General features: G+C 52.8%; 1 protein-coding gene across 1 annotated transcript; it reads left to right on the top strand.

Moving 5' to 3' along the window:
* The first annotated feature begins 52,871 nt into the window (after positions 1-52,871).
* Positions 52,872-69,642, top strand: RSPO1 (R-spondin 1). The gene is made up of 5 exons (XM_040974419.1): positions 52,872-53,003; positions 65,721-65,912; positions 68,220-68,369; positions 68,564-68,752; positions 69,482-69,642. The coding sequence occupies exons 1-5, from the start codon at positions 52,910-52,912 to the stop codon at positions 69,640-69,642; spliced, it is 786 nt and encodes a 261-aa protein (XP_040830353.1). The 5' UTR covers positions 52,872-52,909.
* The last annotated feature ends 463 nt before the right edge of the window (positions 69,643-70,105 follow it).

Below are 70,105 nucleotides of genomic sequence, written 5' to 3'. Positions count from 1 at the left end.
AGAGAAAGGTGTTTGATCCTTGGGTCCACTCCCCACACAGCTGCAGTGGCCAGAGCTGGGCCAGGCCGAAGCTGGGGTGCTGGAGCTTCAGCCAGGTCTCCCACGTGGGCTCAGGGGCTCAGCAGTTGGCCACTTTGTGCTGTTCTCCCAGGCCGTCAACAGGGAGATGGAGTGAAGCAGCTGGGATATGAGTCAGCACCCATGTGGGATGCAGGTGTGCTAGGAGATTGCTTAACCTATGCCACAGCATAGGCTCCTTATTTTTTTGTATTTTAAGGCTTTAAAAGATTTGAAAGATGTATTTAAAGAGGGGAGAGAGAGATGTTCCATCCACCGGCTCACTCCCCACTCGGCTCCTCACTCAGCTGGAGCTGAGCTGATCCAAAGCCAGGGACCAGAAGTGTCTTCTGGGTCTTCCACGTGGGTGCAGGGTCCCAAGGCTTTGGGCCATCCTCAACTGCTTTCCCAGGCCACAAGCAGGGAGCTGGATGGGAAGTGGAGCAGCTGGGGCATGGACCAGCATCCCTATGGGATCCTGGCACTGGGAGGTCGGAGTCATGATGCAGCCCCTGGTTTTTAAGACAGTTTCCTTAACCAGCCCCTTGCGGGGTGGGGAGTGTGTTCAGGCTAGTTCCAGAGCCCCCAAGTCTACCAGGTCTACTGGTCGCTCTGTGAGATGCTTCCTCTCTCCTCCCCTGACAAGAATAAACTCTGCTGCTGTTTTTGCTGGAATGGTGTTCTGTTTGTCCTTGTATGCCTGATGGGTAAGAGCTGTTTCCTCTGCTTCCGAGGGCTAGGTCCAAACCCTGCCTCTGTGAGAGACACACAGTCAAGAGGAAATGAACATTGGTGCCCCTTTTCCTGCTCCATCCACTACCACAGAAAGGGTTGTCCCAAGGTGCGGGATGCCTGTTCCAGATCCTGCTGCCCAGGGGCAGGTTGAGAGCCAGGTGCCCTCCCAGGCTCGGGGAGAGCGGGGCTGTTTGAAATCCCCCCGTCCCCAGAAGGCCAGGAAAGGGCAGGAGCAGGGCAGGAGGGGAAGGAGCTCTGGGGGAAACAGAGTCCCCAGTACCTGGGGCAGGGGTGTCAGGCCAGCTCTCAATCTCCTTTGTGGATGCCGGGTGTTCTCACAGGACTGTGGCCTGGAGGCTTCTGGTGGATTTATAAACATGTAAGGGCCTGGAATCCACGGAAGATTTAGGAGTCGTCAAACTCACAGCTCTGCACTCTATATTCTTTCATCTCTCGTTTTGATTGTTTATTTTAAAAATATTTTTTCAAATATCTTTGTTGTTATTGAAACAATGGAGCAGAGTTAACCTCCATGAGACAAATGGCGAAACCAACATTTTTTTTTGAGTGCGCCCTTCTCAGCGGCATGGCTGGGGTTGGCACCGGCGTCTTCTTGGCGCTGGTAGAAGGCTTTTCGTCCACAGCACTGTGGGCAGCAAGGACTCACCTGACTTCTCAGCTGACACAAGAGCCAGGATTTTGGAATACCCAGCCGTGTATGGGACACAGCTCTTCCAGAGCCAAGCCACCCCCTCCATCTTGGCAGTGGCCACTCCAAGCCTCTCGCGGGGTGGCTGCACCCTGGCCAGCCACTCTGTTTTTAGCCGTGTAATAGTCAAGTGGCTGGAGTGAAGCCTGGGTTGTCTGAGAAAAGAGCCCTCCTGTAGGAACAACAGGGCTACCCCTTCCAGGCATTCTCTGCACCTGCGTCGTGTCTGTAAGGCTCCTTCTGGGTTCCATGGTTCTGATACGGACACCTGCTTGGTTAGGCATGCGAGTTCCCAGCCCCAGGGATATGGATGCAGCCATGTGGAAGGAGCTAGGCAGCTTGCCTTCGTTTTAAGTTTAGTTTTATCTTATTTATTTATTTATTTATTTATTTAAGGGCAGATCACAAAGAGGAGAAATAGAGAAGAGATCTTATATCTGCTGGTTTACTCCCCAAATGGCCGCAATGGCCCAGAGCTGAGCTGATCCCAAGCCAGAAGCCAAGAGCTTCTTCTGGGTCTCCCACTGAGTACAGGGACCCAAGGCTTTAGGCCATCCTCGACTGCTTTCCCAGGCCACAGGCAGGGAGCTGGATGGGAAGTGGAGCTGCCGGGATTAGAACCAGTGCCCATATGGGATCCTGGTGTTTGCAAGGCAGAGTATTGCCTACTGAGTCATTGCGCCAGGCCCAGAAGTTTGCTTTTTTAATTAATTAATTTATTTATTTATTTATCTTTTATTGGAAAGGCAGATATACAGAGAGGAGGAGAGACAGAGAGGAAGATCTTCTGTCCGACGGTTTATTCTCCAAGCGGCCGCAAAGGCTGGAGCTGAGCCAATCCAAAGCCAGGAGCCAGGAGCTCTTTCGGGTCTCCCATGCGGGTGCAGGGTCCCAAGGCTTTGGACTGTTCTTGACTGCTTTCCTGGACCACAAGCAGAGAGCCAGATGGGAAGCAGGGCCAGTGGGATTAGAACTGGCGACCATATGGGATCCTGGCGCGTGCAAGGCGAGGACTTTAGCCACTATGCTGTCACGCTGCGCCCAAAAGTTTGCTTTCTTAACAAGCATTACTTTTGCTCCAGGGTCATTCTTTATAACACGACCTTAATCCTGAGAATCAGTGGCAGCCAGCACAGGGAGGTGATGGTGGAGTAGAATGGAGGAGAGTGGAGTAGCCACAAAGACTGCCCCTTGGGGGACAACCAGGTCTTTATCACTTCACTGCATCTGCTTCTCCCTCATTCCCAACACTGGTTCTAACTTCTGCCAGGAATGTCCTTGTCTCTGTCCCAGTGGGGCAGTTGTAGCTTAGGTTTACGGGGCCTCAGAGTGCCATATCCACATTCATGCCACCAGGGACCGATTCTTCTTAGGGCTTTCAGGGGAGGCAAGAAAGGGAGAGCTTTGCTGCTGGGGGCCTGCCGAGGAGCTCCGCGAGGCCCGTTTGCCATCCTGCGGGCTGGGATGTACCCCCGACAATCCCGCCCCTCTCTTCCCGATTCAGACCTGGGGCTTGCCTCTTCACTTGCACAGAGCGCCCAGACTAATAAATCGCCTGCTCAATTGCGGTCCCCACCGCGCGTTTATAAGCAACAGCTGACTTTTATCAGCTTTTATCAGCTGGTTTTGTTCTTTCATATAAGCAGAGTTTTATGAGGGTCTCCTGAGCTGGCTCGTAATGTGAGGAGACGTCTTCACAGCCGTGCCATAAATCGCCGGCACCTGCCGGGTGGGGGTGCCATTCTCCAGGCACGTTTTGTCCAGCTGGCGGCTCTGTCCCCTGGCCCAGTTTGCATTTCTGCACTTGTCTCTTTAAACGTGGATTTGTTTTCACATCTTTTCTGCGGCCTCTTTAAAAGTAAACGGAAACATGAGGGATAGAGAAAGGAGCTAGAAAGTTACGTCTGTGCTAAAAATTACCCCTGGCTTAAGCTGCTTGGAGAGCTGGTTTTGATCCATTGCCGAGACCTCAGCCTTCCCAGCCGCATGTGCCTCAGGGCGGGGGACGGAAGGACAGCGCCAGCCACCCCTTAGGATGACTTTGATTCTTTTCTGGGCCATCGCCCTTTGCAGTTGCCCAAGGCCCCAGCCCCTGGTTGTCCGTTCTAGAGGGCTCTTCTCCAGATGGTGCCAAGCAGGACATCTCCTAGCATGGAGAGATGAAATGCAACTGTGTCCCACCTCCTGCAATTCAGGCCAGCCCCTTGGGGTCCAAGAGAGTGCCAGGGGGCAGAGGAAGAAGGGGACCTGGGCTGGCAAAACACGCCATCAGTCGAGGAGAACGGGAGTGTGGCCCCAGTCCATGTCTCTAGCTTATCCACTTTATGGGTTTTCTTTTTTAAAGATTTATTCATTTTTATTGGAAAGGCAGATATAAAGAGGAGATACCGAGAGAGAGATTCTCCATCCACTGGTTCACTCTCAAGCACCCGCAACGGCTGGTGCTGAGCCATTCCAAAGCCAGGAGCCAGAAGCTTCTTCCAGGTCTCCCATGCAGGTGCAGGGTCCCAAGGATTGGGTCATCCTCGACTGCTTTCCCAGGCTACAGGTAGGGAGCTGGATGGGAAGTGGAACAGTCAGGATTAGAACCGGTACCCAAATGATCCTGGTGTGTGCAAGGGGAGGACTTTAGCCACTAGGTTACAGTGCCAGGCCCCTACGGGTTTGCTTGATTCAACTTGAAGACTATTAGGTCAGAGGACAGGTTCTTCAGAGAACCATAATCTCCTTCTCCCACTGCAAGGGACAGAGGACCGTGACCCCTGCCTAGGAAGGGAGACCTCCTTCTTGCTTCTCCAAGCCCTCCTCAGGCCTATTGACTCTGTGGGTATCTTTTGTAATTCCCCTAGTGCAAGCAACCTTTCCTGGAGGGTGTGCTTTGAGGTGCAGTGGATGAAACCACCGCCGGGGGCACTCGCATCCTACACCAGGAGGCCTAGATCCAGGAACCTCTGCTGCTGACCCAGCTTCTTGCTGAGGCACGGCGGGGAGACTTCAGAAGACGGCTGGCTCATGGGGGCCTCTGCTACCCACAGGGGAGACTCAGATGGAGCCCCAGGCTCCTGACTGCAGCCTGACCTAGTCCTGGCTATTGCAGCCATTTCAGGAGGGAACCAGTAGATGGAAGATTCTCTCTCTTCCTCCCATCTCTCTTTGCCTTTCCAATAAATAAAAATGAATCCATGGGGGGATGGAGGGGTGGGAAAGGAGAGGAAGAAATTTCCATGGGTTCCCAAGAAGAAAAAACCACCATTTCTTTTTTGGTACATTCTTTTATTCTCTTTATTAATTTAGATTGTTTTATCATTATTTTTTAATCCACCCCCTATAGCCCCACCAGCTCAGCAAAAGACTCTAACCATGTGGGAACTGAACCAAACACACAAGGTTCAGAGGTCCCTGCAACTGCCTGGTGGGGAGCAGGTGCACCTTGCTCTTGGGTCAGGGGAGAGTGCAACGGGCTGAGCTGGCTGGCTGCTGGTGGCTGTGGCCTTGGCAAAAGCCACAGCATCCTCGAGCCATCCTCAGCTTGGGCACAGGTCTGACCCTGCCACCTGAGACCATAAGCCTGGGGTCTCCCCTGTTTTTCCCAGTAAAGTGTGGCTATCTGAGCCACTAGGTTATTACGGGAACACACTGAAATAACCTGCCCAAAGCACAGAGGCTATGGCCCAGCACCCAGGAGCTTCCTCATTCACCGTAAGCTGCACCCTCTGCCTGGAGGGAGAAGTGGGGCTGAGGTTCTTTTTCCTTACACTCCACTGGGCAGAGAGCGTGTCCTGGCTACCTGTGCAATGAGCAGCTTGACTGAAGAGACAAACCGGAGGGCAGGACAGGACTCCCCAGACCAATGGCAAAGACCCACAGGCCAGGCTGGACAGAGCATCTTCCCTCCCCCACCCCCTCCTGGCCTGGGTTCCCTGGCAAGGCTGGCAGGCCTGGAGCCACCCGGCATTGCCACACCAACGGAAACGGTGGCTGCTGTCCCAGCCAAGCCCTAGGACTGTGGCAGGAGGCCGGACCGGGTCCAGCCACCACATCAAGGCTGCAGCCCCTCCCTACTTTGAGTGTGTCTCCCATGCCAGGCCTCCCGCTGCCCCTTTCCCAGAGAGCCCAAGTTCTCCTGGGGGCCCAGGGGGAGGCCACAGCCTTTTGTGGCTGCTGCTTTGGGGAGGAGAAAGTCCTGGGCAGGGAGGCAGACCATGCCTGAGCTGTCTCTGACTGCTCCCAGAGGTCCTCTCACCCTCCCCACTCCCTGCCGCGCCCCATGGGTATGCAATTGGGCTTCCCCAGCACTCAGGGATTTCATCAGAAACAAAAGGAGGCCTGGAAGACCAAAGTTTCAGCTGCATAGGCTGTTGCAAAAATGAAACTGGCTGATGAGACTCATCATGAAACGTCAAATCTTACACAAATGTAAGCGATTTTTCTTTGAGAAACAACAGCATGTAGGGGAAATAAGAAGGATTTAGGAGGCCAGTGCTGTGGTATAGTGGATAAATCCACCGCCGTGATGCCTGTGTCCCATATGGGCACTGCTTGTACCGCAGCCGCTCCACTTCCCATCCAGCTCTCTGCCGATGACCTGAGTGCTTGGGTCTCTGCCACCTGTGTGAGAGAGACCCACATGAAGTCCCTGGCTCCTGGCTTTGGTCTGGGCCAGCTCTGGCTGCTGTAGCCATTTGGGGAGTGAACCAACAAATGAAAGATTCCCTGTGTGTGTGTGTGTATGTCCCTCTCTATAACTTGAGTTTCAAATAAATAAATCATTTTTTAAAAGAAGAAGGATTGGGAATAAGAACAATATGGAGCATGGCACGGGCATTTGGTATAGAAGTTAAGTCTGTTTCCAATATTGAAACATCAGCATTTGAGGCTTGCTACTCCACTGCAGTCCAGTTTCCTGCTAATGCACACCCTGTGTGGTGGCAGGTAATGTCTCGAGGACTTGGGGGCCCTGCCACCCATGTGGGACACCGAAGAGGAGTTCCTGGTTTTGCCCGGCCTAGTTCTGGCTGTTACAAGCATTTGGGAGGAGAATAAACCAGTGTTTATCTGCCTTTTAGATAAATGAAGATAAATCTGAGCATCTATCATGTGCTAGGTCCTGTGCGAGAATCTGGGGAGAACTAAGGGGTGTGGGTTCTCCCTCTCTCAGAGCTTGCATCCTAGCAGAGAGGATCTCAATCAATGAGAAAACAGAGCACTTCTAGGGGAGGTGAAGGAAGAAAAGGGCTTGGGGAGGAGTCAGAGAGGCGAGAAGACTCTGCAATGGGGATGTTTGCACTGAGTCCTAGAGGAAGCAAGGCCAGAGGGAGTGACAGGTGTACAGGTCCCCTCTGCAGCCAGTGCACCGTGATGGGACCGGAAAGAGCAGACTGGACTGTTGGTAGAGTGGGGCCTTGCCTTTCCACTCTCTTTGGCTCACAGGCATAAAGAGGAGTTTTCAGGTGCCCTGTGAACTGAGTGACATCATTGCTTCAATGGCTGCTGGGATATGTGCTGTGTGTCCTTTTTTTTTTTCATTTCCCCTCTAAGATCTATTTATTTATTTGAAAGGAAGAGCAAGTAAGAGACAGAGTCAGACAGAAAAATCTTCCATCTGCTGGTTCACTCTCCAGGAATGGGCCAGGCTGGGCCCAGGCTGAAGCCAGGAACCAGGAACTCCACGTGGGTCCCCCACGTGGATAGCAGGGAGCTAGGTACTTGGGGCATCTTCCGCTGCCTTTCCAGGTGCACTAGCAGGGAGCTGGATTGGAACCAGCGCTCTGATATGGGATGCTGGCATCACAAGGAACAGCTTATCTTGCTGTGCCGTAACCCGGCCTCCCTGTGTGGTGTGTTCTGAAGGGTTTGCTCAGCCACTGTGGCCATAGTGCATCTGCACACATACAAGCCTCTGGAGTCCTGGGTCTACACCACTGTGTTGGAGCCATGAGGACTGCTCACCTGGCAGGTGTCCCAGGACCTTCCCCACTCCATCCCCTGCCAGTGCACCTGTCTGCTCTGTTCAGCCCCAATCCGTCTTCCTCTGACCTGTGCCTTTGTCATGGAATATCTCCTGACCAGATGTCTCCTCTCCCCTTGTCTGCCTGCAGAGCTTCTCTTCACTTCCCTGGCTGAGCTGCAACATCCCCCTTTCTCCTTGTGGGCCAATTTGCCTGGGTCCCCACTGAGCCACACACTCCCAAGATCATTCACTCAATCCTGTGGTGACTAGCAGCTGTTTGCACATCTACTCCTTCCCCTGCCACCTGAACCCCTTCAGAACAGGGTCCAGGTTTGAACTGCAACTGCATCCCAGCCAGAAGCAGAGTGGGTGCTGCAATGGATGGATGGATAGATGGATGGATGGATGGACTTGGTGATGTTCTTCACCGTGGAAAGTGTTTCTGCAGCTGTCATTGAAAGAATGTGTTATGCCATTTAATGCAATTCAAAAAATGCACAGGACATCCTGTCTTCCCTGGGTGCCCCTGCAGAAGGGTGCTCCTCCTTGGGACCCGACATCTGCACCCCTGAGGAGTCTCACTGTGCTGCTGGGTCTCTGGACAAACCCAGCCCTAGAAGCCTCGATGGTCAGGAGGCCCAAGAGACGTGGCACTCACTTACCAACCCAGGCCGGCTCAAGTCTGTCCTGGCCAGATGCAGGGGGCTGTGTGGGATGAACACAGCTCCAAGAAGAGGCCCTGGCTGCCTGCGCCTGCGTGACAGCCGAGACCGTCACATCTGCAGGTAATTTCTCCCTCCATCTGCCTGGGGATGGATCTCATTCAATTCGTCAGAACAATACCCTCTGTCCCTGTGCCATCTCACGGGCAGGAGGGGCCGCTAGGTCCCCTGGAGAGCACACTGCTCAGGCCTCTGTGTTGGAACCTTCTGTCTCCCAGTGAGCTCTAATTGCATTAGGAGTGACCATGAGGTCAGCGGGTATGCTCATTCCGGGCAGTCTGGCCTGCAGCCGCCCGCCCGGGTGCGTGCGCAAGGAGCCCGCAGGCCGTGCTGCCTGACATTTGCAATCGTTTACTGGAAATAAATTCCATCTCTGCCTTCTGCTCAGCCTTTCATATGGCAGCCAAGCTGTCCACCCTGGACTGGACATAAATCCCGCTGGTGAGGCCCCAGCCAGCGCTCCCCTCACTCCCAGAACTGCTGCCTCTTCAAGGGCTCCCCAGTGTGCTGCTGTTTGCCCCCCTGCTAGCTCAACAAAGGTTCCCGGGCATGGTGGGGTACGGGGAAGAGGGAACATTGTGTTGGGAGCCACACGCAGATGAGCAGCTTTCAGTGCGGGCGAATGACTTCCTTCTGAACTTTGGTTCTTCTCAGTTGTAAAAGATGGATGAAGACTGTCCACTTCTCTCAGTCAGTCTCCAGATGAGCAGTCTCCATGGCACCTGCCACTTGCTAGGGACAACAGACACACTTCTTTCCATCACTTTCTTTTCTGAGTTGCACGAGCTCAGAACTTGTCTGTGCATCAGTATCTTCCTCTGTCCAACGAGATCCCATTTCACATGGTGGCTGAGGGCATGACCACGGTGCCTGGTACACATGATACTCTGCCATCCATGGGCACAGCACTGGGGAGGAGGACCTGGCCAGTGTACTCCCTGAGCAGTGTGCGGTTGGTCTGGGAGGAATCTGGACTGAGACAGGCTGTAGGTTTGGGGGAGGGACAGTCAAAAGGAGGGCTGGGTTGCAGGCTGACTGAGGCTCTTGTGCACTGAACACAAGCTTAGTAGGGATCTACTGTGGTAAGCAACGGGCTTAGGGTGTGGAACCAGGAGAACTGCCTGTCCCACGGCCCTACAGGCTGCTCATGGGACCTAGTGACTGGTTTCTCTCTTCTCTGGCCTTCTCCAGCTCTATACACATCACCCAGGGCAGAAAAGAGCCTCAAGAGTGCTCCCACCTCAGCTGAGCTTCTGAGTATGCCTCAATGGGACTTAAGATCTTAGGGTCCAGTTGCCACTCCTCACCCCCACCCAGGGACTGCCATCTCCCTGTTTAATCTCAGCAGAGAAGGCACTAGAGGGTCTTTACCAGCTCCCCACCAGGCCTGGCCATGTCATCCAACTCAACACTGACAAGGCACAGTCCTGAAGATTTTTCCATGACTCAACAGGGGCCAGGGTGGGCAGGCACCTGCTCCCTGCCCTTCTCCAGAACCTTGAGGCTGCCTGGCTTGGAGCAGAAGCTCAACAAGCACTTATCAACCAAGGGGTGAAATGTGGGCTTCGTTGGGTCCTGTGGCCAGGTTGGTGACTGGTGACCCAGAGGTGGCCCTCCTTCACCTTGCACTGCCCCTTGGGCTTCCCCAGTTCCCTTTCCCTCAGCCACTGTTCCAGGCTCTAAGGCCCTACTGTTCAGGAAGTTCTCCTCAGTGTCTGCCTGCACTCCAGGACTGATTGCTGTCTCAGGGCCAGGCTGTGTGCAGGTATAAGGGTATCCTCACTGAGCAGGAGATCAAGTGAAAGGCAGTTTGGGGACAGAAAGACAAAAGCTGAACCCCAGTGTTCAAGAGAAGAGAGAGCAGTTGCATTGAGCAGGGCCTGGCAGAGCATGTTGGCATCAGATCCAGATCTTCAGAGCATTCCTGGCAAACAGGCCTTGGCCACCAACAAGAGAGAACTGATATGTCCGGGGCAGCCGAGCCTGGCCTGAGTGTGGCCCCTGCTGGTGGGGTGCAGAGTGTGGGGCATGAGGACTCCTGGGACACCCATTAGGGGTAGCGGAAGAAGCCAAGTTCAAGGTAGGAGTCCCCAGACCCTTAGCCTTCCTAGGATGGGCCAGGATTAAGAAGACACATTGTAGCTGGCTGGACCAGATAGACAACCTCAGAATCTGGGCCAGCACCAGCACCGCTTGCACTGTGGAGGCCGGAGAAAAGTGCTACCTTACAGGGGAGGAAGGACTTCCGCTGCCATCAGTCCCCCAGGCAGGGAGCCCTGGCTCCACTGCTGATGTGTGGCTGCCAACGTGCAGCTCCGGTAGGAGTCCTGACCATGCTAGTTTAAATCCATTTCTGGCCTCCTTTGCTGCATGCTCTGCTTTGTCTGGAAATGTGCTAGTTATTACAAGCAGAGGGTGGAGGAGGCACATGACCTCCAGGCGAATGTGTGAGCTTGGGCAAGTGCCCTCTTAGTTCACTTGCATGGAGTGGAGGAGAACCTGGGGCTTGCATGTTTCATAGGAATTTGTTGTTGTTGAAAGCAGTAGCCCCTGGGAGGCGTGATGGCTTACTGTGCTAGTCCTCTGTCTGCAGTTGCCCGCATTTCATATGGGTACCACTTCCTGTTCTTGCTGCTGCACTTCTAATTCAGTTCCCTACTTGTTGACTCGGAAAGCAGAGAAGGATGGCCCAAAGCCTTGGAATCCTGTACCCTATGTGGGAGGCCCAGAAGAAGTTCCTGGCTCCTGGCTTTGGATTAGCTCAGCTCTGGCCATTGCTGCCACTTGGGGAATGAATCAGTGGATGAAACATCTTTCTGTCTCTCTCCTCTGTAAAATCTGCCTGTCCGATAAAAAAATATGTGAATCTTTAAAAGGAGAAAAAAGAAAAAAGGAAGTAGTGACCCACACTGGTGTTTTGGGGGAGAGTGCTGAGGTCCAAGATCAATATGGGACACAAATGGGCTGGAGTGTTTTGCTGGGAGGAGTGGGGGTCTCCCCCTACCCCTCTGGGCTGTATGTCCCCCAAGGGACCTCTTTGCCTTAAGCTCCACGGGGTCTCTCAAGGGCACCAAGGCTGCTGCGAGGTCCTAAGGCAGCGTTTCTATCTGGAAAGATGTTGGCAACTGGCTGCCTAGTGGGGACAGAGGAGGGTGGGCCCACCGGGACAGTCCCAGGCCCTATGAAGGGCAGCACAGCCATCTCCCTCCTGCAGCTGCCCCCAGCTGGGGGATCTGCACAATGGCGGGGACAGCAGCCAACAGCTTTAGAGGGAAACCTCCTACAGAAAGGACTCGAGTCCTGGGCCTGGTCTTGTCCTCCCTAGTGGGGAAACCAGAGGATCTCAGAGCCGGCCCTGCTTGCAGTCTCTGTCCCGGAAAGCTCCTCCTTCCCTGGGGTCTGCTTAATCCCCGTTAACTGAGTTCTGACCTCTGCCTTGCACTAGGCCTGCCCCCACACCCTTGCAGGCCTCCTCCTCCAGAGAATAAATAAATACTTTCTCCATTATCCCATTAGCAGCTTCACAGGTTTTCCTGCTGTTGGTTCCTGGCCCCGGTTAAAGTGGAAACACGTGTTCCTAAAAGCGGCCGTGTACCACACGCCCCCCACAGGCTGGGGGCCAAACACAAGGTGGGCATCATGCCCATCCACCTGCAGCTGCTGCCCACTGGGGACAGATGTTCTCAGAACCAGCAGGGCTTCTCCCAGCTTTGGCCCACTTGGGCATCCACCAGGGGTCTCCAGCCCCCAGACATGAAACTGGAGGTGCTCCTTCTGGGTGCTGTGGGTCTTCAGGCAGATCATTTTGCCTGTTTGGGCCTCAGGTTGTTTATTTGAGGGGAGAAAAAAGTTTATTTTTAAAGGCAAAAAGAGAGAATCTTTCACCCGCTGATTCACTCCCCAAATGCCTGCAACAGCCAGGGCTAGGCCCAGGCCAAAGCCAGGAGACGGAAACTCCATCTGGGCCTTCTCGCAAGGGTAGCAAGAATCCAGGTATTGAGCCAACACCTGCTGCCTCCTAGGTAATCTGCATTATCAGGAAGCAGCCTGGCCTCAAACTGGGGCACCAGTATGGGATGCAGGTGCTCCAAGGGTTGGCTTAAATTATGTGCCGAACACCTGCCCCAGCAGTGTTAGTGCCTTTCCTGATGGATTAGAGAACCCAGATAGCCTGAAAAAGCAAGGAAGGCACCAAGAGCTTTTGGCTGGTTGGACTATTCTGGTTCTGCAATCCATGTTTCCTTTTATAGATTTGGACAAGCAAGAAGCCAGGCCTTCCCACACTGTGAAGTTTCTGTGTCCACAGACAGAAGGACCTTTGCAACCCCAGCTTCGTTGAGGCTGGCACCGTGCAGTCTCCCCTCCTGGGGCCACCACTCTCTGAGGAAGTTCTAGAACATTAGCACCTCGGCTTCTCAAGGTGGGTTAAGGAGCTGCCCAGCTGGTCTCATCTAACACCTACCCAGTGTCCAGGGCAGGCACTGGCACAGCACACGCTCTGGCTGGGAGCTGGAAATGTATTTGTCTCTCCATCCCATCTCCTTGTCCTGTCCTCTGCCAGGGCCTCAGGTAAAGGGGCCCAGGTGGGCAGGAGTGTGGGCTGGAGAGTTTGGTAGCAGGCTGGCAGCCCCGTCAGTCTGAGCAGAGCCTGCCAGCAGTCAGGGCTTGTGGGTAGTGCCATGCCACCACTCTGCCATCTTCCCTTTTCTTCTGCAGTTGGGATAAGTCCTGGCCTGGGCCATCTTTGAGCCCCTCCACCTCTGGTGCCTGCCCCTGACAAGAACCCCAGCCCTGCTTACTTTGCCTGTCAGGGAGTTTCCTGACACAGCAGAGTATCTTGTTCTTGGTTGAGCCTTTGAGTCAGCTGAGCTCCATTCAATGTCTTTTAAACTGTGGCTTCCTGGGCCTGGTGTGGTAGCCTAGTGGCTAAAGTCCTCGCCTAGCACATGCTAGGATCTCATATAGGTACTGGTTCTAATCTCCACATCCCTGCTTCCCATTCCACTCCCTGCTTGCAGCCTGGGAAACCCGTCAAGGATGGCTTTCCCAGGCCCAAAGCCTTGGGACCCTGCACCTGCAAGGGAGACCCCGAGGAAGAGGCTCTGGGCTGCTGGCTTCAGACTGGCTCAGCTTTGGCCATGCAGTCACTTGGGGAGTGAATCAGGAGACAGAAGATCTTCCTCTCTGTCTTTCCTCCTCTCTGTATATCTGACTTTCCAATAAAATCTTTTAAAAACATAAATAAACTATGGGCTCCTTATTGGTTTGCTGGGCAACCTCAGACAAGTGGCCTAACTTCTCTGCTCCTCTAATTTCTTCATTTTAAAAATTTGTTTCTTTGGGCCTGGCGCGGTGGCGCAAGTGGTTAAAGGTCCTCGCTTTGCACGCCCGGGATCCCATATGGGCGCCGGTTCTAATCCCGGCAGCCCCGCTTCCCTTCCAGCTCCCTGCCTGTGGCCTGGGAAAGCAGTCGAGGACGGCCCTAAGCTTTGGGAACCTGCACCCGCATGGGAGACCCGGAGGAGGCTCCAGGCTTCGGACTGGCATAGCATCGGCCCGTTGGCGCTCACTTGGGGAGTGAATCATTGGACGGAAGATCTTCCTCTCTGTCTCTCCTCTCTATATCCATCTTTCCAATGAAAAAATAATAAAAATAAATCTTTAAAAAAATTTGTTTCTTTGTGTAAAAAGCTAGTTACAGAGAAGGAGATATTTTTCCTTCTTGGCTCACTCTCCAAATGACTACAAAGGGCAGAGCTGGGCTAGCCCTAAGCCAGGAGCTAGGAGCTTCTTCCTGATCGCCCATGTGAGTGCAGGGGTCCAAGCACTTGAGTCATCCTCCAGTGTTTTCCCCAGGCCATTAGCAAGGTGCTGGATTGGAAATGGAGTAACCAGGACTCAAACTGGTTCCCATATTGGATGCTGACACCACAGGCAGCAGCTTTACCCACTACCCTGCTCATCTTTTTTTATTTGTTTGTTCACCCAAAAGAGCTACAGAGAGAGAGGGAGAGTCGTATCTTCTACCCATTGATTCACTTCTCAGATGACCACAACAGACGGGGCTGAGCCAGGAGCGTTATCGGGGTCTCCACATGGGTGGCGAGGACCCAGACCATCATCTGCTACTTTCCCCAGACCAGGGAGCTTGATTGGAAACAGAGAAACCAGGAAAACAGTGCCCATTTGGGATACCAATGTTGAAGGCAACAACAACTTCTTCTTCTTTAAAGATTTATTTGTTTTTATTGGAAAGTTAGATTTACAGTGAGAAAGATCTTCCACTCACACGTTCACTCCCCAAACATTGGCAACTGAGCCAATCTGAAGCTAGGAGCCAGGAGCTTCTTCTGGATCTTCTACATGGATGCAAAATCCCAAGGTTTCGGACTATCCTTTACAACTTTCCCAGGCCATAAGCAGGGAGCTGGATGGGAAGTGGAGCAGCTGAGACACAAACTACCCATGTCCATATGAGATTCCAGTGTATACAGGGTGAGGATTTAGCCACTTAGCCCTTGTGCCCAAGGGCAACACCTTTACATGCTGTAACACAGTGCCAAGGCTGTACCTTGCTCATGGTTAAAGGAAAGAGGCACATGACACTCTTGGAGGGCCTGGTAGGACAATGCACGAAGCAGTACCTGGAGCCTCATAAACCTTCCAAACAAGGAGCTTGCTCCTTACAGCCCCAGCATGCAGCGTGGAGAGCGTAGTGAGCACAGGAGAGCCTGGGGTGCACACTTAGTCCCAGACTCTAGCTCTCCAGCATGGGGACCAGCAGCTCTGCAAGGAAGAGGCTAACCAGACACCTGGGACCATATGAGGACAGTGCCCGGAGCACATTCCTGAGAGAGGAGCTGGCATGGCCCACCCATGCTGTTGGACTTGACTTTGTTTCCAACCCTGGTGTCCCCTTCTCTCCAGGGCTCCTTTCTCTGCAGCAGCTGGGCTTCCTTGCCTTGCCTCTGGGAAGCCCCCACAATTGCAACCCCAGACCTTTCAACCAGCAGTTCTCATTGGGTGCTTCTCCAAGAATTGTAGGAGGAAAGTGGAGTAGGGTGTTTCATTCTGCCCTACTAAGCCATTCTCTGTGTGAGCATCCTGGGTGACAGACTGTGAGATGCTCTCCCCTGTACCAGCTCAGCACATGCCAGCCTCAAGGAGGCAGAGGCGAATGGCTGGTAGCCTCTCTCTCTCCCCCTGGGACATGGGAGTGACTAGCTGGGCATGTTGGCATCAGGTGCCTGGCTGGTTAGGCATCAGGGCCAGCCCCCTTTGCACAGCTGGCAGCATGGTGGGGAGGCTGCTGGGGGTGGTGGGGTGGGGGTGGGGAGATTGTGTTGTCTGACCTCCCGTGAGTTCCCCCTAGGCTGTGGTTCTGTGGTTGATTCTCTCCTAGGAGAGGCTCTCCTGGGAAAGCTGGCAGGTCTGGGTCAAGGGGAGGGAGGCTGGATGGGACCATATTCAGGGGCGGATTAGCTGGGAGAGCTGCTCCCACCAGCAGGGAGAGCTGGAGGAGGGGCCCAGCACTGGGACATTCCCTCCTCTGACCCCGGCAGGCAGAGCCCGGTGTCTGGGCTAGGGGGAGGGGCCGCCTCTTTCCCAGGGTCCTGGCCGGCCCCCAGAGCCCAGCACTTTCTCAGGCCCTTTATTAAATTTCTCAGGAGTGAGAGGGGAGGTTATCCCTCCCCCTCTTCCCCAGGCGCCCCTCCTTTTGTCTCCCTCCCCAGGAGGGTCGGGAAGGAGCTTTTCTCATTATTGTGGTTATTAAAAAATAAATGAGCCAGAGACACACAGAAAGAGAGACAGAGACAGAGAGACAGAGAGGCTGAGAGACACAGGTCAGCTAAGAGAGACAAAGAAAGTCAGATGGATAGAAGAGGGGTTTGATGAGATAGAGACGGAAGGAAGGAGACGTGGAGACAGAGACAGCAAAAAATGGAGGTGAACCGTTGGGGCTGGGATGGCAGCTTTGGGGCACACCTGGTGTGCAGCGCTGTGGCCTCGGGCAAGCAGCAATCCTGACCTCAACTCCAGTCTCCTGCACAAAGGGAAGGACCACCCTCCCTTGGCAGCTTCCCTGTGCTGCTTAGGGTCTAGTACTGAGCGCACACTTGAAGCTTGACAGGTGTTCAGATTTGGCTTCATGTATGCATCCTGTCGTGTGTGTGTGTGTGTGTGTGTGTGTGTGTGTGTGTGTGTGTGTGTGCGTGCGCGCGCGCGTACAGGAAGATGACGAGAGGAAGGACAGTGGCAGGAGGAGAGCTTGGATGGGGCCAGGGCCTGGTGAAGCCCCTGCTGCCTCAGTCCTTGCCTTGGCCAATGGCTGTGTCTGAGATCCAGCCACTTCCTGCTGTCTCATCTCCTTGCTTCTGTGAGCCGACCCTTGGCTCCTGTGTTGGGGTGTGGAGAGGGGACCAGAGTCATGGAGTCTGTGATTTTCTTCTGTTTTCTCCCAAATGAAAAAACTTAAGTGTGAGTCTAGAGCCCAGCAAACCTGACACTGGGCTTTACAAATTTGCTATAAATCTTTTTTTTTTTTTTTTTTTTTTTTTACATTGCATCATGAGACACAGTTTTACAGGCACTGGGATTCCCCCCTCCCCTCCCCAAAACCCGCTTCCCCCCCCCCCCATGGTGGATTCTTCCATCTTGTTGCATTACCACAGATCAAATTCAGTTGAGATTTTTTTTCCCCTTGCAAGCATCTACAAAACATAGAGTCTAGCATCTTATTGTCCAGATAAGTTCGACAGTTTCATGGGGAGACAGTCTCTGGTCTGAAGGTACAGCCGAAAGAGTATCATCCCAATCAATTGAAAGCCCCGACATTACATCAGTAACAATTTATAACGTACCAGAATTAGTTGATATGATATTGTGTAACCAGCATATTCAAAGAGAGAGAAAACAACAACAAAAAAAGAGTACAAGTTCTGAACCACATCCTATGACTCTACATTGACATTACAATTATTAGTTTATATACAGCTGGGTTCTATACACCTTAAAATGGCTATAGATTACTATTCAGCTGTCTCATGTCTATTTTAATTTTAGTATTTAGCAGTTCATAGTGTTGAAGCCTGATTTTGCAGAACCTGGCTGTTTTTCGAGTAACCTAGCTCTATAACTGTAACAAGACATATGTCAACAGTTTAGGTGAACGGTTTTAGGAGGGGTGTGCAGAGAAATCCTCAATACCCTAGTGAGGAGCAACCAATCTTCGTGTCCCACCCAGTGAGTTATAAGTGCATCCCCCCTGCCCATTTCCTATTTCTAAGCTTTCCTCGCTGTTCTCCATCTATTCTAGGTTTTTTTTAATTTATTTGTTTATTTGTTAATTTGCTTTGAAGGGTTTCTGGAGCAATCCTGATGGTCATTATGAGAGAGAGTGGGGACCCAAAATTAGAACCAGGCAAGAACCAGAGAAAGCTCCTCTCCCTAGTCCCGAAGGAAGTTTACTGTTCTGTTTCTGCGGACCGCTCAGTGCTCCTGGTTGTCGTTCCGATGACCTTGGATCTTGCAAGGCGGAGTATGGGTTTCTTCCATCCCATGTGTGAGACCCAAATGGAAATGGGTGACCTCAGAGTTCTCGGCCTCCGAAGACACTCCAATTCCCCGTGGTCTCCTTGGCGATTGGGATGTAGTCCTCGGAGCTCATACTGATAGTCCTTGGTGAGGATCTAGGGTTGGGATACAAGCCTCCTCCTGTCTGCCTGCTCCACTCTGGGGTCCCCCCCTGCTCTGTGCATATGACCTCCTGTTAAGAGGTTGTTGGGATTGCTCCTGATTCCCCCCTTATGCCTTCATAGTTTTGCTATTGTCTAATGCTGATTTGAGTCTGTTGCCTATGAGTTACCCAAGAGACTTCTGGGTTTCCTTTTTGTCATGCATGTGTTGGCTATTCAGTGGTGTTACTTTTTTTCAGGGTGATATACTTTGTTGTCGATGTTGTTGCTGTTGTTGTTGATGTGGTTGTTATGAACTGATGTCAATCTGAAACAGTAATATTATTTCAACCCCAAACAGCCTGTATCTCATGCAATAAGATATTGTGAAGTAATCAATGAATCAATAATCGATATGAGTCAGACTGCTTCTGATCTATATCAAAGAATTGTAAAACCTAATATACTTGTAAGGCTCTATGCTACTCGGAAAGAGGGGGGGAGAGCAGAGAAATCTTATATCACCCTAGAAGGTGTGAGGAAGACGGGAAGTATAACCTATCAGGATCATAACTGGTAACTCATAGGCTATAAATCTTTTAAAGAAAAGATGTAGTTTAAAAATTCAGCCATTAATTTCTTTATTTGAAAGGCAAAGTAAGAGCAGGAGAGCACGTTCAGTCACTGGTTCACTTCCCCAATGCCAACAACAGCCAGTGTTGGGCCTTGCCAAAGCCAGCTGCCTGGAATGCCATCCTGGTCGCCCGTGTGGGTGGCAGGGGCCCATCACCTGCTGCCTCCCAGCAGCATTAGCGAGGAGCCAGATTGAAAGCCGAGTAGCCAAGGTGCAAACCAGGCCCTTGGATATGGGATGTGAGTGACCAAAGGGGTGACATAACCCACTGCCCCAAGGACAAAAACTCTTGTTGATCTTGAGGTTCTTTTTTTTAAGCGCCTTCCTTTTTTCCTCCTTAAGATACATTTATTCACTTAAAAGTCAGAGTTACAGAGAAAGGGAAACGGAGGGAAAGATCTTCCATCCACTGATTCATTCCCCAGATGGCCACCAAAGCTATGGCTGGGCAGATCAAAGCCAGGAGCCCAGAGTCAGGAATTCCATCTGGGTCTCCGTTTGGGGGACAGGAGCCCAAGCACTTGGGCTGTCCTCGGCTGCCTTTCCCTAGGCCCATTAGCAAGGAGCTAAGCAGCTGGGACTGGAACTGGCATCTGTGTGGGATCCCACAGTGTTGGTCCTTAACTAGCTTTCCTGAAGTATAACATTCACCCATGGAATCCACTCACATCAAATATACAGGGGTGCAACTACCACCACGGACCAGTACGGAAGCATCCCCATCACCCTCTTGTGCCTGTCAATAATGTCTCCCCAGTCTTGCCCGCAGCCCGGGCAATCCTGTGTAGCTGTTAACATCTCAGAGTGGGCTGGTGCGATGGCTCAACTTCCATGTCCCACATAGGCACTGGTGCGTGTCCCAGCTTCTCTACTTTCCATCCAGCTCCTTGCTTGTGGCCTGGGAAAGCAACAGAAGATGGCCCAAAGCCTTGGGACCCTGCACATGTGGGAGACCCCAAGGATACTCCTGTCTGCTGGCTTTGGATTAGCTCAGCTTTGGCCATTGTGTCCATTTGGGGAATGAACCCGCAGATGGAAGCTCTTTCTCTGTCTCTCCTTCTCTCTGTAAAATCTGTCTTTCCAATAAAAAGAAACCTTTTTTTTTTTTTTTTAATCTCAGAAAAGTTCATGGAAATAGAATCAAAAGAGGCATTTATTCTGGCAGGTACCAAGTGCTAACTCTGCCAGGGGCTGGATCTTGGAGTTGCACAAACAGCATTTTAAGGGTTAATTGGGGCTCATATGGGAAAGGGATGAGGTCAGTCCATATCAGATCATCTTAAATAGATTAAGACGAGAGGAGAGAGATGATTTCTTGGCAGGTCCACTGTGTGCCAGACACAGTTGGAAGCACAGGGTGGCTGCCCACTTCTCACAGCACCGGTCTGGGGTGGGCAGGCTCTGTTGCCCTCTCCATTCTGCAGAGCAGACACCCACAGCTTGCAGAGGTGACTGCCTTGTCCCGCAGTCACACCGCACGAGAGCATGGGAGCTGAGCTGCCGGTACTTGGTTGGCCCCAACCGTGCCAGTGTTCTCCACCGCTGGCAAGGAGAATGGCTAAGGGCTTAGACTTGCCCAGGGCCTGGGCGTATGAGGGGAAGAGCCAGAATTGCCACAGGCTTCCTGCACCAGCTGCCACTCCCACCCCTGAGTAGGTTGCCCCAGGTCCGCTGTCCCTCCTTGGCATTCACTAGGGCACTCTGTGTCTTCCCTCTGTAACCTGAGTCTTCAGGCGTGGAATGCCAGCTTGTGGCAGGCCAGGCTTCCCAGGTATGAAGTTCATGACCCATGTCAATCATGGGGAGATGGAGGTAGGGGGTGGCACAAAGCCTCAGAAAGGTCCAAAGCCTCTCTTAAGATGGTACAGTGGTATGCAAGTGGCAGAGGCCGCATTCCGAGGGCTGCATCTGTTTGCTTCTGAAGTCATCCTCCTCTCTTTCCCTCCTCTGCTCCCCTTCCTCCCAGAGACTTCAGCACCACATCTGGCTCCCAAATGACCCCCGCCGCCCCCCCCCAGGAGGGGAGGCGAAGGCCTGGGGAAGAAACAGCAGGAGGCTGGAGCGAGTTTGGGCAGAGGGGAAGGCTGGCTTTCTACCCCAGCTCTCCCCAGGGTGCTGCAGCCGGCTCCACCTCTCCTCCTGGACTTGGATTCAGTGTCTGTGTAAGTGTGAGAGTCAGGGCTGGGGTGGTAAGAGAGTGAAATGCCCTCCCACCTTCTGAGTGGCCCCCAGCCATCACCCACACTAGGCCTGAGGGACAAGGGACAGGCTTCCTGGTGGGAGTTCTTGGATGGTGGGGACTGGTTAGTGTGAGGCCAAGGCCTCGGTGCCACTGCTGGTCTCTGCTTCCTGGAAAGTAGACTTCCCCTCTGATGGCGCTCTTAGAGGCAGGCCCACTCCTCCCCTCCTCTGGGGGTCACCCTGGCATTGGTGGGCATGAGGGTAGGATGGGCTCAGCTCAGCCTTCCAGGGCTTGGCATGCCCAGTAGAAGGGGAGACTGGGGCTGCAGAGCTGGGCTGGGGGATGCACCCTCTGTGCCCACCCTGTCTCTGCTCTACTGAGTCCAGGCGAGCACCTGTCAGGAGGCTGGAACTGAGTAAAAGTTCCAGATCCAGCCCCCCCACACTGCTCTGACAGTGTGTCAGCCTGGGAGATTGTAAGGGGCAAGGATGTTGCTCACCCATACATTCTGAAACCCTCTCTGAGAACCTGGCTCAGAACAATGGCAAGGGAGACAGGGGCCTCTAGGATATGACTGTTGGCTGCCAGGGCACCTGTCACCTGCACACAGCCATGCTTGTCACAGCCAGGTGGGCACTCTTGGAGACCTACGTGGGACCCTTGCACCAAGTACTGACATGTGCGCACACTCATAAAATAAGCACAGACCCTGTGCTCTCCATCTCTTTCTCTCTCTCTCTTTCTCTCTCTCACAATGGCTTGTGCTAACACACACTTATGTAGACACTTGGAATCCCTCCCACACCCTGACCATGGCAGGTACACCTGTGAGTAGCCTCCTGCTTCAGGGCAGCAACGTGTGCAAAAGCCAAGGACTCTGGTGTGGGGAGTGACCTTGAAAGTCCACCTTATCCAGCTCTAGGCTGGCGAGGCCTCTCCCAGATCCCCCATCCCAGCTGCTGTGACATCACTCAGGGGGACAGCAAACCCTTGGTCCTGGAGCCCTCGCGGCACCTGGCTTTTTCCCATGGACCTTGTCAGTCTGATCCTTTGGAAACCCCCTTTGGGAACACAAATTCTCAGGTGCTGGAGTTCCAAGGCTGGCTCTCCAAGAAATGGGCTCTGGGGAGGGGTGGGAGGTCAGGAAGATTCATGGCGAGAGGGGTGTCAACAAAGGGAAGCTTTGGTTGGTTTAGGGCAATAGCTTACCTCATCCATGCTGAAAACATTTGAGAACATTCGGTCTACGTGTTCACTGAAACGAAAGGAGGAGGAGCAAAAGGTCCAGGAGCCCTGTCCCCGGGATGCCCTCAACAGGTCAGGAAGCTGGGACCCTGGGAGGGCTGATTTGACCCCCCAGGCTGGGCAGGGGGGCTTCTGTGTGAGAGGTGCCAGGCCTTAAGAGAAGGAAAAAGGCAGGACCAGGGGACCAAGAAGGAGAGGCTCTTTCCCATTCACACACAGAGACCAGTGCAGACATCTGGAGAATGGGCGAGACCAAGATTTGCCTCTGGGTGCCGAACCCCCCGTGGTCCACTGCTTCCTTCTTCATGTAGTCCAAGCCAGTGCCTTCCTCCGGGCTGCAACTTGCTTGTCCACCTGTGACAGTTACCCTTCTCCCTCAGTGCCCAGGGAGCTGCTTTGTTTTCATTCATTCAGTAATGTGATGGCTCATGACTAGCTGCACGACCTGGGGTCACCCATGATCTGTGGATCCCAGTGACTTCCTGATAGGATTGTTAGGTTGGAGCGAATTGTTTAAGCTTAACGGAACACCACCTGGCACCCACTAAATGCCAGGTAAATGTTAGCATTAAAAAGATTAACAGTCACATGCCAGCCAACGCTAGGTACCGAGGATACAGCTGTGGGGAAGGGACACGTGAGGCCTGCCCTACCCTCAGCAGCCCCAGGTCCTGGGGGTCAGGGGATGGGTGGGGTGTTGCTCTTGATCAAGAGGTTGTGGTCACGTATGATGACAGCTGAAATGGGAGAAGGCAAGGTTTTGCGGGGAGCACAAGGTGCGAACACAGCCTAGGTGGTGGAGTAAGTAAGACCTCCCACAGCAGGTCATTTGAGGTGAGACTTGATGGACAGGGATGGAGAGGAATAGCCAGGTGAGGAAGAGGAAGAGGAAGAAGGGGTGTTCCAGGCAGAGGAATGGGCAAGCAAATACTTCCAGGTCATTGTCATCAACCCCAGGTGTAGCCCAGGGCCTGGTCTATGCAGAATTCTTGGCTAAGCGTTGTTGAGTGAGGGGCGGGGCATTGATCACTTTCTAGCTTGTGCACTCACATGCAGTCCTTGAGAACTCTGTGTGTGTCCATTTCACAGAGAAAGACGCGGAGTCCCAGCAGTTTACATAGGTCCCATTGCTGGTGGTCAACAGAGGAGTCAGGACCCTCATCTTGTCCATCATCTGGCATTTGGAGCTTAAGTGGGAGCCACTTGGCCAGGGCGGCCACTGCCATAGAGAGCCACTGAACAGATACCCAGGCAAGAACCAGCAGTCTGGGCATGGGCCTCTGAGGCCCTCTCCATTGAGGCGTTCCCTGAGATCAAAACCTTTGGAGCCCCATATCCTGGAGGAGCTTACGCCTGCTTGAGCCTTAGGACCTGACCTCACATCTAGTCTCCGAGGGCCTGGGTGGCAGGTGCCAGGCCCGCCCCTGCCCACTTCTCCCTCCCACAGTCCCCAGGTGCTGCCACTGGCTCCTAGGGGAGCAAGGCCTCTGCACTGCCCCTTTCCAGAGGAGATTTCAGAAATGTGCCCTGTAGCTGTGGGGACCACGTGAGGCCCTGGATCCCATCTCTAGGTGCCAGCCTACTCCCACCAGCCCCCACTGTAGGAGGTATCTGCTCTTATAGATCCTCCTCCTGGACACAGCTGCTGATAGGAGAGGAGGGCACATCTTGCTTTGCAAAGTTTATGTAGTTTAGTTTTGGGTAAATGCATTCAGGGGGCCAGGAAGGCCATACCCGCAGAGGAGTGGGAGCTGTGGGGTCTGGCCAACCTTCATCCTGTCTCCTGGCTAAGAAATACTCCTTTAGGCTGCCAGATCACAGACTCCAGAAGGAACAGCAAGCCCGTTGCACAGACAGGAAAACCAAAGCCCGTGTAGGCTGGGAGGGGCTGGGGGCAGGTCTGTCTTGTCTGTCCTTCTTCTCCCCCGCCCCATCCTCAAGCTACGCTGCACCCTCACCTCTTCAAATGCTCCTTGGAGTCTGGCCGCCGCGACCCCCTTCCGGGAACGCGATGAAAGGTCTATTTATTATACTTTAGCTCGGACAGTTGTTTCAGATGTTTTCAATTCGTCAGCCTGCTCAGACATCTGTTCCTGGTTGAAGTCAGAGAAAAGAAAGAAAAAGGGAAAAAACCCCATGCATTTACACACCCTTGCCCGGAGGCACACCACTCCACACCCCCTCACACACACTCATGACACACTTCGTGTCCTCACCCACACGTGGATATCCCTGTTCAGTTTCCCTCCCCTTCTGGCACGACTTCCACAGGCATGCTCACCACCCCCACCACCATCCACCTGTCCCCTCCGGGGCCTCCCAGTGGGGATCACCATGCCCGTGGTGGTTCAAGTCCTGTTGTGGATGCAGTGTAGACACTGAGAAGTGAGTTGCCACCTGCCTTACCAAACAGGGCTCTCATACAGCCCTAGATCCTTTGTGTTCAGCCCCTGGCAGTGAGCCCACACCCCGGCATGTGAAAATGGTTTCTGTTGATATTTCCATCCTCACCTTTGCATAGATGTACATCCGAGTGCCTATTTACTCCACTGGGGAAGAGGGGAGGATCTCTGGGGTTCCTGGGAAGCTCAGAGCTCTGTGCTGCTCGACTAGACCCCTCCACGCACACAGATGTACAAAGCTGCATATGCAAGCCAGGTGCCTGCATGCTCAGGGCTCTTGTCCAACACATACATACGTGTGTGTGTGCACATGTGCATAGCATAGACATGATCACACATTTCCCCTATGCATGTGGACACACCTGCACCATTACCTACACACATGTACTCTCAGCTCACTTGCTCGTGCAGCAACATACACATGTGCACTGCCCAGGGAAGAGGCTAGGGATAAGAGGAACGGAGGCGGGGGGCTACATTCATGGGGACCACTCTGGACAGGCTGGGTGTGTTTTTTCCAAAGAGACTAACCCCATCTGGCCTAGGAAATCTGAGTCAGGGCAGCAGCGGCTGATGCCTGCTGTTGCCTCCTATTGTCTGCGATGCTCACCCTGGTCACGCCATGCTGGAGGAACTTGGAGCAGCTTCCAGTGAAAGGGGAGGTTTTGGGGTAGGAGTCCCGGGAATAAATCGCCTACATAGGCTTCATTGGTTGGTACCTCCTGTCCACCAGCCCCAGCCCCGGGCTAGGCCCTGAGCACGGGATCACGAGCACCATCTCCTAGTCCTCTCCCACCTTCCCTGGTTTCCACTCCCATGATTGCTTAGGCCAGCTCAGTACATCTTCAACCTAGGGTGCCCCAGGCTCAGCTGACTCCTCTGCCTCTCTCTACACCCTCCTGTTTTGGTTTGTGCCTTGGTCCCTGAGGCAAACTGGGGTATCTCCTCCTTCTCTCCTCTGGTTTGCAGTTGGCACTGGTTTTATGCTCAGAAGGGACCTGGGTTGACCTGCTGCGTGTTTTGGGTAAGGCATTTAACCCTCCTGAGCCCTGATGTGTTCTCCTGTAAAAGCGGTGGACAACATAGGCTTTGTGGGGACGACCTATGGCAGGGCCTGGCACTTAGGATGCTCAGGAGAAACTGAACCCTGAGCCAGGGCCTTTCCCCGCTGCAGGACAGGCTGCACCCTGGAGAGTGCCCTCCTTCAGCAAGTCTTCCCATTTGGGCTTGATGGGAGGAGGTTCTTCCTGGTGCAGATGGCAAGGCCAAGCAAGCCACCCTCTTGCCTTCCAGGATCTTTGAGGTTCTTGTCAAATCCCTCACACCCTAAGGCACTCAGGGAGCTTGTATGGGGTGGCATGTACGTGCAGCAGTAAGTGTTGCTGCTGGGTAGTGAGGGGTGATGGCAGTGGTGCCTGGAGCTGATTCCTATGTGCTATCCAGCACAGTTCTGTCCTGCTCACCACAAGAGAAGCAGTCAAGACCTGGAGCTTCTTCCTTCCCTGCCCCGAAGCCAAAGGCAGGTCTTGCTGTTGCGCTGTGTTGAACTGCTGCATATCCACAGTCCTAGTAGCTGGGCACCCACCACCTACCCACCTTAGAAGAAAGAGCCTGGACCCGGCATAATGACTCAGTGGCTAACTTCTCACCTTGCACACACTGGAATCCCATATGGGTGCCGATTTGTGTTCTACCTGCTCTACTTCCCATCCAGCTCCCTGCCTGTGGCATGAGAAAGCATTAGAGGATGGTCCAAAGCCCTGGGATACTGCACCCATGTGGGAGACCCGGAAAGAAGTTCCTGGCTCCTGACTTTTGATTGGCTCATCTCTGTCTGTTGTGGCCATATGGGGAGTTAACCAGCAGATGGAAGATCTTTCCCTCTGTCTCTCCTTCTCTCTGTAAATCTACTTTTCCAGTAAAAGTAAACTAATCTTTAAAAAAAAAAAAAAGAAGAAGAAGAAGAAGAAAAAAAAAGAGCCAGAGTTCTTGGGCAAGGTAAAGGGGCTGCCAGGCAGGAGCCAGTTAGAGAGGGGCTCCTCATCCAGGAAATCCTATCAGATGGGAGATGACAGGAAGTGAACACTTCCTGTATGCCTACTGTGTGCCAGGACTCATGTCAGCATGCCTGTGCCCAGAAGTCAACTCCACAAGGGTGGGGTGTTGCCTGTGGTGACCTCCAGCACCTAGCCTGGTGCCTGGCACATGGCAAACATGTGCCGAGTCACCAGATGTGCACCTGCTACTCTCATCTCAATCAGTAGCTTCATCTGAAGGCTTAGAGACATAAAGTGACTTGCCACTCAAGGTCATCACACCACGTAGAGGTGGAGCTTGGCCTGTCTGGTTATAAAGCCCTGGCTGTGGCCACTGCCCTGCACAGCTGCTCTGTGCTTGCATGTGTGCCCATACCCTGGCACAGGAAGGGGCATGTAGCCCATGCCATCTCATGTCACCCATAGCAGCACTCTTGTGTTCTGTTCAGGGCTCACATGGCTGTGCTGTATAGATGCTGGTCTTTGTACCAGGCCCAGCATCAAGTCACCTGGATCCCCCTGAACATGGACTGGACATGGGCACAGGGCATAGGACAGGGCACACACCTGGGCACCCTGTGCTTAGCCAGTATCCAGATGACATATGTACATATTTGCACTCATGCAAGATGTACATGTGTGCATACATGATGGTACTAGTCATGTATCAGGGATGTGTGTGTGTGTGTGAGGTACTAGTGCATGTGTCGTGTGTGTGTCGTGTGTGTGTGTGTGTGTGTGTGTGAGCTGGAGTTTCTTCTGCTCAGAGAGCCCATTCTGCAATACCCCAGGTCCTGGGGAAGCTAGACAAAGAAGCTGCAAGAAGTTTGCCTTCAGCCTGGTGTGTTGGAGCCAGGGGAAAATGTGTCACCAAGGAAGGGGGGTAGGGAGACTGTTGGGGGAGTTGGCTGACCCCAACCCCACTCACCTCCTCCCAGAACAAGAGGCAGAACAGAGGCACAGTGAATCCATTGCTTCTCTGACACGTGTGGACTCACACATCTTGGCAGGCACACTCTCATCCCCACCCCGTCACCGCTTCCTACACATATGGACTCATACATACAGGCATGCATGGCCATTGCAGCGGCTGTGGGCTCATTCCACATGGACAGATTCCTGGCATGACTGGCGTGTGCACACACATGCACGTGCCTGCTAAGCACACAGACCTACAGACACACCAAGAACAGATTCTATTTCAGTGTAGCAGTCCTGCCTGACTCTTCCACCTCCCCCCAGATCACCCCATCCCTCCACCTGTACCGCCTCTCCTTGAACCTGAACACAAGCAAGATACTCAGCAGCATGACAGGGCTGATCAGAGCTGTGATCTGGGGCAGTGGGTGGGGGTGGAGCTCTCCACTGGCTGTCCCCTCCCTGCAGAGTCCAGCGGCCGGAGCACCTGAACCCAATTAACTGTCCAGCCTGCTCCATGTAACTGTGTCGGGGCCGGCTGGCAGAACGGGTTGGCATGCTTGGGGAACTGACTCACCCGGCCACGCTGGCTCTCCTCTTGATCTCCAGGGGACCCAGAGCCAAGCCCCTCCTCTCAGATGCTCCTGGCACCTGCCCCTCATTGGATGCCCGGCCTGCACACCATCTTCCTCCTTTCTGCCTCCTACATTTCACTGAGAGCCACCTGCCCCTCATAATCCTGATCATACAACACTCTTGCTATGGGAAACTTCCAGGGGCCAGTGTGGTAGTGGTGCCCTGGGTTAAGCCATCGCTTGGGACACCTATATCCTATATTGGAGCATTGGTTTGAGTCCCTGCTACTCGGCTGATAACCCAGCTCCCTGCGAATATTCCTGGAAAGCAGTAGAAATGGCTTGAATCCTGGAGTTCCTGCCTTCCGCGTGGCAGATCAGATGGAGCTCCTGAAACCTGGCTTTGACCCAGCTCAGACCTGGCTTTGAGGCCAACTAGGTTACAAACAAACAGATGAAAATCTCTCTTGCTTGTCCTTGGTCTTCCACTCTCTTGCTCCATCACTGTGCTTTTCAAATAAATAACTCCTTAAGAAAGGAATGCTTCCATACTGCACTGGCCACTTACCACGGCCCTCAGGGCCCTCCTCAACTGTGCATGCCTCTGGCTGGGCTGCTCCTCCCACTCGACACTCCCTCTGGCTCTCAGCACACCCGTCTTCATTCACCAGGATTCCCCATGCCTTTGCCTTCCCCACGGGACATTCTTCCCCACTCCTGCCTGATGAACTCGCATGATCTGGTCCCAGCTGAAAGTCCCTTTCTCCAGGAATCTGCCACTCCACAGCCTCTGCTCAGGGTTCATCCCAGGGCGGGCATCAGGTGTGGTGACTGCCGCGTGACAGCCCCATTGGCCACTGTTTCCAGCTTTGGCTTTGCATTTGGCATCTCAGTGACAGTTGTGCCTTGCTCTCCTCGGGGGATTGGCCCTGTTGGTCCTCAAATCTGAACTGGCTGGTAACACCTCTACGAAGTACCTTAGAGTTGCGCATATAACTGCACACAGACTCCTGTATGTTTCACTTATTTATTGGTTTGGGAAAGCAGAGAGACAGAAAGAAGAGGAGAGGGCTCCCATGTGCTGATCCACTCCCCGGGGTTGGCAGTTTGTCGGCTTAGGCCAAGCTGGGAGCTGGGAGCTAGGAACTCAACTGGGGCCTGTCATGTGGCTGTCAGGGACCCAGCTACTTGAGCCATCATCTGCTTCTCGGGGTCTACCTTAGCAAGAATCTGGATTAGAAGCAGAGCAGCCAGGACTTAAGCCAGTGCAGTGTATTCATGTGAGATGCTGGCGTCAAAAGCAGAGACTGCCTGCTATGTCATGATGCTGGCCCCATGTGGAACATGCTTGAATTCAACCTTGATGGAGAAAAAAAACAAGCTACAAAGACCCCATTAGATGAATGGGACCTTATGCATAGCTGATGGGAGGCAAATGATATGGACACAAAATTCCAAATGTTTAGCAGTAGATAGTCACAAACATTTCATCTTACCAATAATCAAAGAAATGCAAACGAAAGCAATGACGATATTTTATTATGTCAATTAACAAAGGAGGTTCCCTCCCCCTATAATGAGAATAGCCAGGGCAGGCGGTGTCACCGTGGAAAAGGCAAGTTCACACACTGCCGTTTGTTTTATTCATTAACCCGCTGTTTACTGGGCACCTAGCACCCACCAGGCACTGTCCTGGAGGGATGGAAAGTGTGCTGGCCACAGGAACCAAGAGCTGTGGATGCTCACACCAGCAAGGCGAGGAATTACACATGAACTTGACATGGCTGAGCCTCACAGCAGCAGTTCCCACAGATGTGGATCCAAACCCAGTACCTGTTGCTAGTGACTTGGCCACATTGGGGGAGCTGCTTAAGTGGTGGAGCCGACTAGCTCCCCATCTAGTGGATACCATGGGCACCATCACCTCCAGCCCGCAGCCCTGTTGCATTAAGTGAACAGGTGTAACAGACCAGGACTACACTTGATCTTAACCAAAAGGCCGAGAAGTGGTCAGACCAGGACTAAAGTGAGTGAGCAGCTGGCCTGTGGCAGAGCCCAAGGAATCCTGATTCTCCCTGTGCTTTGTCACTGGGGGCAACACTCCCCAACTACAGAAGACTGCATAGGGACAAGCGTAGGTTGCTACTTTCACTTTCATGGAATGTTTATTCATTTGATTTTATGTATATGAGAGAGAGCGGGATATCTTGCATTCACTGTGTCACTCCCTAAACAGCCACAGAGGCCAAGTCAGGAGCCAAGAATTCCATCCAGGTCCACTCCATGGGTGGCAGAGACCAAGTCCTTGGGGTCATCTCCTGTTCCTTCCCAGGCACATTAGCTGGATGGGAAGCAGAAGCAGAGGTGGGGCTTAATCCCAAGCACCCTGGGATGGGCTGGAAATGTCCAAAGCAGCTCTTAGTCTCTGCTGTACTATGACACATGCCCTGTTCTTCTCACCTTCTACGGCATCACATAGAGCAGCCATTCACAGCGGTGCCTGTAGATTCTTGAATCTCATAGCCCCACACCTGCAAAATGTGCCTTGGGACTAACAGTGTGTGCTGTGTCTATGAGCACCACGAAGGAGCCACCAGGAAGGAAAGGGTTCTGCCATGATGGGGACAGAGAGGATGGGTCAAGTCCTCCTCTGCGTTTTGTAAGTCATCAGAAATAGCTCTTACAACTGGAAATGAACAAGTTGTATGTAATTATAGGCTACTCATAGTCATGGATAATTTATGTTAGAGAAGGGCCTTGTCTGGGAGGAACTAAGAAGGCTGTAACAGGGCCCAGTGGGATGGCACAGTAGCTAAATCTTCACCTTGCATGCATCAGGATCCTATATGGGCACTGGTTCATGTCCCAACTGCTCCACTTCCCATCCATCTCCCTGCTTGTGGCCTGGGAAAGCAGTCGAGGATGGCCCAAGCCCTTGGGACCCTGTACCCATGAAGGAGATCTGGAAGGCGCTTCTGGCTCTTGGCTTTGGATCAACTCAGCTCTGGTCATTGCAGCTACTTGGGGGGTGAACTGGAAGTTTTCAAAGAAATCCTGTAATTGGGGCTGGCAGCATGGCATAGTAGACTAAGCTTTTTTGTGTGTGCTAGCATCCCATATAGAAGCTGGTAAGAGCATCAGCTACTTCACTGCTAATCTGCCTCCTTGCTCATGGCCTGGGAAAGCAGTAGAGAATTGCTTAAATCCTAAAACCCCTGTGCTTTCATGTTAAACTCAGAAGAAGCTCCAGAATCCTGAGTTTGGATCAGCTCAGCTCTGGCCATTGCAGCTATTAGGGAGTGAACCAGTGGATGGGAGATCTCTCTCTCTCTGTCTCTGTCTCTCTTCTGGTCTCTCTTTTCTGCCTTTAAAGAAAAATAAAAACAAATCTTTGAGAAACTAAGAAAGAAATAAAAAGCAATCTTATAATTATTACCACTTCAACACATGAGGAAATTAATCTCACCAAATTAAAGAGATTTATCAAGGTCCCCAAATTAGAAGACAGAGCTGGGATTTGAACCCTGGTTTGCCTGACTCTCAAGCGTTGACTTGAGCCGCCTTGTCATATCACACCCTGAGCTGGAGTGTTCATGAGCTCTTCAATGTGACCACAAGAGATGAGGAGAAGAGGAACTGGGGGAGAGGACAGGCAGGCATGGCCTGTCTGAGGTTTCGAGATGGGTGACGGAGACCTGATGATTCAGAGCTGCCTGGAAGAGGTAAGCTCTGTCAATGACTGGGGGAGAAAGGAAACCTGGCTTTCCCTGGAATGCATTTGAAAAGATGGTGAGGCACTGGAAGTTCTGATTGGTGTGAGGATAAGCAATACAAGCTGGAGGTAGACGCATGCCAATGGGAGCTGTATAGAATGTGAGGTGCTGGAGAGAAGAACTCGTGCTGCTGAGGACACACTAGGTGCCAGAGACTTGGCCTTATGGCAGACACGCTTGGGGAGCATCTGCCCAGTCATGCTCCCTTCTTTGGGCATTGTTTCCCATCCACATTCATGCTGAGGGCATGAGACCAGAAAGTCACCCTCTCTTTACGACCTCCTCACCTTGCCCATGGATGATGGCACCAGGGATCATCGAGGGGTTCAACATGGGACAGCCGGAATTTCCCTTCCTGACTGTAATGGACAGCAGGTCCTGGGCAGCCATACCAGGGCATGCAGAGTTGGGGCTGTATTGGCCACGAATGGCTGTGTGGAATCAGAAGGCATTCACCTTCATGGACAAGGCACAGGGGCACAGAGAGGAGGCAGTTGGGGGCCACAGGGTGCTGTAGGGTGAGGGTTAGAGTGAGAGATTGAGTATCTTCGTTGTTCCCAGGATGTAGCCTGTCTCTCCTGTTTTATCTTCTTGGATGCTTATCACACTGTCCATTGCAACTACATAGTAAACCTCTTTTTCTGTGAGTCAACTTGTGAGGGATTCTGTTTCTTGCAAGCCTATGCCTTGAGCTAAGATGTCACCATATCTTAGGTATAAAGCTGTTGACTCCTCCAAGCAAGCTGATGAGACTCACTGGAAAAATAAAGAGACAGCTTGCTGACATATTCGATGGACACTGAGACCTGGTGTTAGGAATACAGAATGCACGAAGTCCCAGCTTTGATGATGCCTGCATTGCTCCGGGGGGGACAGGAGCCAACAAATAAGCAAGGAACTGGAAAACATCAAGCAGAGAGATGGTATTATAAAGGAGAGTACAGAAAACAGTCAACTTGAGCTACTTGATCAGGAGAGAGGCTCTCGGAGAAAGAGCGCTCCAGCTAAGACCAAATTGACAGGAAGGACCAGGCCATGTGGGCACTCAAGCAGGCAGAAGGGCCAAAGAGACTTCAAGTTGAGTTGGGTCTGATGCCCTTGAGGGACCTTGTGGGGTGTAGGGCCAGGATGGGACAGGAGCCTGCGAGGTCTGGGGTTCAGGTGAGATGTTTGGTTTGGATTCTAAGTGAAATAGGAAACCAGTGGAAGATTCTAACAGTGATCTGGTAGACAGTCCAACCAAAGAGGGCTCCATCCTAATCCCTGAATCCTGTGAATATGTTACTTTATGCAGAAAAATACAGTTCGCATTTGCTTCTTGGGAAGATCATCCACATGGACCTAATGTCATCATATTGGGCCTCTTCAAACATCCTTTTAAAAATAGTCATTTATTTACATGGAAGGCTGAGTTAGTAAGAATAACGGAGATAGAGAGAGAGAAGTAGGGGAGGGGGAGAGAGAGAGACGTTCCATCTACTGGTTTATTCCCTAAATAGCCATAAAAGCCAGAGCTGAGCCAAGCCAAACCCAAGAGCAAGGAACTTCATCACGGGTACATGAGCCTAAGTACTTGGATCGTCTTCTGCTGCTTTTCCCAGGGACGTTAGCAGGAGGCTGGGTTGAAAGTAGAACAGTCAGGACTCAAACTGGTATCCATATGGTGCAGCCAGCATCTCAGTTCATTCCACTACAATATTGGAGCTGCAAGAATCCTTTTAAAAGGGAGACAGGAACATCAGAATCAGAAGAGATGTGATGACAGAAGCGAGGTCAAAGTGATGCGAGGAAGGGGCGGTGAGTCAAGAAATGCAGGCAGCCTCTGGCAAGTAGAAAAGGCAAGACAGATCTTCCCAGGCATCAGAAAGAACTCAAAGTTAACAACCCATTGTAGACTTCTGGCCACTACAACTGTACGATTGTACCTTGATGATTCTTTTTTTTTTTTTTAAGATTTATTTATGGGACTGACATTGTTGTATCAGTTGGGAGTCCTGTCTGCTCCACTCTTGATCTAGCTCCCTGCTAATGGTCTAGGGAAAACAGCAGAAGGTGCTCCAGCTATGGGCAACTGCCTAGCTTGCCTTGTACCTAGTTTTCCTTGTACCTTTTTTTTTTATTATTATTGCTGTTGTTTTTAATACCGGTACAGTGTTATACTGCAGGGAGAAGGGCAGCCAAGAGCTGGCAGGACTTTTGGGAACTTCCAAGGACCAGGCCACTGCACCTGCTGGTAGGTAAGCGAGCTGAGGTGGAGTGATTTAGAGGGGGAAACTGGAAGGCATGTCTGGGTCAGGCCAAGGCACTCACCTACATGGGAAACATGGGCTGGGCTAAGTAGCATCACCTACTGCCTGCTGGTACATGGGAAATCTGGGGCTAGAAGGCATGCCTGGCTGGACTAGGCTGAATTGCCCACCCACGAGTGTTGCAACAAAGGGTAGGCCATGTCAGGCCAGGCCATAGCACCCACCAGAATATGAGAAAATCAGATCTGGAGGCGGATTCTGTAGTAGACTTACGGGCTTGCCTCTGTGGAACTGCAGTACCCGCCGGTTTGCACAAGAGCTGTGTGTGGTGATCCGCCAAGCCAGGCTGGACCACAGAACTCACCTGTCACTCTCAGAAGTCAGGGATGGGAACTGGCTGGGCTGGACCAGGCTGCAGTACCTGCTGGCATATGCTGGTTGGGACTGAGGCAGACCATGTCAAGCCTGACTACAGTACCCACTACCTGCTAGTGCTCACAAGAGCCAGATTAGGTGTGGGACAGGCAGGAAGAGGCTGCAGCACCCACCAGGTCACATGAAAACTGGGTCTTCAGGGTGGGCCAGGCTGGAATAGACTGTAGCACCTTCTGGTAAGAGGTGGAATGGGTGCAGCCCATGTTATGCTGGGTAGCAGCATCCGTTGGAATCAAGAGATTCAGAGCTGGGAGCGGGCCTAGCAGGGGAACTTGGGGAACTTCCGTGCTAGGCTACAGTTCCTGCTGGTGAGCATGAGAGCCAGGATTGGAACCAGGCCAGGCTGGATTGGGCTGGTCTGCAGCACCCATTGGCATACAACAAAGGTGTAGGCCAGGTCTGGTGGCCAGCGGGGCTGGGTCAGTCCACAATACACCATGGCATGAGAGAGAGTCAGGATGGGGCACAGGGCAGGGTTGGACTGCAGCATCCACCCCCAGTTCAAAAGAGTGCTAGGAATGGGAATGGGCCGGGCTGGGTAAGTCTACTGTACCTACAAGCCAGAGCTGGGTCTGGGGGCAGGTTGGGCTGAACCAGGCTGCAGAATCTGCTAGCAAATGCCAAGATGGGGTGGGCCGTCTCAGATTGGGTTGCAGCACCTACTGGCACACGCAAGACCTAAGAGTGGGAGTACACGTGGGACTCCCCCTGCTGAGACCCTGCCTCTAACAGTGAGCATAGAGCTAGGACTAGAGGCAGGGCTGGTCCAGGCAGGGCTGTAACATCCATCAGCTAGCATTTGAGCTGGATTAGGGGTAGACTAGGCTGGGTTTTGCATGAGAGCCAGAATAGATGCAGGCCAGCTGGTCTAGGCTGCAGTACCAGCTGGCAATTGCCAGGACTGGGTGCCAGCCATGTCAGGCTGAACTGCAATACTCCCTGGCAGATGCAAGATATGGGCTGGTAACATGCCTGGCAGGGAAACTATGGCAACTATGCAACTGGGTTGCAATTTCCACTGGTGAAAGTGAGGGTTGGGTAGGCCAGGCTGATCAAAATGGCAGCACCCATCAGCATACATGTGCACTGGTCTAGGGGCAGGCCCAGGTGAGTTACTCTGTAGCACCCAGAAGTATACACAAAAATGGGATGGGACAGACCAGGCTAGGCTCTAGCACATGCTGGCACATGCAAAAACCAGGGCTGGGGGCAGGCCTGGTGGGGATTATTAGTGGTCACCCTGACTAGGGCCTGGTACCTGCTGATGTGTATGAAGACTAGGCCTGTGGCAGGCTGGGCTGGGGTAGGCCTCAGTACCCATCAATTCGTGTGAGATGGGGTTGCGAGTGGAACTGACCAGGTAGCTACATCCACTGGTATGTGTGTTGACTGGTAAAGGTGACAAACTAAACCTGACCCTGCTTTGGCTGGCACATACAAGTCAAGTCTGAGATCACCCCAAGAAAGGTTTCTTGGGGGACTCTTCAACTAGATCACTGGACTCGAATCCTGTCACAGGGAAAATCACAAGATATGTGGTCTGACCCTGGAGTGCATGTGTTGGGACTGGGTCTTCTCAGTTGCTGATGCCTGTGCAGTGACATCATGTCCAGATGCACATGGAGAACATGACAGGCAATTCATTTGGCCAGCAGGGGATGTTAAGTGCCTTGTCAGAGGATATAGAAAGCAGAACAAGTTGGACAACTCTCCTGGCCAAGCTTTGTAACAAATGTTGAGGTCTGTGGATGCACATTGAGGTGGACTTGGCCAGTCGGTAGACCTTGGAAAGAGTTTCATTTTATAGAAAAATATTTAGCCTAGCAGCTAAAGTCCTCACCTTGAATGTGCCGGGAACCCATATGGGTGCCAGTTCTAATCCTGGCCACCCCGCTTCCCATCCAACCCCCTGCTTGTGGCCTGAGAAAGCAGTCGAGGACAGCCCAGGGCCTTGGGACACTGCACCTGCGTGGGAAACTTGGAAGAGGCTCCTGGCTCCTGACTTTAGATCGGCTCAGCTCCGCCTGTTATGGCTGCTTGGGGAGTGAATCAACGGACGGGAGATCTTCCTCTCTGTCTCTCCTCCTCTCTCTATATATATATCTGACTTTCCAATAAAGATTTATTTATTTATTTTTAAAGATTTACTTATTTTTATTGGAAAGGCAGTTAAGATTTACAGATAGAAGTAGAGACAGAGAGATCTTCCAACTGCTTGCTCACTCTCCATGTGGCCGCAATAGCCAGAGCTGAGCTGATCTGAAGCCAGGAGCTTCTCCTTGGTCTCCCACGTGGGTGCAGGGTCCCAAGGCTTTGGGCCATTCTCCACTCATTTCCTGGACTACAAGTAGGGAGTTGGATGGGAAGTGGAGCAGCTGGAACATGAACTGGCACCAATATAGGATCTCAGCACATGCAAAGGGAGGATTTAGCCATGGAACTATCTCACTGAGCCTCAAAACTTTCTCAGTCTTGGTGTAACTAAACTGACAACATCTCAGAACTATCAAAACCATTCAAGTAACACCCTCGGAACATTCTTCACCACATCAGCATCTTTAAGGTGTCATCAAATGATTGTCCTCCACCCCTGGGTGCTGTTGTGGTTTGATTGCGAAGAGTGGTCCCTTCTGTTTTATCCCCATCAGACCAGGTGAATAATAAGAAAATAATTGAAATATTTGTCCCACCTACCTTCCTCCATACCTCCACCTCCCCAACATAATCGCAGGCCCATATAGGCGTGCATGCTCTCAACTATGTAAACAATATTAAAAACAAAACAACATTTTTCAAAAGTGAAAATAAGTAAAGATTTATAAAAAATAAATGAATAAACCTGTAAAAAAGGAAACAGCAGAAGGTGGCCCAAATATTAGGGTTTCTGCTACCCATGTGGAAGACGCAGATGAAACTCATCTCTCCTGGTTTTGGCCTGGACTGGCCCTAGCCATTGTGGCCATCTGGGGAGTAAATAAGGTGGAAGACCTCTCTCTCTCTGTCTCCCTCTTTCCCTCCATCACTCTTTCAAATAAATAAATAAATACGTTTTAAAAATGCGTTTATTTATTTGGAAGTCAGAGTGACAGAAATGGGTGGAGAGAGAGCTCTTCCATCTTTGGTTCATTCCCCAAAAAAAGCACAGAACAGCTGGGGCTAGCCCAGGCCAAATCCAAGAAGCAGGAACTCTATCCCAGTCCCTCACTTGGGTGGCAGGGCCTGTTGTCTACTGCCTTCCCCGGAGCATAAGCAGGAAGCTGGGTGGGAAACAGAGCGACTGGGATTTGAACTGACATTCAGTATGGGATGAAGGTGTCCCAAGTGGCACAGCACCCACCCATAGAACTCAATTGGTTCTATTGAGGCAACCAAAGTGGTTGGAATTTGTTGCACTGGCCATAAGAATCTGATATAAGTTCTGTGATCTGATTTGTATTTCTTTTTTTTTTAAATTCATTTTTATTGGAAAATCAGATATACAGAAGGAAAGAGAGACAGAGAGGAAGATCTCCCATCCGTTGATTCACTCCCCAAGCAACCACAACAGCCAGAGCTGAGCCAATCTGAAGTCAACAGTTTCTCCTGGGTCTCCCATGTGGGTTCAGAATCCTAAGGCTGTCCTCGACTGCTTTCCTGGACCACAAGCAGGGAGCTAGATTTGAAGCAGGGTTATGGGGACATGACCCAACACCCGTATGAGATCCTGGCTCGTGCAAGATGAGGACTTTAGCCACTAGGCCACCATGCCAGGCCCCTGATTTGTATTTCTAAAAATCATGCTGGCTGCTGTGGCTCATGGGGGAGAAGGAAAACTATGGGCTAGCAAGGAGTTGGAGGAACCACCCAAACAGGTACAGGGGCACATAGACTAGGATGATGGGAGGGGAGATAAAACTCAAGGCAGGGACTCTCCCTGGAGACAGAAGTGAAACAGTACGCAGATGGTTTACACAGAGTGAGAGAAGAAAACGTGGCTCCCAGACTGCTTTCACGTGCGTAGCTAGATGACTGGCAGAGCTGGAAAGACTGAGAGAGCATCAGATGGAGACATGCCATGGGCTTGGACAGGACCATCCAGCCAGCAAGTGACAGACCTGGGACTGGGACTTGGGTATTCTGACTCTCAGGACTAACATGTTTGCTGTGAGAATTTTATTAAGGAAATGAGTTCTAGATTTGTTTAAGCTAATGGCACCTCCTGAACCAGCAAGATGTATGAATCTGTATGAGGAATCTTTAAACATCCATGAAAAATGGAGTTTATTTCAGAAAAACTAAGCATAGATCTCCAAAGTTATTCATTTAACCTTTAAAAAGATCAATGTAATGGAAAGACGAGAGTGACACAGAGAGAGGGAAGGGAGAGACCTCTCTTCAGCTGGTGCATTCCCCAAATGACCTCAACAACTGGATCTTGGCAGACGGAAGCCAGGAGCCTGGAACTCCACCCGAGTTTCCCACGTGGGTGGCAGGTTCCCAAGCTTTTGGGCCGTCTTCTGCAGCTTTCCCAGGAGCATTAGCAGGCAGCTGAGTCAGCAGTGGAGCAGCTGAGTCAGCAGTGGCTTTTGTGTGGGATGCTGGCGTCACAGGTGGCTGTTTAGCGTGCTGCACCGAAACACTGCTCCCTGCTCCCTGATATCTAAAGCTTTTTGAACCTAAATGAACATCTTGTAGAATTTTTTTTTTCAGCACAAGCTTTCTGAAATACCCTTATTATCTACAAAGTCTACCCTTATCTGCCTATGTGATAGGCCTCGTATTTAGTGGCCTAAGACAATAGCAATCCATCATATCACGATGCTGAAGGCCTGAAGTCTAAAACTGGTTGTTGGGGCTGTCTTTCTTCCAGGGAGTGGGGGAAGAGCTGCACATTTGCCTTTTCACCTTCCGGAAGCCACTTGCATATACACAGAGTCCTCCCAAATAGATAGATGCAGAGGAATTAACTCCCATGACAGGAAAGGCTGTGCAGCCCAGCAGCCTGGAGACACAGGGGAACACGCTACAGCAGCTTCAGTGTCCTGGCAGAAATCCTTCCCGCCTGAGAGAAGACATTCTTTGTTTCTTGGAAGCTCTCCAATGGGTTATGGAAGATAGACCCCTTTCCTGAAAGTCTACTGATGAAGAAAATACTTTCAGAGATGTGAGTTCTGTGGTCTAGCCATGTTGATATCTTAAGTTGCCACTCTTAACTTTCCTTCCTATTGAGCCACATGCTTCTTGTCTGTATTGATTCATGGTGGAAGGGGAAGGTAGATGACCAGGACTGATCTTAGGTTTGTCCAAAGAAAAAGATTGGAGGGAGGGCTGGGCAGGGGGGTGAGTACAGAACCAGAACTGCAGAGAGAAGCAGTCCATGAAAGAGGAGGTGTCATGAGTTGCAGAGCCAGCGAGTAGGAAAGCCAAGGAGCCCCCAGGCTGCAGCCATCATCAGGTGGTCAGCAACAGATCCTGAAGACTCTGGGAAGAAGGTTCCATCACAGGGACAGTCATGAGTCATTGAACCGCATAGACACAGAAGAGCAGTGTTGGGCGAATGTGCTGTGTGAACGCGGGCTTGTGGCTCCCAGGCTGGAACCCTGTGTGCAACATGCTCCCCAACTGCATAAGCCATCAGAAGACAATGGAGTGTCACATGTGTGGATCCCAGTATAGAAAGGTATAGTAAAAACACTAGGTGATCGGCAGGCATTTGGTGTGCTGGTTGGGCCAGCTCAGCTGGGATTGATGCCTAGCTGTGTTCCCAGCTGCAGGTTCCTGTCCATGTGCGCCCAGGGAGGCAGCAGTGGTGGGAACTTGCCAGCTACCTAGAAGGCCCAGGTTGAATTCCTGGCTCCTGGGTTCTTTGGCCTGGTCCAGCTCTGGGATGTCCAAGGAGTGAACCAGCAGAGAGGAGCTTTCTCTGTCTGTCTCTCTCTCTACCCCTTGAATTTAAAACAAACAAATAAAAATCCTTTCACTAAGTGATGAGCAGTTTTCTGCTTATCTTAGACAGGGGACCACTGTTATGTTCAGGGTCTTTAGCTGATTGAGACATCTGTGTGTGGTGTGTGTCTGTGCTGGGGAGTGGAGTCCAGAGGGGAGAAAGTGAGGAGATGACCCCAAGACATCCTGGGCAAGTAAAGTGGGAAGGGAACTGGACTGTGGAATTGGAGATCCCTATCTGGAGGCGTCAGCAAGGGCATTTCCAGAGAAAAAGGGTCTGAGCCATGACTGGAGGCAAGAAAGGACGTGGCCAATGCTAGGAGGAGGGCAAGCCAGCCGAGGACCTGAGCAAAGGCTCTGGAATAAGAACGAGTCAGAACGATCAAGGAATTGAAAGAGGCCCAGTCAGACTGAAGCCAGGAGAGAAGCCATACACGAAGCCGGAGGGATGTGGCCTTATAAGGGCTGCTGTTTGGATTTCATCCTAAGTGTGATGGAAAATCACTGGAAGGTTTAGGCAGGGCAGTGAGGGATGGGATCCGCCGGACAGATCCGAAGGTCGGCTCTGGTTGCTGTGTGAAGCTGTGGGTGGAGATGGAGTAGATGCTAGGGAAAAGCAAGGGACGCTGACAATCATTCTGGTATGTTGGTTCTGGTAAGTAGTGAGCTTGGCCCCAGGGCCGGCAGCTTGGAGGAGAGAGGAGCTGGCCTGGGGGTCCTCGAAGGGATCCTGGCAGGATCTGCCAATGGAGTGGATGTGGAGGTGCCGGGGGAAAACTGAGCAAACACTCCTGGTTTTCTATGGTATCAGGCTCCCTGAAAGAGAGAGGGGAGACTGTTCATAGCGACTGTGAGTTTTGTTTTAGAGGCTTGGCTGTCTCAGCTGCCTTGGTGATGACGATGGTGATGGCTGGGAGCGAGAGGCTGTGGAGCAGCACCTGTGGTTGAGGCTGGTGGAGGGTTGGCCGTGGTCCCATGTAACTCCTCAACAGGAGAGGACAGAGAGTTTGGGTAGCGGGATGGCTGTGAAGCAAGCATCAGGGCAAAAAATCAGGGTCAAATAGACAAAAAGTCAAAAGTTGGAAATACGAGATTGTGGTGAGCTCAAGGATCTAGGAACTGAGGGACAGAACAGATTGGGAAAAGCCCAGGAGTGGGCAGGGAGGAGCTATGTGAGTGCCATGCCAGATAGTAAGTAGCCCAGGGGACAAGAATGTACACCACAGGGTGAGAGTCAGGGCGGTGGGGGGTGGGGGGGGTGGGGAAGGTGTCAGGAGCAAGGCTAACCTAGGAAATAGGATCCCCAAAGCCATGCTTTTGAGCCTGTCATAAAGCAGAGAACTCCGGGAAAACTGTCCTAGTCCCACAGGAAGAAAGAAGCCGCACCAAGACACGGGGTGGGGAAGCAACTAAGATAGGTGGTGGGCAGTGGGGGTGCAGACCGCGGGAGGTGCAGGACATTGGCAGGCTGCTCCTGCACCTCCAAAGGGAAGTAGGGATGCTTCTCCAGACCCTGCAGGCACTAGAGGAGCCCAAGCCGCCATCCAACCAGGTGAAGGACAGTCCTAGGCTTTTTCTACAAGACTCAGCAGGCCCTGGGAGACAGGAAAGAGCTGGTGGGCAGTACTCTTGGGAATAACCCACCTAATGAGTTCTTTCTAGGGGGCTTACCCCCTCCAGTTTCTCCCCCAAATTCAGCTACACAAGAGCTTCCAGAAACTATATAAATAAATAAATACATATATATATATTTGAAAATCAGAGACACATGCACAGAGGGTTGTCCATGTACCGATTTAACTCCCTAAATGGCTGCAACTGCCAAGGCTGGGCCAGGCTGAAGCCAGGTGCCAGGAATTTCCTCTGGGTCTCCCCTGTGGCTAGCAGCGGCCTGAGCGCTTGGGCCATTTCCCATTGCTTTCCCTGGGGAACATTAGCAGGGAGCTAGATGGGAAGTGAAACAGCCAGGACTCAGTTGGCATCAAAGGGGATGCTGATGTTACAGGTGGCAGCTTTACTCACTAAACCACAGCACTGACCCCCAGATACTGTTTGTGTTTTTTTTTTTTTCTTTTAACTAATTATGTTTTTCCCCGATACAGATTTGCGAGTCTAGGGGTTCATCACTCTCCCTCTCCTTCCTCTCTCCCCTTAATCCCCTCCCATCATTTGTCTCCGAGTTATCGCTTCTTGTAAAGTGAAACTCTGATCTTCTCACCTGTCTTGTAAACTCAGAGGATGCCCTGAGAGAAAGTCCTTGTTCCTTGGCCTGGTGCCATAAGATGCTTCTGGAAGGACCTTGTCTGTTGTTCTTTTATCCTAAAATGCTGCAAAGCAGGAAGAGGGCACCATGGCGCATAAGGCCTTCTGGTCTTCGCTTGGGCCGCCCCCTGCCTGGAAAGCCCGTGATGCTCACATTTCCAGAAGGTGCCATGGCCTCTTTCAAGCACCTCCTCCTCACAGCTATGGCCTCTAATTCCCCCCAAGGAGTCCCAAGAGTCCCGAGCAGCCCTTCCTTGGGACAGTCTGTCTCCTCCTCTTCCTCTTCTCACTAGACCTTAGGTCCACCTCGGCTGTGGACCAGGAGCTGCTTAGAAAAGAGAAGGCACAGCAATATGCCACCCGCCAACGTAGGCGCCTGTGGTACAAGAGGGCTCAGTCAATATTGAACGACAGCAATGACAAGATGATAGCTAATAACAAGGGCCAGTTGTTCCTAACTTCATGTTATTTGTTTTTTATCATTCTTGAGAGGCAGAATGATAAAGAGAGACCTTTCCTTTGCTAGTTCACTCTCCAAATGTTCATAACAGCCAGGACTAAGACAGGGCAAAGCTAGGAGCCCAGAAGTCCATCCAGGTCCTGTGCATGAGTGGCAGGTGCCCAAGCACTTGGGGCTCCCATAGGCTGCCTTCCCAGGGCACTGGCAGGAAGCTGGATCAGAAGCAGAGTAGCTGGGACTCAAACCAGCACTCAGATATAAGATCCAGGTGTCTGTCCACTGAACCACAATGCCTGACCATGGTCTAAGCCCTTTAAACACTTTACCATATGTTATTTCCAAAAAGGCCATGGTGGGGGATCCCCTGGCATAGCAAGCTAAGCCTCTGCCTGTAGCTCATGAATCCCATATGTGCACTGGTTCGATTCCTGGTGGCTCCACTTCCAATCCGGCTATCTGCTGATGTGCCTAGGAAAAGTAGCAGAGAATATTCAAAGTCCTGGGCCCCTACAGCCATGTGGAAGACCCAGAAGAAGCTTCTGGATCTTGGCTCCTGGTTCAGACCAGCCCAGCTCCAGCCACTGTGGTCATTTGTGAAAGAAGCAGCAGGTGGAAGATATTGCTCTAACCTCTCTGTTTCTTTCCCTCGCTCTGTAAATCTGCCTTTCCAATAAAAATTTTAAAACTTTTTTTTTTAAAAAAGATTTATTTATTTATTTTTGGAAGGGCAGATTAACAGAGAAAAAGAGACAAACATCTTCTGTCCACTGGTTCACTCCCCAAGTGACTGTACCGACCAGAGCTAAGCTGATCTGGAGCCAGGAGCTTCCTCTGAGTCTCTCACATGGGTGCAGGGTCCCAAGGCCCTGGGCTGTCCTGTACTGCTTTTCCAGGCCGCAGGCAAGGAAGTGGATTGGAAGTGGAGCAGCCAGGACATGAACTGGCACCCGTATAGGATCCCAGGGCGTATGAGGACTTCAGCCATTAGGCTACTGCACTGGGCCCTAAAAAAAAAAAAAAAGAACAACAGTGGGGTAGTCATTGTTAGTATATGCAGGTAGAAAGGCAGGCTCAGGGAGGTGAAGTAACTTGGTCAAGGGCATGAGGCTAGTCAGTGACTAGTGACTTTGAACTCCAGGCTGTGCCCAGGATCCATACCTTTAGCCACTAGGCTCTGCTGCCTTGGAGAAAGTGACAGCCTCAAGATCTTGGGGGACACCTGGACCATGGGGGTGAGGGCTGGGGATGAGCTGACAACAATGGGGTTTGTTTTTCTGGAATAGCAGGATTACTGATGTAACCCTCCTTCTGTGCTAACAGAGTTCTGAAGCTTTTGTAGGTTTTCCCCCAGGGAATCCTGACAGGTCTAAATTAATTTTAGTAGCATCATCCTTTTTGTCTGTCACTGGTTTGTTAATGAGTATGAAATCCTATTAGCTTTTTAAAAAACAGATGTACTTATTGCTGGACTTGGTGGGTGAAGGATACTGCGCCTGGAGCTACTACAGACATCTTGTACTCATGAAGACGGCAACCAACAGACCGAAGATGGGAAAAATGAAAAAACAGGGGCCAGCACTGTGGCGTAGCATGCCAAGCCTCTGCCTATGGTGCTGGCATCCCATATGGGCACTGGTTTGAATCCTGACTGCTCCACTTCCAATCTAGCACTCTGCTAATTACCTGGAAAAGTAACAGAGGAAGACTCAAGTCCTTAAGCCCCTGTACCAATCACCCAGAAGAAGCTCCTGGCTTCAGACTGGCTCAGCTCTCACATTGGACCATTTGAGGGAATGACCCAGCAGATGGAAGATCTTTCTCTTCTTTTCCCTCTGTAACCCTGCCTTTCTGATAAAAATAAACAACATTTGGGGGAGAAGAGAGTGAGAGAGAAAAGGAAAAAACATGGACTGACATTGTGGCGTAGCAGGTAAAGTTACTGCCTGCAATATGGGTGCCAGAGAGGCACCGGTTTATGTCCCAGATATTCTGCTTCCAAGCCGGTTCCCTGTTAATGGCCTGAGAAGAGCAGTGGAAGACGGCTTGGGCTTGGGCTCCTGCCACCCATGTGGGAGACCTGGAAGAAGATCTTGGCTTCTGGCTTTAGGCCGGCTCAGCCCTGGCCACTGTAGCCATCTGGTAGCTCTCTCTCTCACTCTGTAACTATGACTTTCAAACAAAATTTGTTTAAAGTGAAGAAACAGGACAGAACTTGATTTCTTTTGAAAAATGATTTATTTCTGTATTTTTAAGAGTTATAGAGAAAAGAGGGAGAGAGAGAGAGAAAGAGAGAGAGAGAGATCTAATATCTGCTGGTTCACTCCCCGGTTAGCTAAAACTGCTGGGGCTGGACCAGGCTGAAGCCAGGAGCCTGGCCCTCCATCTGGGTCTCCCATACAGTTTCAGGGACCCAAGTAGTTGGACCATCTTCTGTTGCTTCCCCAGGTGCACCATCAAGGAGCTGAACGGGAAGTGGATCAGGCCAGGTCTTGAACTATATGGAATGCTGACATCACAGACTCTGGCTTAACTGACTATGCCATAACATGGGCCCCAGAATTTGATTTCTGCTGGGCTGTGGAACTCCTGGGCTGTTCTTCCATCAGCCCTTCTTGATATGTGAGGAAACAGTCTGCTGTTTTGTGAGTTCTGACTTGGTCCTTACTGCTGATAACAGAAAGTGTCATGGAACAGTGATAATGCAGGCAGTCAGGCTCGCTGCCTGCTGAAGGATGCCAAGAAGTCTGAGCAGCACAATCGCCAGGAGCTACTGCCCTGGCCCGGGGCCTCGCTCCGAATGGCCGTCTTGGCCGCAGGTGGGCAGGGCTGGGATCCTCGTGGGAGTGAACCTGCAGGACCCACAGAAAGGGCAGTCATGACGGTCCAGGGGCCCTCCTGTCACCAAACCTAGACTGAGAATGTCTGTGGTGCTGGGCTCATGGGGTGAACAGACACAGTCCCTGGCCTCGAGGACTCCCTCCTGCGCCATGGAAAACAGCCTCCGGGCCAGCAGTGAGGGACACACATGGCTGCAGCTCCTGCAGGCCGACTTGCAGGGCAGCCAGGATGAACTTGCCAGAGGCAGCGTTTTGAAGATGCCGAGAGCTGGGTCAGGGAATAGGTACAGCCAGACAACAGTTAGCATTGCACACGTCAGCCAGCACAGCCATGAATGCAAACTGCCAGGCACTTAGCACAACCTGGATGGATCTGACTGCCTACAGGTCGTGTGTCGCCCAAGTTATTTACTTGACCTCTTGGAATTCACATCTCTAAAGCAAAGAGAAAGGGAACAAAACCAAACCAAATGTCACAGACTACCTGTGCACAACTTGGTGCGAGGCATATATTAGGTGCTCAAGAAATGCTCTTTAGTATTCTCCTTCGGTGGTTACTAGGCAGAAATGCATGTGCCCTCTGAGCCAGGTGGCTCGCCTCCCTTCCTCACTCATTCCTGGGAGGGAGGCGGCTCCTCCACGCCCACAGACTCCTCCTCGGGCGGGAAACCCGAGCCCACTGCCTGGCCTGAGACAGCTTCAAGCACTGGGTTGGTTTGTATTACTTCTTCTCTTCCCCCCCCCCCCACTCCATTAAATGCAACAAAATAAAACCAAACAAAAGTCCAACGCCTGGCGTGGCTTGTCGGGGAGTTATGCAAGTGTGTAAAAAAATAAAATAAAATAAACATTCAGTTTTCAGCATTTGGGGCTGTTTGATTAGGCTCAGAGCAGAGCCAAGGGCTAGTTAGAGACAGAGACTGCAGCGGGGAGGGACTTTGCAGGGGAATAGAAACTCCCTCCCCACCTCCCCCCAACTCGGAAGTGGTGATTTGCCTCCTGTGAACTTGGTCATGCTCTGGCTACCAGAGCGCAAGCACTGGGCACGGGGACCAACGGATCTCTGTCTCTAGTTTTCCATAGTTGCTCCTCCTAACGGGTCCTAACGGGTCAGGACACACCAGGGGTCACTCCATCCGTTCCCATCTCATTGCAAGTGACCAGGCGCCCTTACGTCAAGAATCAGGCTTCCCCTCTTGTAAGGAGGAGCCTCCCCCACCCCCACCGCCCCAGCCGCCTGTTCTGAGCACTCGGCCCACCCCCTCCCCACCAGGGCGTCTTTTGGGTTCCAGCTTGAGCTCAGCGCGCTATAGCCTCAGCCGAGTTTCCTTCGGCCCATGTGAAGCTGCCGAGCAGCTGTTTGCCACACTGTGACGCAGGGAGTCCCCCACCCCCCTCTCCAGACCTGGGCTTGGTCTGCGGCGCCGCAGGTGTCCGCCGTTCTTCAAGGCAGTCCCAGTCAAGCATGCATAGAGTTCCTACTGTTCACCAGGCATACAACCCTTCCTTTCACCCAGCCCTAACCCAGATAAGAATTGGGCAGCTCAGAGAGATTCAGGAACGCGGACACGGCCACACAGCCGGTGAGCGAGGCCACAGGGATTTGAAAAATCACGTTTCCACTGGCTCTCACACCGTCACGTCGAAGTGACCTCACCTGGGTGCCCAGCCTGGAATTTCTTCTGACCCCGGAAAATGGTCTGCAGGCTTGGCCCGGAAGGGGAGAAGACTGCGGCCAGGACCGGGTCTCTAGATCCAGATCCTTACAACTTTACAAGTTCCTGATGGGGGAAATTGAGGTTTCCCGAGTCCCCCGAGGCCCTCCTCTGACCCCAAGATTCATGGGGCTGCCGCCAGGGCCCTGGCTGCGTGGACTCCCCGCGGGCTGCGAAGCCCAGGGGTGGGGCTGGGACCAAGGGTCCGCGCCAGGTCCAAAGCCAACCCCGCGCTGCTGGTAGCGCAGAGCGCCAGCCAGCGTTGGGCAGGGGTGTGCGGGAGGGGGCTGCGGCGTCCCGGGCCCGGCGCTCCAGTCCGTTTTTTCTTGCGGATCGCAGGCAGGGGGGCCGGCTAGGGGGTGGGACCGCGAAGGGGGGGGGGATTCCCTCCCTCGTGCGAGCCGAGGAACGGCCCCTCTCCGGACTGGGAGCTCCGGCCGAGCGGAGGCGCGAAGCAGAGCACGAGCGCAGGGCGGAGAGCCCGGGCGGCGGCCGCCGGGGCTGCGGCTGTGCCCTCGTGGGCTGGTGGGGGAGCCAGGGCCGCCCGAGCCACCCCAGAGGACCGATGAGCCGGGTGGGGCGCCGGCCCCGGAGGGCGTGAGCCACCCGCAGATTGAGCAACTTGGGATCGGGCAGGCGGAGCGCAGGCGAGCCGGGCGCCCAGGAGCGTCCTGCGGCTGGCGGGAGACTGAGCCGGCCGCGCCCTCGCCCCTCCCGGGCCTGCCCCCGCCGCGGCGGGCAGCGTGGAGGTGAGTCCCCCCCGCCCCTTCGCTGCCGCGACCTCCTCCTCGCCGGCGTCTCTCTCTCCCAGACCTGGGCTGTCGCGGGCCCTCCCGTCGGGGCCAGGCCGAGCTGGGTTGCGAGGAAGTTGGGGGGTGGGGGTGGGAGGTGGAAGGAGACAGGGAGAGGAAGGGGAGTCCTGCCATTGTGAGTAGGGCGGCTCTTGGACAACTCCCTCCCCTTGCAAATCCTGCAGTTCCCCATCACCCCCTCGAGCCAGGGGACGGGCCCTTCCCTGCTGCCGCCTTGGGGTCCACCCGTCACCCAGTAGTCGCCAACTCCCCGGGTCTACCAACCCAAGTCGCAGCTCCATCAGAAGCTGCCGGGCTCAGATTCCCACGGCCCCTGGCCACCCCCGACCCCATGGCCGCAGCCCGGGCCGGGTCCGACGGGGCAGGCAGCATGCCTGGCGGCTCCGGGGACCACAGCGAGATGGCTCCCGGGCCTTGAAGGGCGGGGGAGACGCACTGGGCTCCGGGAGCTGCAGAGACGCACCCCGGGTGCGAGCGTCTGCCGTAGAGCTGTGGAACCCGCCTCTCGGCCTCAGGGAGCTCAGGAGCTCAGCCCGGAGCACCGTGGGTCTATCTCTGCCTCGCACCTGTTGGAGCTTCACCAGGAACGTGGGGGAGGGCTCAGGGGTGGTGCGCGCTCGCGGTGGCGGTGGGGATCGTGAAGAAGCCGTTCTCGGCCGCCTTTGCTTTTGGGGGCGGGAGGGAAGGCCCAAGCACCTGGCTTGGCTCTGGCCGACAGGCTAATCCCGACAGGTCGTGTAGGCACGTACTGGGTCCCGCCCCCCCCCCCCGCCCCGCCCGTCAGTCTGCTCGGCCGCCAAAACCCTGCAGCCCCGTAGCCGGTCCCGGGGAGGGCTAATGAGAAATTATCCGGATGGTTTACATTTTTGGGTCTGTATCCGGCCCCTGATGGAGTACCAATTTATCCTGATACTGTTGCAAGGCAAAAAGGTGAAAGTTATTCCAGCCTTCTGCTGGGACTAAGCCCACCCCACCCCCGCTCCCGGCAAATCCCACCTCCCCCACTCCACATACACATGTTTAACCAAAAAGCTGCTTCCCTCTTTCCAAAAAGTGCCCTCCCCTCCTGGGACCACCCAGCTCTGCCTCTGCCCCAGTCCCTTTCCACACCTCCAATGCTCCATTCCCCAAGCCTGCTGGTGCCCTGGATGGCAGAGCTCTGGGTGCCACGCCCCACTCTCCTGACACCCATCATGGGAGAATTAGTGCTTGGAAAGTCTGTAGCTCCCCTATGTCTTCCTCTGTGAAATGAGAATGATTGGCTTCCCAAGCTCATGGCAGGTGGGGGACAGGCACCAAGCAGGAGTCCCTCACCCCTACCCTGGCAGAGAGAGATGCCCGTTTCCATGCCCCACCCCTCTAAGACTTGGGTCCTTGGCCACTGCCAGTGGCTCCCAATCTGTCCCTGAGGCTAAGTGTGTGTCCCAAGGACATCAGGCTGAGAACGGGCAATAGAAACAGGGTAGGCTGCTTCTGAGGAAGCCATCTGCCCCGTCTCTTGGCCCTGGGCTGTGTGGTCATATCCCCATGTGTGCACAGGGCTGGGGTGATGGTGGGGATGAGGGCTGAGCTGGAGGGAGGTGAGATAGGAACCGGTGGCTCTCCGGGACTTAGTACTGCAAGGTTTCTAGCCGAAGACCTGTCTGGCATGCTAACTCAGGTTTTGCCTAAGATTCTGAATGTCCAGCTTCTTCTCTATGAAACTGGAAGCCCTAGCAGCAGGGAGCCATCCTGGCTGCCCACCCTCCGTCAGCTGGAGCTGCGTTGTTCATGTGTCCTGGAAGTGGCACATTTGCCTTTGCTGGACCCAGGGCTTACACCCATTGAAGAAATGAATGCAGTCCTCTTGTGGGGTTGAGTCTATATGTAATTTTTTCCCCCTCCAAAAGAGCTGGAAACTCCTCCCCAGCCCAAGGTGATGGATGGAGGTGGATGTGGTGGCTTGCTCCTAGGAAATTCATTTTTGGCTCCTCCCCTTGGTTTCCCAGCTGACTGTGGACTGCCAGTGATTCAAGTGGGAGTGGGCCAGAAGTTTGTCGCTGGGGAGGACTGGGTGAGTATGCTAAGGGCTTGGTGGACCATGTTACACCCTAGATGGGGTCGAGAAGGAATCGGAGAGGGTATGCACGGAAAAGAGGGAGAGGAAGCGAGCTCATGCTTACCAGACACAGACCCTGATGTGCCAGGCACCAGGTAGGGTAGGCGGGTGAAAGGCAGACGTACACGGAACCTGTCTGTCCCTAGGACCGGCGCGACACTGCCTTTGGCCTCGGAGACTGAGGGTTTGACACCAAGTTTGGATGACACAGTCTCCCGGTAGGACAGAGGCTGCTGTTAGGGATCATTCCCACGCCTCAGAGCAACTCCTTCAGCGCCAAGGCGATCACCCACAAAGTGGCGCTCCCCACTGTTAGGGTGGGATCCAGATGATGCATGTCTTTATCACTGTTTTATGGGGCCATAGGAATGGAGCCACAACATGGAGCCATAAAAAAGAAAAAACCAGCAAATGTTACTGAGTTCTCATCCTGTGCCCTGCACTAGGGTAAGCCATTTTCTGTGTTCATTCACTGAAGTGATCCCAAACCAGCCACCCTCCTGCAGATAAGGAAAACAGGCTCAGACCAGCTAGGCAACTAACCCAAGGCAGCACAGCTGCGGTGAGCTAAGCCAATATTCAAATCCAGGCGGGCCTCCAGCGCCCATGCTTCTCACTATGGCCTGCTCTGGCCAGTCTCTGCTTCCAGACGGCATCCTTGGCGCTGAAGACCCCAGCCCGACATTCATGATTGGTGGAAGATGGCAGTACGCCATGGGGGGGGGGGGGGCTGGGCAGGCTGGGGAGGCTTTGGCAGGTCACTCCAGGAGGCCCAGAGGGGCGAGGAGGGGTTGGCAGCTGATGGGGTACTTGGGGGTGGCTGGGGGCATCTCTGCTGGCTACGGCCACAGCACCAGGTGGGATCCATCAACCTCGTGTAAACACTTCTCACAGGCAGCTTAACCACTTGAGTGTGTCTGGCCTTCAAAGCCAGTGGGAGAGGCCAAGGAGGGAGGTACCGAACTCCCTTGGGGGATAATGATTTATCTCCTCTGCAGGTGGGCTCAATGGGGGGGGGGAGGATCCCTGAGATGCAAGGGGTTGGCGTGGGCAGGAAGGAGCCAGAATGGGAGTGGGGGTGGGCTGGGATTTCGGGGAGGGCTATGGGCACCTTCACTCTGGCATCTCATTTCTCACTCGGCTTCATCTCTCAGCAGTCACATCCATCCCCATTATATGGATGAGGAAACTCAAGGCCAGAGAGTGAGTGAGTGACTTGTCCAGAGGCATGAGAACAGAGAGGATAATGCTCCCTGCCTATGCCCAGCTATCCACCAAGCCCTGGACACTCCACGCCCCTTGTATGGGTGTGGTTGGGCATTCAGGAAAGCATGAGGGGTACACAACACGGGCAGCCCTCGTGATGCCAGCATTGGGAGAGTGTCCGAGCCGGAGCGTGGGAGCCTCGAGTGGGAAGCAGGGTTTCCCGTCCTCACTCCCAGCTTGGGCTCTGAGATCTGACTTCCCAGACACAGCTCCTCAGGGGAGGGGCCGGCTCCCCTGCCCCCATCACCCCTGGCCAGCCGCGGGTCCAGAGACCTGGCTCTCGCTGTGCTGGGGATTATCTTCATTCTCTCTGTCTCTGGCCAGGGCCGGCATCGCTGCCTCTTTTATCCTCTCACAAAGACCGGGGCCCGCCGGGCCTGCTGTGTCAGAGTTTCTGTGGCTGGGGGGGTGGTGGGGGGAGAGCCTTACTTCCTTTTCTCCCGCCAAGCACAGAGGGCTGTGTGGTGTGCCAGCTTGCGGGGGCCACTGCGCTAGCTCCAGCCCAGGTGAAAGGCCCATGGGTGACTCAGCACTGGGAAGAGAAGGGGGTCACTCAGGATGGACAGAGACCGCTCCTCTTTGAGACACTGCAGCATGTGGGCTGTAGGATAGACTTAAGGAAGGACTTTCAGTTGGAGCTAGCCGCTATTTGGCAGGGGCAAGGCTGGCCGGCCCCCGTGATTGAGAATCACTGGGGATCCACAGATTTGGTGTTGGAGATGGCCACATTCCAGCTACAGGGACAGCCAGCCCTCATCCTACTTTAGGGAGTAGGGAGTTCTGTAGGAAAGGAAAAGGAGCTAGCTGGCTTCTTTGGGGGGTGCCAGGTGGGTACCTGGGAATAGCCTGGGCAGAGAAGCCTCACGGGAAGGCAGGAGGGCTAGGCTGGGACCCTCCTAATATCATAGGACTAACTCTTCTTTCCTTCTCCCTACAGGCTGGTTTCTGGAGTGTCTGCTGCAGAAGTGACAAAAATGCCATCCCCTGTGTGACACCCAGAGGAGTGCTGCTTTTGAGAACCTCCCTTGGGCTCATGGAGAACTGGGCTCCCCCACACCCTCTCTGTCTCCAGCTGAGATTATGGTGGATTTGGGCTGTGGCCCAGGCCTGGGCCTCCTGCTGCTGACCCAGCCTGGGAGGCGTTAGCAAGAGCCCTGCGCCCTGTGTCATTCAGCCCCCCTCCCTCAACCCAGTACCCCCCAGTCCTCCTCCCAGGGGTCTGGAGCTGGCAAGTGACTATGCGGCTTGGGTTGTGTGTGGTGGCCCTGACTCTGAGCTGGATGCACCTTGCTGCTGGCAGCCGAGGGATCAGGGGAAAAAGGCAGAGGCGGAGTAAGTAACGAGCGGGGCTGGGCCATAGCTGCTCTTGGCCTTGGGAGGGGGCCGGCTGGGACTGCAGGGACCTGGCTGGTTTCATTGATGCGACAAGGGATTCCGACTTCTACTTTGTCTCTCAGAGCTTTGTAGGCGATGCAGCGGATTTTTCTGGTTGTGGATTATCTGGTGGGTGGATTAATTAGTTGCGATTACCCACTCTGTCCATTACTCACTTTGTCTGTTTTCCCCCTGGTCCACGGCTTCCTAGATTAACCTCTGTCTTGGGAGGATCCAGTGCGTGGATTACTCTTTTGGGGATTTATGCCCTTTGACATAACACCAGCTTTGTGTGGTTTCCATGGAGATGCCTCCTGGGTGGGAGGAACCCCTCCCACTCCCCACCACGGGCAAGTTGGTTCTCTGCAGGCCATCCCAGGAGTTCAAGGCCCCTTTCTTTGAGTAGAAGCTGAGGCGCAGCCAGCCCTCAGCCCTTGGGCCAGAAAGAGCACATTCTGGCTATGGGCAATTAGGCATCTTGTGCCCGGAGGATGGAGCAGTGGGCTGGGGAGACTGTGAACTCCTGTGGCTTGGAAACCAGGGTTGGGTGCAGGTGTGGGAATGACCAGGAGGGGTCTGGCTTCCGACTCTATGGAGCAGAGCAGCTTGACTTGTGTGAGCGTTGCCATGCATGGCGTGAGTGCTGAGACAGGGAGGCAGTGACCTGTGGATGCTCAGTGTGGCTGATGCAGGCCTGCTGTTTCCAAAGCAGAACCTGGGGCAGTTCAACTTGGACCTGCTCTACCTGCACCCATGGACTTGCCCTGCCCATCTGGCCAGGCATCTCCATTCCCTGTTGGTCATTGCCTGAGACAGGGCTGTTCCTGGCGGGAGTGGCCTCCAGGAAGGAGCGGTTAGGGAATAGGGTGGGGGCCTCCAGACCCTCAAGGCCCTGTTTCTCTCTCTCTTTGTCTGGATGTTCCCTGAGAGCTGGAAGTTTTCCACAGATCTAGCCCAGTGTGCTTCAGGTTGAAGCCGGCCTCACAGGCAGTGTGGAATTTTCTTGGGTCTCCATGGATGCAACCAAGGCCAGGACTTGATCCAGGGAGAGGAACCCAGAGAATGAATGAAGCTGAAAATCCTCAACTTCACAACCACTTAGAGACCGCTCGGTCCATGCATGGGAGGCTTTGGTCTGGCCCCCTGCTCCGCTCGTGTGTACAGCACTGGGGTCTTCATGGGCTAGATGCAGTGCCTGTGCAGTGTCCTGGACTTCAGGCAGGGCCTGCTCCTAGAAAAGGCTGATGGAAGGGGCTTTCTAATGCCCCCTTTAAAGACATTTATTTGAGGGACATACAGACAACAGGCTGGTTCTCTTCCCTAGGCCCACAGTGGCTGGGACTGGGCCAGGCTGAAGTCAGAAGCTAGGAGTTCAATCTGTTCCCAAGCGCAGCAGGGAATCCAACACTCCAAACACCCCATGCCAGCTGTCACCTGCCCATCATCTGTTGCCACCCAGGTGAAGCTAGGACTCATACCCAACCACTCCATCATGGCGTGTGTGTGTGTCTGCTCCCATCTTAAATATTTGTTTTGCTTATTTGAAAGGCAGAGTAACAGAGAAGAAGGATGAGGAGAAAGGAGAGAGAGAGAGAATCTTCCATTCTCTGGCTCATTCTCCAAATGGCCACAGCAGCAGGAGCTGGGGCATGCCCAAACCAAGAGCCATCTTCAGATGCTTTCCCAAATATATTGGCAGGAAATCGGGTGAGAAATAGAACAGCCAAAAAGTGCTAATGGCTTCTTTTGGTACAGCCACATAAAGCATCCCAGGCAGCAAAGAAACCTTTTCTTACTACAAGGCGATGTAGGTTGCTACAGACATCCCTGAGCAGGGACAGTCAAGGGTAAGGGCAGTGCAAGAAAGACTCAGGCATGCAGGGAGAGCCGCAGTTGTGTGTGCAGCAGCTCAGGGAAGTGTCAGAGGATGTATGGTGAGCACGGCTTGTTTTACGACGATCACCATGCTAAGCTGTGCTCCTGCGTAGTGTTATAGTAAGGATTACAGATAATTATGTATGTTAGTCCATGATTTGGGAGAGATGGCAAGAGAGATTGCTCCTGACTGCTGGTTCATTCCCTCAAATGCCTGCAATGACAAGCAGGAAGTGGGCACTCAAGCCAGGATCCCACATGGGTGGCAGGAACCACTAGACCTGAGCCATACTTGTTGCCTCCCAGAGTCTGCATTAGCAGGAACGCTGGCATCAGTTGAGAGTAGGACCTGGGGCCTGAACCCAGACACTCCAGATTGGAAAGCAGATCTCTTCCCCATCAGGCCAAGTGCTTAGGCTGTGATGATGAGTTTATGACTGCCTTGGTAAGATGCATGAACAGGAGCAGCTTGGGGACCCTTTTGTCCTAGTGTTTCCTGGAAAGCGGAAGACCAGTTTACTTGTACATTCTGCTCCAGCCTCTTGTCAGAGTGGAAGGCACAGCTTGGAGGCAGATGGGGGTAGCCGGGTCCTGGAGCCTCGGGCCCAGTGACTGGCACCCCACAGGTACACCGCAGCGATAGCACCCCAAGCTCCCTGAGAGAATTCTGATCTGGGATCAGAAATATCTGATCTCAGGGTCTCACAGCTGACCTTCCTTTGTGACAGGAGAGAAGCGGAGTCAAGACTGTCTGTCTTTTTATAAAGATTAATTTTGTTTTTATTAGAAAGGCTGATTTATAGAGAAGGAAAGACAGAGACAAAAATCCTCCATCAAATGGTTTACTTCCTTCAAGAGCCAGAACTGAGCTGATCTGAAACCAGGAGCCTCTTCTTGGTCTCCCATTTGGGTGCAGGGTCTCAAGGACTTGGACTGTCCTCTGCTGTTTTCCCATGCCACAAGTAGGGAGCTGGATGGGAAGTGGAGCAGTCAGGACATGAACTGGTGCCCATATGAGATGCCAGCGCTTGAAGGTAGAGGATTAACTTGTTGAGCCATGTCTCTTTAGCAGGGTGGTGTGAAGGTTCCTAGCCAGGTCACTCTTCTCCTCGTGCAGCTGGGACTCACCCTCTCCCTGAGTCCCTGGGCTTGTTGGCCCTTGTGGGTGCCTCTTCCATCTAAAATCCCTGCACCTGCCATGTCTTTGTTGCCTCCCCACTATCCCACTCACCCAGTGCTCCCTTCAGCTATCTCCTGATTTCTGGGTCTCTTACTCAGTCCTGTCCTCTAGGAAGCCACATTTATTTTTTCCCTGACCCCTGAGTCCCCCTATAGAGCTGGAACTACGAGAACAGTGGGGGGAACTCCCCATTCACTCCTCCACTGGCAGCTGCCGTTCCCCTCAACCCCTATCACTATGCATCTTTAGGGTCTCTCTTCCTCCCTGAATCCCAGTTCATGTCTTGAGTCATTCAGTAAATGTTCACCAAAAATCTATGAATTCTGTCTCCGCTTGGCAGAGCTAAATCACGAAAAGCTTGCAGAGGGCCAGGGGAGGGGCCATTTCACTCACACACCAACATCACCATGGGATACCTAGAAGGCAGAGAACCTAAGGTTGCTGGGAGTAGGCCCAGGGCCCTTGTTCAGGAAGTGGAGCATACCTAGGAGTTGAACCAAGATCTGGGAAGCCCCCAGGGCTGGAGCAGCTGTGTTTCTGGTGGTTTTGAATATTGGGGGTCTTCTCTTCTGGAACCAGGGGGTACCCGATGCTCAGATAAAACCTCAAACCCTGCGAGGATAGAGCAGCTGAGCAGCCTAGGGCTGAAGGCCGGATTCTGGAGATGAGTCAGACCAAGTCTTTGGAGCTGTCCAGCTGAGCAGCTTGTCCTAGAGGTACCACGGAATCCCTGGGTGGGTTTGGTCCAGGGAGCACTTGGTCCAGCTGCAGTCAAGGTAGGGGAGGGCACTGGAGGTGAGAGGCAAACAGGCTTCTCCAAGGCTGCTCCGCCCAGGAGAAAGTGAAGGCCAAGCTCACAGCAGAGTTGCAGAACCCTGGGCCTTCCTGTGGAGGCAGGTCCAGGGCTTACAGAACATACGACATGGGGCCCAGTGTCTAAATCCTCATCGTGCAAGCGCCAGGATCCCATATGGATGCCAGTTCATGTCCCAGCTGCACAACTTCCCATCTAGTTCCCTGCTTGTAGCCTGGGAAAGCAGTATGGGATGGCCCAAAACCTTGGGACCCTGCACCCACATGGGAGCCCTGGAAGAGGCTCTGGGCTCCTGGCTTCTGATTGCTCAGCTACAGCTACTGCCAGCAGTTGGAGAATGATCTAACAGTTGAAAGATCTTTCTTTCTGACTCTCCTCTGTGTAAATCAAACTTTCCAAGAAAAGTAAGTAAATCTTAAAAAAAATAAATAAATAGCACAAGCAACAGATGACCTTGCATGCTAGGAAGCCACTAGAAGGGACAGGAACCTTCCCACAGGAACCTCTTACTTACCCCTTGCTCCTGCTCCTCACGGAACTTGCCCTATCACTCCCATACCAGCCAACATGATTTAGGCTTCTCTTTCCCGGTCTAGATCCTGCAAGGCTAGCTTCCACCCCAAGATTCAAACTGAGGTCATCTCTGCTCCAGGTCAGGATGCACTCTCTCCACCCATGCTCAGCTGACCAGTCACCCCTGCTCCCTCATCTGCACCCAGCCCCTCTCCTGCGCTTTGGAGAATACTTAAAGGGCTCTGTGCAAATGCCACCCCTACCCTGAGCCCCTCTCTTGCTAGGTCCTTAGCCCTGCACCCCTAGGGCAGCTCCCATCTAGGGATAAGATGGACTCTGCCCTTCGTGTAGAGGCAAAAACACAGCAGTTAAAGGCAAATGATGTGATGTCTGCCAAGACAACTCAAGTCTGGGGATGGGAGTAAGAATAGAGATAACTTGACCTAAAAACTTCACAAAGAGATAAGATGAAGCAAGACTTCCTGCGAAGGCCGTTTTAGGTTTTAGTTCTCAGGCTTGAAGCAGTGAGCCAGGCTCAGGAGGAGGCAGAGAAGCTTCCAGACAAAAAGGCCAATGTGGAAACAGGTTTGTGGGTGCATCAGGTTAAGATACCTCTTGGGAACCAGCATTCCATATCCGAGTGCTGGTTCAAGTGCTGGCTGGTCCACTTCCAATCCAGCTTCCCACTACTCCAGCTGGGAAGGCAGTAGATGATGGCTCCAGTATGTGAGCCACCTACCACTTATGTGGGATGCCTGGCTCCTGGTTGTTGCAGGCATTTGGGGAGTGAACCAGTGGATGGAAGATTTTCTCTCTCTTTCTCTGTCATTCTACCTTCCAAATAAATAAGCAAATCATTAAAAAGGCAATTTTGAGACATAAAAAGTCCCAGATGTGGAAAGTAATGTGATGTAGCGGGAGAAACAAAATTCCTTCTGTATGGCCTACGGATGGTATTGAGAAAGGAGGAGGCAGGGCAGAAGGGAGCGGGGTGGGGGTGGGGTGTCAGTTCGTAAAACAAAAATAAGTAAATTTTTTGTTTAAAAGATTTTTCTTGAAAAGGTAGGTTTACAGCAGAGAGACAGAAAGATCTTCCAACTGTTAATTCACTCTCCAAATGGCCACAATGACCAGAACTGAGCTGATCTGAAGCCAGGAACCAGGAACTTCTGGATCTTCCACACAGGTGCTGTATCCCAAGGCTTTGAGCCATCCTCAGCTGCTTTCCTAGGCTACAAGCAGGGAGCTGGATGGGAAGTGGAGCAGCTGAAACATGAACTGGCGCTTGCAAGGCCAGGACTTTGGCCACTACGTTACCACGCCAGACCTACTACTTACGCTCATTTCTTAAAATTAATGAGCTGTAATTGTGTGTGACATTTCAGCATTTGTGACCAATGTGTAATGATAAGCTTAACATAGCTCAGACCTCAACCATGTCTCTGTGTCGACAGCTAATTATTTTGAAACTCACAGTTTAGTGTTGTCCCCAGGACAGCTATCATGTTGTCAGACTGGAAGGTACTGTCCCTCTCCAAGTCCACTTCTGTACTCACCTCATGCACCCCTGTTTCATGTGCTCCTGTCATGGTCAGACCCTGTGTTTGTAACATCACCACCTCCTGTCCAGGAGCTTTGCAGTCACATCCCTCACTCCCACCTGCTCTCTGCTCCCATTTCTCTGTCCCTCTTCTGGCTTTCCTCCACCTACCTTCCTCTCTACTCACTTCTTATCCCCCCTATGGTTGGCTCCCATCCTCTCCCTTCCACCCAAATTGCCCCTCTCAAGGGCACCCAATCAGTGACTGCTAATGGTTCAGATCTTGTAGCTATACAGCCAAGCTGGCCAGCCTTGGCTTCCTCCCTTTCTCTGGATCCCCTCCCTCATCTCCAAGGATTCCTCCACCGCTTCTCGCCCCCACCCCCTCCCTCTGCTTATCGGTTGAATGCAGGTGTCAGCCCTGCCTTAGTCTCTTCTCACGGCTGCCCAGCTTCCTCCTGGGGCTGCCCTTCCACGGGTCGAGTCTCCATTGAGCTCACTAACCTTCCCTTTGCTTCCTGGTCCCAGCTCTCTGCCCTCCAGCCCCACCCCTGCCCTGTGATCCTCTGCAATTGCCCACTAGGGTGGCCAACAGCCTAGGGTCAGTTCCAGCATTGCAGTGGCATTCAGCAAGCTGGGGTCTCCCTTTTATTTCTCATGGCTTCCTTGGTGCTTTTCAGTGGCCCCTGCCAGTCTCTCACTTCCTTCTCAGGCTCTTAGCTGGCCCTTTGTTCTCTGTCTCTTCTTACCCTGCAGCCCATCTGATGCTCCCCCCATCTCTGGTGACTATTGTCCCATGGAAGATGCCAGATCTTCATCATCATGTGAAATGCCTCCCTTGGGTTCCAAACCCACTTGTTCAACTGCTCATGGACACGGTGCCCTGCAGGTCCCATGGGAATCACACGTTTCATGCGTGTAAAACTGAACTTACTTGGTATTCCCTAGCTGTCCCCAGCTCCTTTTGTCCCTCTCAGAGAAGGGCCCCAGCTTAGCCCCCACTTTCTTTTATTTGAGAGGCAAATTTACAGAGAAAAAAGGAAAGACAGAGATTCTCCTTCTGTTGGTTCACTCCCCAAATGGCTACAACCTCTTGACCTGGCTATTCCAAAGCCAGGAGCCAAAAGTTTCCTCTGGGGTCTCCCATGTGAGTGCAGGGGCCCCAAGACTTGGGCCATCTTCTGCTGCTTTCACAGGTCATCACCAAGGAGCAGCTAGGACTTGAACCAGAGCCCATGTGGGAAGCCTGCACTGCAGGTGGTGCTGGCCCTCCCAGCTTACCTTTATCTAAGCCTGGCATCTCCAGGACACCCTGACTTGTGCTTTGCTCTGCCTCCCCTCCTCTGCCCCTACCGTCACCTGTTCTTGTGAGTCCTATTGCCCCAGTAGCTCATCCAGGTCTCCTGCTTTCCTTCCTCTTGATCCAGCCTTGGCTCTTTCCCCCACTGAGTGTTAACCTGGAAACTTTGCCCCTGCTTTGGCCCTTCCCACAGTCCGTTCTCCCTTCTATGGAGTAATCTTGCTACACCAGAATCCTTTCTGTCTCTGTTGTTTTAACCCTTCCTTCAGGACCAAGTCTGGGCTCCTTCACATGGGCCTGAGGCCGGTGGCTGGCTGGCCCCTGTGTTCCTCCGCAGCTTCACATTTAACCCCTCCATCCACATCCCTGCTATTCTGGACTGATTTCAGACCCCTGAGTGTGTCACATGACCTGCCATGTTATGGCTGGTGCTGAGGACAAATACTCATTGAAAGAAAGCTGGGTAGGGGGATTCTAAGAAGGCCTTTGGAAATCTGTCCTTTGCAAAGGTGACAGCAGAGGAAGACATCATGTGACCCTAGAGGACTGCTAAGGGGACATGTGATGTGGAGGTCCAGAGGGAGCTTTCATTTCAACAATGGCTTAAGAACAATGAGTAGGGTCGGGCATGATAACTGGCTAATCCTTCACCTCTAAGCCCTTGGATCCCCTATGGGCACCGGTTCCTGTCCAGGCTGCCCCACTTCCTATCCAGCTACCTGCTTGCGCCCTGGGAAAGAAGTAGAGGACGGATCAAGCCTCTGGGATCCTGTACCCCCATGGGAGACCTGGAGGAGGCTTCTGGATTCTAGCTTAGGATCAGAACACAGCTTCAGCTGTTGCAGCCACTTGGAACAGATGGAAGATCTTGCTCTCAGTCTCTCTCTCTCTGTGTACATCTGCCTTTCCAATAAAAATAAATAGCTCCATTTGTGACTTGGGAAAGCAGCAGAGGATGGCCCAAGACCTTGGGACCCTACACCCATGTGGGAGACCCCGAAGAAGCTCCTGGCTCCTGGCTTCAGATCGGAGTTCAGCTCCAGCCGTTGCAGCCACTTGGGGAGTGAACCAGCGAACAGAAGATCTTTCTCTCTGTCTTCTCTTTGTAAATCTGAATTTCCAATATAAATGAATAAGTAAATAAATCTTTTTTTAAATAAAAGAAAATTTAAAAATTAAATCTTAAAAAGATTAGTGAGTAGTAATGGATGCCACAGCTTTGCCGTGAAAGTAGCCCTGACAATCCACAGGGGTGTATTCATTTGTAGCACACACTGAGGTCCACAATGAGAAAAAAAACTACCCTAAGGGCCCCTCCTAACTCCAGTATAAAACATAGGGAGGATTTTTGCTTAGATAATGATGACATTCACAAGAAGCACAGCAATTTAAAATTGATTGATTCCATGACTATATAAATAGATTATGGATTTTTAAAAAAATCTCAAGTATTGGCATTTGGCCCAGCTGAGTTGCTGCTTGCAACAAGGGCATCCCATATCAGAGTGTCTGGACTGAGCCCCAGCTGCTTCACTTCTGATCTCGTTTCCTGCTAATTCCCACTCCGGGAGACGATAAGAACTGGCTGAAGTGCACATGGAAGACCTGGATGGAGGTCCTGGCTCTTGGCTCCTACCTGGCCCAGCCCAGCTGTTGTTGGCGCTTAGAGAATGATTCAACTGGTGGAAGATCTCTGTCTCTGTCTTCTCTCTTTCTCCATTTCAAATAAAATACAAAAGAGATGAAGGAAAACCCTGTGAAAATGAATCAGCCCATCTAGTTCTACTCTCAATGTCCATGTCATCTACCATCATCACCACCCTGGCTTTTGGGATTCCATGTTTGTTTTTAAATGGATTTTATTTATATGAGAAGCAAAGTGACAGGGAGGGAGAGAGAGATCTTCCATCCACTGGTTCACTCCCCAGATGGCCACCTCAGCTGAGGCAAAGCAGGCCAAAACCAGGAGCCAGGAGCTTCATCTGGATGTCCCATGTGTGCAGGGTACCAAACACTTGAGATAGCTTCAGCTGTCTTCCCAAGCCATTAGTAGGGAGCTGGATAGGAAGCAGAACAGTTGGGATTTGAACCAGAAGATACTGGCACTCCAGGTAGCAGCTTTATTTGCTACACCACAGTGCTGGCTCCCACTCTGGCTTCTATATATAGTCAATTCTCCATCTCTCTGGGTTCCCTATTCTAGGAGTCAATTAGTTCTGGATCCAAATTATTTGAAAAAAAAATTGTGCCTGTCCTGATCATGTATATACTTCTTTTTCTTGTGTTATGCTCAAGCAATACAGTATCACAATGACTTCCATGGCATTTATATCAAGTATTAAAAGTCATCTAGTGGGGCCAGCCCTATGGCACAGGAAGTTAAGCCTCAGATCGCAGCATCTTATATGAACACCAGTTGAAGTCCTTGCTGTTCTACTTCCCATCCAGCTCCTTGCTAATGCACCTGGGAAAACAGTGAAAAATTACCCAAGTCCGTAGGCCTCTGCACCCATGTGGGAGACATGGATGAAGCTTCCAGCTCCTGGCTCTGGTCTGACCCAGTCTTAACCATTGTAGCCATTTAGGGGATTGAACCAGCAGATGGAAACTCTCTCTTCTCTCTGCCACTTCCTCTCTGTGATTTTGCCTTTCAAATAAATAAATAATTTAAAAAGAAGTTATTTAGAGATAGCTTAAGATATATGGGAAGATGTATGCAGGTTTAAGGCCACACTGTGTCATTTTATGTAGGGGGTTTGAGTGCTGTCGGATTTCGGTCCTGGGATAAGGGGTGGTCCTGGAATCACAGCTGTATTTTTTGCCTCCCATGCCACCCCCCCCCCCACAACAAGTGCTAACTGATAATTATTTTTTTAAAACAGATTTATTTATTTTTATTGCAAAGTCAGATATACAGAGAGAAGGAGAGACAGAGAGAAATATCTTCCGTCCAGTGACTTCACTCCCCACGTGAGTGCAATGGCCAGTACTGCGCCGATCCAAAGCCAGGAGCCAGGAGCTCTTCTGGGTCTCCCACGCTGGTGCAGGGTCCCAAGGCTCTGGGCCGTCCTCGACTGCTTTCCTAGGCCACAAGCAGGGAGTGGGACTGGAAGCCGGGCCTAGCTGAGAATTCTTACTCAAATAACTAACCCTTCCATTTCTTCATCTGTAAGAAGAAATCAAACATAGCAGTCATAGTTCCTGCCTCAGGCGTTGTTGTTAGGACTAAATGAGTTGGTATTTGCCAAGCACCAAGAGCAAGGGCCTGACATTTGGTGACAAGCTGTGGTTAGCATTGTGTCATATGATGGTTGTTATCTTTGTTCTCTCTTCCTTCTTCTTCCATTCCACTTTCTCGCTCTTCCCTCGCCTACCATCCTGAAGCCAGGAATTGTCTTGGGGCAACCAGAGGACTTAGAAAAGTCCTTGAAGAATGAAAGGAGAAGAAAAGTTGATTTTGATGCCTAAAAGTCTGAAATTCATTCATATAAGAGGTCTTCAGACTGTGGAAAAATACATGTGGTGAAAAAGCATGCACAGATTTCAACAATTTTCTTGCACCCAAGTAAACGATATCTTTGTTCTATTTTCCCATGAACCTTTGGAGGTACCCACACAACAGCCGTCCAGGGTGGCCTTCTCCATCAGCCCTTCTCAGGGGTGGGGAGGGTGCCACACAGGATCCTGTATGCAGTCACACAGACACTACAGTTAGCTCCAGGTTTTCCTGAACTCTTGATCTACCAGCTGCTCCTTCTCCCACTATCTCATTTCTGATTGTCCCAGTTTTCTGTCTCTAGTCTATACCAACAGCTTCTTGCTGCCTGGGTCCTCCTAAATAGCTCCTAAGCTATTTTCCTCCCTTCTTTGCTCATTTCTTTTCCCAGGGGCCTCTTTCATTGGCTAGGCCCCAGGGTCACCCACAGCCCAGCCAGAATCCTCCTTAGCTGTTAACTGTAATCGCCTACCAGTTGTATTCCCTTCTCCACTGCAGTCTCAGGGTCTTATTTAAGTTTGTCTCGGTGTTTTCATCTGTTTCCATCCAACAGTTCTTGGATTTCTGGTCTCTGCTTTGGTTGCCTGAGATTTCCTCCATCCTAGGTTCTTGGGACCAGCTCTCACTCAACATTTTCCCATGGCTTCCTGTTATCCAAATGGCTCTGACCAGATCCAAAGACGGACTCTGCCCAACAAGTGCTCCTTGACCAGGCTGCTTGGGGAATGGAGCCCGCTCTGTCCCTGCCTTCCAGAGTCACTCATTTAGGAGTGTGACAAAAGCTACAAGAAGCCCTGCCCTCAAGATTTGTCCCCCTGGTCCCTGGTCTGACGGGAACTAAAGCTTGGGAGCATCATGCCCTAAGGATTACTCTAGCAGCTTTCACCTTGCAAGGTCAAGTTCTCTTTCCTTAGCATGATACAAAAGGAAACCTTGCTTTTCCCCACTGGCCCACCACTTTCCACCTCCACCACAGATTATCTGCCATTTCCCTGTGGGGAGTTTTATACCTCTGGGGTTTGGCTTCTACTCACCGCAGAAAAGTGGCACTTTCTTTGCGAAGCCTTTCCTTCTCTTTAGTTTGGGTCCATGATTGCTTACACTGTGGCTGTTTGTAGACCCAATGAAATGATCAGTGCCTATGCTGGCAGGCTTGTTTCCATCTCTGTCTCCAACACAGCAGCCTGGGCCCTGGGAGGCACTCAGCGACTTCTGAGAACTAGTGAATGAGGATGTAAGAAAGAAGGAACAGGAGATCGCACATACGCCCAAAGGACGAGTCTGAAGCAGGCTTTCTCAACCCCAGCATCATTCCCATTCTGCACCAAGCAATTCTTGTGCCTCATGCATTGTAGGATGTCTGGCAGTAATTCTGATGTCTAAGCCATTGAAGCCAATAGCAATGGCCTCCCTCCCCACCCCAAGCTGTGACAGTCAAATGTTGACAAAGGTCCCCTGGGAAGCAAAACTGTCCCTGATGGAGACCACTGTTCTAGACATGGGTTACTCCAATTGTCTTCCTGGCTCTGGGCAGGTGGGCCTTCTTTCAGACATTGTAACTCATATTACTCTTATTCACAAGACGGTTATCCCCAAAACCTCCTTCTCAGCCCAAAGCTGAGGTCTTCTTCCTCTGAGGAGAGCAGGGCTGACTTCCGATGGGAGAGGGAGCAGCTGCCTGGGATGGTGATGCCAAAGCCAGAGGGTGAGCTTGTGTGGTGTCTGGGCTCTAGGGAGGCCCTGGTTCCAGACACCCTTGCTGCTTCCCTTGAGAAAAGATCCTGGGGATGCATGCCAAGTAGCGCTGCAGAGAGCTGCCTCCTGACCTGCACTTTCTGAGAAGTACATTCCCTCTGTGTACAGAAATCTCCATCTTCTGACTTCCTGTTCTCACGGGGGCTTGGGCACATGGGTTCCCTCCTGCAGCCACCTTCTTGCCCTTGCTCTGCCCATGCAGTCAGCGCCGAAGGGAGTCAGGCTTGTGCCAAAGGCTGCGAGCTCTGTTCGGAGGTCAACGGCTGTCTCAAGTGCTCACCCAAGCTCTTCATCCTGCTGGAACGGAACGACATCCGCCAGGTGGGCGTCTGCTTGCCATCCTGCCCACCTGGATACTTTGATGCCCGCAACCCCGACATGAACAAGTGCATCAGTGAGTATGGGTGGGCTTCGCTGGGGTTGGATGTGCCAGAGGCTCTGGGATGGGGAAGGGACCTCTAAACTGCTGGTGGCTGAGGAGAAGGGTAGAAAAGACACTACAGTCAGGAGGGGAAGTTCCCCGTGGAGTTTGCAGCTGCTGCTCAGATGGATCCCTGCACCTGCAACTCCAAGTTCCTGCATCTTCCAAGCACCACCTCACCCCTGCCCAGCTGCACCCCTTGCAGCTACACAGGTCACTCCCAACCTGGCATGCTGCGGACCTAGCAGCCAACATCTTGCTTGTACCACCCACATCCACCCAATCTCCATGTCCTGCTTGCCCCATCTCCTTTCTATGTTCCCTGCCAGTGTCCTGCCCAGCTTCCTGGCACACCTCTCCTGGACCACCGCCATAGCCCATGCACTTGGCCCCCAGCCCTCAGCGGATTCCCTTCAACACACCCTTGGCACCTCAGCCAAAACACAGCCCATCCCATCACACTTGACTTCATGCCAACTGCCCGGAGGTCCGAGTACGAACAGTCTGCTCTCTCTCTTCTCTCCCACTTCCGTTTCTACTTCTTTATCCCAGCTGTAGCTCCTGTGTCCCAAAGCCCACGTGGCCCATGTCTTCACCTCATCTCTGTTGCCGCAGCTGTGACAGCATGGAGGCTAGGCCACAAGTGTACGCTGGTGCACGGTGCCATTGCCCATCCACCCATGCAGTGTGGTGCGTGTCCAGATCTCAGCCCAGCGTAGCCACTTGACAGCCTTCAGCAACAGATAGGAGCAAGTGGATTGCCAAAGCTGATTACATTGAGGTCTGGAAGGGAAATGAATGCCTGAGCCAAGAGTAGTCAGTGGGGTTCTGATCTTGATTCTGCTGTGTATGCCGCATGTGTCGTGTGATAATGACCGTACTGCGGTCTCTTAATGCCTCATCTTTCCATGGGAGCATTAGATGTTGTGAGATACATGTGCTAGTGCCTGGCACTCAGTAAATGGTGGCTACTGCCATCCTTATTTCTGTTCTTTATAAAAAACGATTTATTTATTTATTTTATTTGAAAGAGTGGAGAGAGAGGGAGAGATCTTCCATCTGCTGGTTTACTCTCCAAATGACCACGGTGGCCAAAGCTGAGACTGTGCAAAGTGGGAGCCAGGAGCTTCTTCTGGGTCTCCCACATGAATGCAGTGGACTGAGGCCTTGTAACACCTTCTGCTGCTTTCCCTGGCCATTAGCAGGGAGCTGGATTGGAAGTGCAGCATCTGGGACTCAAACCAGTGCTCATATGGGATGTTGGCACTATAGGCTGAGATTTAGCCTGCTACACCACAGTACTGGCCCTCTTATTTTTTGTTCTTATTTTACTGGCAACCAAACCTAGGAATCAGAACACCAAGGAAAGAAAAGGGGAGAGACAGAAGGAGGGAAGTAAAGCCGAGACCATGTCACAGAGGCCAGATGGCACAGATGAGGGTTGGGGGTAAGGAACTTGGGAGGTTCCTGGGACCTGGGACCTGCCCTCTTGGTTGTAAGGGTGCTTTGGGCAGTGAGTTCCTGGCTGTGCCAACTCCTGGCAGACTGGCAGCTCAGGCAGCAGGTGTCAGAGCCTGGGAGGAAGACCCTGCCCACAATCTATGAAGGGAGAGGTTGTGAAAGACCCTGCTTGTTTCCAGCCAAGTCCTGGGCAAACCATCCTCCCCTGCTTCCTCAGAGGAGAGAATTGGCAGGAGGAAGGCAGGGAGGGACCCAGGAGCCCCACTAAGGTGCTTCCTGGGACCAGGCCCTGGACATAGAGAAGAATTTGCCCCAGGATGGCTTCCCTCCTTGCAGCAGACCCTCCATGCTGGGTGAGTGGGCAGGGGGAGGACTCAGAATTGAGGGAATTCAGGTGCCCAGTAAGGGGGCAAAGGATGCCATGCAGCTACTCTTTGGGGGCCATTCTGTCCTTCTGCCCCCGCTAGCAATAGGTGCCCAAGGTACTAATGACTCCTCTGCCACTCCCATAAGGCCCAAAGGGGTCCCACCTTCCTCCTCCAAAACCAACTCTCCTGGGCCTGCCCTTGGAGCCCAAGCCTAGGACCAACTTCAGACTAGGGGTGGATGGCCAGCAGCAGGAATATCCCCACACCCAGGCTGTCCCCAGAGAGACCCCTTCATCATCTCTGACCTTCCCTTGTCCCTCCACTCTCCCTGCTCCCAGACTCTTCTTGACCAAGGCCCTGTTCTCCATACCAGGCAGGGGGAGGGCACTAGGGCTGAGGGAGATGGGCATTGCAGGCTGGGCTGAAGGCTCCGTTCTGGTCCTCTCTGCAGAATGCAAGATTGAACACTGCGAGGCCTGCTTCAGCCATAACTTCTGCACCAAATGTCGGGAGGGCTTGTACCTGCACAAGGGCCGCTGCTACTCAGCCTGTCCCGAGGGCTCCACAGCTTCCAATGGCACCCTGGAGTGCAGCAGTCCTGGTGAGCAGCTGCGGGCACTGGGGCAGAGGGATGGCTATGGGAAGGAGCCAAGGGAGCATGGCCAGGGGTGCTGTGCAGGCAAAGACCCTTAGCTGCCTTCTCTTCAAGGTCCTGCCTACCCTGGGGCACTGTGGGCTGGGAAGGAGATCTGACCCCCTGCCCTTCTTCCTTTCCATCCCTTCTCTTGCCACCAGCACAATGTGAAATGAGTGAGTGGTCGCCATGGGGACCATGCTCCAAGAAGAAGAAGCTTTGTGGCTTCCGGCGGGGCTCCGAGGAGCGGACACGCAGGGTGCTGTTGGCCCCTGCAGGGGACCACACGACCTGCTCTGACACCAAGGAGACCCGCAAGTGCACAGTGCGGAGAACGCCATGTCCTGAGGGTGAGCTGCCGCTGCTGCCTCCCTGAGATTGGGGCTCAGGTCCAGGCACAGAGAGATTTTCACCCGAGGTACTATATCCTAGCCAGGAACAATACTCCTGGGCCTGTACAGGGGGAGTCGGAAGCATGTGTGGCCGCTTTCCCTCCAGCCTCCCCATTTCCTCTCAGTTGCAGTGGTTTGTGCTGGAAGGACACTCGGAAGTCAGATGGGGGGGTGAGGGAAAGGGGCACAGTGACCCAAAAAGGTGCAGGATCTCAGCCAAGGTCATGCAGCCTGCCCCAGAGGTACACAAGGGGTGCAAGTGGGGGAACCCCAAGAGCTGCACTGAATACCTGGGAAGGGCTTTAACCCTGAGGATCCAAAGTGTGCAGGAGGCATGAGAAAGAGGAGAGCATCTGCTGTGTCTTGAGAAGTGGAGAGTGGAAAGATTAATGGAAGCTCTCTGGGTGTCCAGGCTGCAGGGCGCCCAAGTATAGGAAACCCAGGCTCAGGGTACCCAAGCTGTAGGGCACGCAGGCTATAGGGTACCCAGGCTGTAGGGTGCCCAGGCTGCAGGGCCCTCTGGAGTGGCTGGTGCTTAGTGGTAGCCTGGAGCCGACCCAGTGTCCAGACCTCCTTCCTGCCCCCTCCCCGACCCAACTTCTGTGGCACTCCCGTCTCAGGGCCTCAGCCCTGCCCACGTGCTGCTGGCACACTTGGTGATTCTTCCCACTGTTGGGGTCATTGCAGGGCAAAAGAAGAAGAAGGGAGGCCAAGGTCGGCGTGAGAACACCAACCGGAACCTGGCCCGGAAGGACAGCAAGGAGATAGGTACTGGCTCTCGGAAGCGCAAGGGGCAGCAGCAGCAGCCAGGCACAGCCGGGCCACTCACATCCGCAGGGCCCACCTAGGCTCAGGCTCCAGACGCCAGGCTCATCCAAAAGAGTTCTGTGTGATGAACTGGAATGTTGGGGGTAATGGACACACATACCCTAACCATCCATGCAGACACAGACAGACACTCAAACCCTTGGCCCCTTAGGCAGCCAACCAACACACACACACACACACATACACACACACACACACACACACACACACACACACGAGGCCATCAGAAGATTCTGGTGGACCTCCTGGTCTCAGCAGAACACATCGGCTTGCGATGCTCACAGTGGACATGGCACCAAGAATGTTCTGGAATCTAAGCCCAACCTTGCAGCATGGAGCCTTCTGGAAGGACTTCTGGGATTGGATTGGCCAGGAGTGGCTGCATGAGCCCAAGTGGAGGCTTTCCGGGAACCTGGGGCAGAAGCTTCTTGCTGCCCTCTCAGGCACTCCCAGCCGTGTGACTTTATCATTGGAGAGAATTTC

Source organism: Ochotona curzoniae, unplaced genomic scaffold (genome assembly GCF_017591425.1).
Source record: "Ochotona curzoniae isolate NIBS_2020 unplaced genomic scaffold, NIBS_Ocur_1.0 contig_2404, whole genome shotgun sequence".
NCBI classification, from domain to species: Eukaryota; Metazoa; Chordata; class Mammalia; order Lagomorpha; family Ochotonidae; genus Ochotona; species Ochotona curzoniae.
Note: the sequence above shows the minus strand (reverse complement) of the source record. Positions and strands in the feature narration are given on the sequence as shown.

Bases quoted from the DNA above. Each gene is read 5' to 3' on its own strand.
- RSPO1 (XM_040974419.1), top strand. From the start codon at position 52,910: ATGCGGCTTGGGTTGTGTGTGGTGGCCCTGACTCTGAGCTGGATGCAC. The intron at 53,004-65,720 runs GTAAGTAACGAG...CTGCCCATGCAG, and splicing joins GGGAAAAAGGCAGAGGCGGA to TCAGCGCCGAAGGGAGTCAG. The intron at 65,913-68,219 runs GTGAGTATGGGT...TCCTCTCTGCAG, and splicing joins CGACATGAACAAGTGCATCA to AATGCAAGATTGAACACTGC.